The 72,089-nt window shown below is 33.8% G+C and overlaps 1 protein-coding gene and 1 long non-coding RNA gene across 2 annotated transcripts; both read right to left on the minus strand.

The window, feature by feature from the left end:
* Window positions 1–43,072: 43,072 nt before the first annotated feature.
* On the minus strand, window positions 43,073–43,565 carry LOC114292134 (uncharacterized). The gene is made up of 2 exons (XR_003639593.2): window positions 43,380–43,565; window positions 43,073–43,293 (listed from the first exon to the last, which is right to left on the minus strand). It is a non-coding gene; the product is annotated as an uncharacterized LOC114292134 (long non-coding RNA).
* Window positions 43,566–45,667: 2,102 nt separating this feature from the next.
* Window positions 45,668–56,258, minus strand: LOC114292120 (kinesin-like protein). Its single transcript, XM_028236034.2, has 7 exons — window positions 56,118–56,258; window positions 52,259–52,614; window positions 52,099–52,147; window positions 51,914–51,965; window positions 50,616–50,779; window positions 48,823–48,936; window positions 45,668–46,268 (listed from the first exon to the last, which is right to left on the minus strand). The coding sequence occupies exons 1-7, from the start codon at window positions 56,124–56,126 to the stop codon at window positions 46,113–46,115; spliced, it is 900 nt and encodes a 299-aa protein (XP_028091835.2). The 5' UTR covers window positions 56,127–56,258; the 3' UTR covers window positions 45,668–46,112.
* Window positions 56,259–72,089: the final 15,831 nt, after the last annotated feature.

Genomic DNA, 72,089 nt, shown 5'->3' on the forward strand with positions numbered 1-72,089 from the left:
AACAAAATAGAGAAAAAGAGTTTGTTAACATTTTAACTTCTTTAATTTTTGCAGCAATGGTTGAGGGCCACAATTTTTGTGGCTCAAATAGTTCAAAGTTGTCAAAACGATGTCGTTTTTAGTGTAAAACAACTTCGGCAATTTCGAGCCATTTAAGCCACAAAAATTGTGGCTCTAAAACATTTTTCTAATTTTTGACCAAACTAGTTTTCTTATCAAACATGACCTGACAGATGCCTTCTTGGACTAAAAAAAAACAAAAAAAAGTGATTAATTAGGTGTTGTTTGGTAACACTTACGTTTTCAGTTTTCTGTTTATATTTACAAAATTTTAAAAAATTTAAATAAAATCTTATTTGGTAAAATTTTTGATTTATAAATCAGTGGTCTCAATTTATAAATTTGGCCAAAAAATGAAAACAAAAAAAATGTGTTTCCGTTTTGAGTTTTTAGTTTTTTTTTTTACCACCCAACACTAGCCACCACCCGCCACCATTTTCCACCACCTGCCACCACCACTCCTCACCTGCCATCGCCACCCACCACCCGCCACCACCACCCACCATCCACCCACCACTCACCTGCCACCCACTCGCCGCCGCCGCCGCCGCCACCACCACCACCACCACCACCACCTACCTGCCATCCAACCGCCACCAACCACCCGCCACTACCATCCACCGTCTGCCACCACCACCTGCCACCTACTTGCCACCACCTGCCACCACCCACCTGCCACCACCAGCCACCCACTACCACCAGCCACCTGCCACCTACTCGCCACCACCACCACCACCCACCCGCCACCCACCCACCACCACTACCCACTCACTACCACCTACTACCTGCCACTGTCACCCACCCACCCACCCGCCACCACCACCACCACCCGCCATCACCCACCACCACCCGTCATCCGCCACCCACCTGCCACCACCACCACCCACTCGTTACCACCCACCACCCGCCACCGTCACCCACCCACCCACCCACCATCACCACCTACCCGCCACCACCCACCACCACCCGCCATCCGCCACCTACCTGCCACCACCACCCATTACCCGCCACCATCACCACCACCACCCACTCGCTACCACCCACCACCCGTCACCGTCACCCACCCACCCACCCACCATCACCACCCACCATCCACCCGCCACCACCCACCCACCATCACCACCCACTATCCACCCGTCACCACCCACCATCACCGGCCGCCATCCGCCACCCGCTTGCCACCACCACCAACGCCACCACCAGCCCCACCACCACCCACTCGCTACCACCCATCACCCGCCACCGTCACCCATCCACCCACCACCACCACTCACCAGCCACCACCCACCACCACTAGCTGCCCACCACCCACCGTCACCACTTTCCACCACTGTCTTCCGTCGCCACTTGCCAACACTTGCCATTTCTCACTCTTTTTTATATTTTTAAATTTTTTTAAACATTTTGTCAATTACCAAACGCGTTTGTAGTTTATGTTTTTCTAAAAATAAACAAAAAATAAATAAAAACCAATTTATAAAATTTTTGTAAATATAAACTGAAAACGTAAACGTTACCAAACACAACCTTAGAAAACAACAGTGGTCAAACAATACTTACCTAATAGGAATAGAAATTTGAAACTAGCCCGACAGGGACTCGTTTCCCCGACCTTGATTAAAGCAGTTTTTTCTCGAAGAACACTCCTGACAAGCAGGGGATGGTATTCTAAATTGAATCCTTGATGATTTTCGGGCCGGGGACGGTGATATGTTTTCCAGCCCCGACCCGTCCCCGGCTCTGGCCCCGACCCTGTCCCCGGTCCCGTTTCCCCTCCAAAATAAAATTACTATTGTACCCCTCAAATTTCAATCCTCCATTCATATATATATACCCTCAAGGTTATATTACACTTAACCGGTCTGTCTGTCTGTCTGTCTGTCTCTCTCTCTCTCTCTCCCCTCTACTTTCTCTCACTCTCACTCTCGCACCTCTTCTCCTTACCACCGCTGTCCGCGACGTCTTCTTCTTAGTGCTACCGCTACTGTCCGCGACGCCGGAGTCGCTGTCCAGCTCGCACCTTCGCTTCACTTCCGTCGACTCTGCACCTCGGTCCACCTCGTCGCTCTCACACATCTTCTCCACATCAGTCCACCTCGCACCACCGCTCCACCTCCTCCGTCGTCCATCGCCGCCGATCTGAGGTCTGTTGTTGCTGCTCCACCTCCTCCGTCGTCCATCGCCGCAGATCTAAGATCTGTTGTTGCCGTTCCACCTCCTCTGTCGTCCATCACCGCGAATCTGAGATTTGTTGATGATTTTGTTGATCTGAGATCTGTTGATGATGATTTGTGCTGATGATTTTGTTGTTGTATTTTTTTTTTTTTTTGGCCTGGGGGTTTTTAAGGTCGGGGAAACTCGATCTCCGTTAGGGAACAGGGACGGGGATGGTGATAGGTTCCCCGTCGGGGATTGGTGCCGGGGACAGGGAAAATTTCAACCTTGGGGATCAGGGACAAGGAGGGTGATCCCTAGCCCCGCATTGTCCCGTTGCCATTCCTATTACCCAAAAACAGTGGTCAAACAATAGCAACCCAACCCTTTTCGCTTTTAGTTAAGAAGATTTGACAGTGGGTTAACCAAAAATATTTGGCCACCTTTTGAGAATTGATCAACCTTTTCCTTTATTGGCTTATTTTTTTTACAAAAGAAAATATTATAAATGCGAGTGTGTCAATAAGGATTGAAAAATTCTTACAAATTAAATTCACGCTAATTATCAAGCGATTACGTTGACGGTTCTTTTGTCTCAATGAAGAGGACTTTAAAATTTCCAAGTGTAGAGAAAAGAAAAATTAACAGAAGAATGAAGGAAACGAAGAAAGATGATTGAATGAACAATCGGGGTGATTGAGTGAACAATTAAAGTAACAATTACTTACATCTACTCCTATGCTTTGAAAAGAAAATGCATAATATGTTTCGAAAAGGAAGTGCTAAAAATAAAATGCAGGAAATATAAATGATAAGAAAAATAGAAATCAATTGTTTTTTATTTGAGTTCTAGATCTTTTACAATATAGCCATGAATAACTATTTATAGGCAAACATTTGTAGGAAAAAAAACTACTCAAAACTACCACTCGTCCACCTCCTTCATTTCATATTCCATGATCTTTCATAACTTCCTTCAATCTCCACTTCATGCTCCATGTTCTTCACTTTATTTTTCAACATTTTTTTACATTTCATAACTTCTCATAACCTCCAAATGAGTAGAAAGGTACCACATATCCTGCAATTATATAAATAATAAATAGTAAAATTATTTATTTACGGTGCCAACACTGTCACGATCCAAACTCGCCCCTATGGGTTTAGCACCGTAACCGGCCAGTAATCCGAGATTACCGAAGGCCTGCTTAACAGTAATACAGTAAAACAGAGTACAGGGGCATGGCGGAAGCCAAAACAGTAAATAAGCAATGTCCAATGAGCTGTGACAGTCTGTATGCAAAAGACTTTTTCATACATATATGCAGTCAGTGACAAAACAGTATGTTCATATATATAATCATTCAGTTCAGGGACCTATTCCTTATTAAACAGTACGGTAACAGTCTACAGTTTACAAAACAGAACAGAAGGGGGAAAACTAAAACACCCCATAGCCTTAGCTTGACAGGCTCGGAACCTCGCAGTGAGGCACATAGGTTGGCTTGACAAAACTGGAGTTTACCCCGACGCTTCTAGTTGCGGTCTGGTGCCTGTACACCTACATATATATATATGAGCAGTGAGCTAAAGCCCAGTGAATAACGTAATGCGTAAAGAGGTTAAGAATGAATATCCTTACAGTAATGAAAACAGTTCGTTAATTCAGTATATCAGTCATTCAGTCATATGTGGTACATCCATTAGCATAACAGTACAGTAAACAATAGGTCTTAAAGGACCGAACAGTAAATGATGGTCATCAATCAGTAAACAGTAGTCGTTCCAACAAGGGAACCGACAGAGACCTCTGTAACAGTAACAGTAAACAGTAGTTGCTAAAGATGCCACAATACAGTTCAGAATATAGGACATACATTCATTCAATTAGCAGTATCAGTTCAGAAAGCAGTACAGTTCAATTGTTCAGAAGATAATCATTTTGAACATATCTTTACACAGTTGTTACTCACAAAGTTCTGGGCTACAGTAAAGCTAGAGCGCGTCCCCAGTCGCCAACTCTACACAGTTTACAGATTGAGCACACACTAAGCTACATAGTTGGGAAAGATAATAACTTAATCCCTAATTTGCCTCGGTGTGGTTCTATATCTATATCCTCATTAAGATGCCTTAAACTAGGCCTAAGAGTGCCTAAGATGAAATGAGGATGCAAAGATGCACTTTAAAAGCATTTTCAGAATTTTTAGAAAACAGGGGTCTCGTTCGAGCGCAGGTTAATCCGCTCGAACGGACATGCAGACAAAGGTTTCCGCTCGAGCGCAGACTCAACCACTCGAGCATACTACAAAACAGTCAAAAGTGCTGGATAGGTGAAATCCACGCTCGATTGGGCACTCGACATCCGCTCGAGCGTAAGACACAAGTTTCCGCTCGAGCGTAAATTACCCCGCTCGAGCTGACTTAAAAACAGAACAAAATACTGGGAGCACGATTTCCACACTCGAGCGCCAGTCACCCCGCTCGAGCGTGAGTTCAAAACCTAGAATTCCCAGATTTGAACCTCAAGCTTAAATTCAACTACAAATGTATCAAATTCGATTCCTTTGGGCCCATTTTCTGGAAAACACTTCAAAACTCATAGTTTAACATGATTCAAAGCTCAATTGTAAAAATCAAAGCCCAAAGGTGTTCAATTCAAACCCAATTTCAAACCAATATTCATGAACAAGATGAACATGCAATATGCATGGACTTAAATCATTTCAAAGCTTTAAATACAAGCTCAAATGAGCTAACTCTTACAAAAACATGATGAATTCATGGTCTACTCTCAAAATATAGACATACAAGTGAGGAATGATGAATTATAATCACAAAACTTATCAATATGCACATGCATGCAACAATTGAACTCTAATTCAACAATTTGAGCCATATATTGGCTCTAGACTTTAACTTTGCTCAAAACCATGCAAGAACAAGCTTAAACACAACAATGAGAGGTTGAATTCTCTTACCTAAGTCTCCAATACAGGGTGAGGAAGCTTAATTTGCAACCTATATTCCAATTCTTCAAGCCAATGCACAAAATCAAGTTGAATTCATTCCAAACCTGTCACTCTCCTCTTTTGGTCGGTTGTGATGTTCAATTGTGGCTGATGAAATGTTGCCTAAGTATATTATAAGGCCCAAATATGGTTCATCTAGTGGGCCACTAGTGTGGTGTTTTGGTAATTAAGCCAAACTATGCAATTTATCAATATTTAATCTAATTTAATCATACCAAATCAGTTTTCAGATAAATATACCATAAAATCCTATAAATTCTAACAAACACAGAACATTAATCAATTTCAGATTCGGTCGCCGATAAGGCCTTCAATTTGTAGTTTAAACAAAAAAACACAAACAGATCAATTAACAATCAACAGATAGAAAATGCATTTAAACAGATACAGTCAACCAATCAGTTTCAGATTTCAGTCAATCAGTTCAGTATTTCAATTACTTCAGTTATCAATCATAACCAGTCTCAGTTTAGCAGTAATCGGTAGTTTATCAGTAAACAGTGACGAGGGTTGTTACAAACACCCTCAGAATTGCTTTGTAGCATTATTAAAGATGAAAAATGAAATTTCAATTATCCAAAGTCCCAGTCCGAGTTTCTGCCTGAATTAATGCACCATAAACTATTATATGATTTATTTGTCTCATAAAGTTTCATTCCTTTTATCATAACCAGTAATTTTTAGTATTAAAAGGGGGGTGTATGTGGCTTCCTAAAATATTATATGATTTTTTTTTTTAATTGGTGAAAAGTTTTTTTGATAGGTGTATATGGCATAAAGTCTAATTATTTATTTGTTTTGCTTGTAATAACTTGATTAATAAAATATACACGTGACAAATACAAACTATTATTTTAAATGACTTTTTTTCTTCTTTTATTTTTATTTTTATTTTTCATCTATACTTTTTTCTCTTTCTCACAAATTGCCTATCGTTGCCGCTACCCATCTCCGTTTCTAGCAATTTGTCAAAAAAGTTGCCAAAAAACTTACAATTGTTGGAAAAGTAGCTAACAATGGACGACAGACAAATGGACACGTAAACAGATTATGTGGACATAGGTGGATAGATAGGTGAACACGTGGACAGATAACTAGACAAGTGGACCTATAGATTGACAGATACACTACGCCAAAACAGGGCATTAACGGCGGTTTCTTTAACGACGGTAACGAAAACCGCCGTTAAAGGTACTATTAACGGCAGTAACGAAAACCGCCGTTAATACCGCCGCTAATTTATCATTAGCGGCGGTTTCGTTACCGCTGTTAAAAAAATCGCCACTAAAGTGTCTTTAACGACGGTAATGAAACCCTCTATTAACGGCGGTAACAAAACCGCCGCTAATGTCCGCCTTTAACGGCGGTAACAAAACCGCTGCTAATGCCCAATCATTACCGCCGTTAATGACGGCGGTCTTTGCCGGCGGAGCTCCGGCGAAACTTCGGCGTGCTCCAGCGAAACTCCGGCGAAACCATCTACAATAAAGTAAAAGTAATGTTTAAATATTTATTTAGGGAATATATTTCATGAAGAGTGGCTACGGCAGAGTGGTTGGTGTGGGTGGATGAGAGGTCTTGGGTTCAAAACTTGGGGAGTGCAAGAAGAAAGAATTAATTTTTGAAAAAATCTGAACCTATTTACGGCGGTAAAAAACCGTCGTTTTTGGTCCTATATTACCGCCATTTTTGGTCGACTTTTAACGACGGTAATTTATCCTTTTACGACCGTTGTACTTTTTCCAACACGCGCATAAACGACGGTAACGAAACCGCCGTTAATACCGCTGTTAAAGGTTTTAACGGCGGTTTTACAGCCTTTAACGGCGGTAAAAAAACGCCACTAAAGCCCAATTTTTGCGTAGTGATAATTAAGGATACTATACTCTTTCAAATTGTTATTGTCCTTATGGATTAAAAATAATAGAGTTTAAGGCAATTTCCCTAAGGATGTGTCTAGATATAGATTTGGGCAGGAATCACTCTTTTTTTTCTTTTCTTTTTTTTCCCTTTCTAAATTCCTATCCAAATTCACATACGATTTAAAATTTTGAAAATTAGACTCTTGAGCACATTATATATATACTAGAAGTAATTGCACACGCAACGCGTGCACATATGATCATTTTGTTTCAGAAAAATAAGATTGTAAATTGTATGATTGAATTCAAAATTTGAAAATAGAAAATGTAATTAGAAAAAAAAAAAAAAAAAAACACTGAATTTAAGACTTACCCACGTAATTGCTATAGAGGTATTTGAGAAAACAAAAAAAAAAATGAAATAGAAACACCAAGTCTCATCTTGACATATATAAATATAGTAGTATTGATAAGTACAACATTGAGTGAAGTTAGAGCAGTCCCCAACCATATCTGGCTGATTCATGCTGCATGAGTAAAATGGGAAACACGTCCGATACAAGCGTGTTTTGTCTACATATCAGTGGAAAATGCATCATCAAATTCTTGATACAATTATTCATCCTCTCTTAGAAACGTGGGATAATATAATTAAATTAAAGAAAAGTGTCAATATGCACAACCTTCAAAAAGTACATATATAGTGGGTATTAGAGAAGAAAAACAAAAGGTATTAATGTGATAAAAAGAAATGGCAAATTATATTAAATCTCTCAAATTATCGACTATTTACATTTTAACGTTTTAAATCTAACAATTATCTCTTTCATACTATTTGAATTTGATATTAAATTTTTCTGTAGACATCTATTAGATATTTGGTTGAAAAATTGTCAAGTGTTGTATACATGATAATTATATTAAATTTTTACTAAACATAAAATAGGATAATTTGGTCATAAAATTTAATATAATTATCATGTGTACAACACTTGATAATTTTTCATCTAAATATCTAATAGATGACTAAGAGAAGGGTTTAATGTTCAAAGTCAAATAGTTTGAGGGGGTAATTATTGGGTTTAAAATATTAGGGGGTTAAAGTGTAAATAATAGATAGTTTGAGAGGGTTTAATATAATTTGCCCTAAAAAAAATATAAGATAGAGTTCTGACTATATTCTATTTATACATAACATTATAAAGAGAACACTGAAGTTGGTATTTATGTCACACTTTTTTGATTTTCTCAAAACATTCCTAAGCAATTAGGTGGGCACTTATGCTCTAAATTATTATTATTATTTTCAAATCTTTCGACTTGTAATTTTATATTTTGAATTTAATTACACAGTTTATCTTATTTTTCTAAAATGAAATGATTATATATACACGCACCACCTAGTTAAATCATATGCAAGGGAAACTAGGGAATTTATTTAATTGGGACGCAAAAATTAATTTGCCTTGATTTGATTGGATAACAATTGCAGTAATAATTTTTTAGGAAAAACCAAAAAAAGAAAAAGAAAAAGTATGATGGGGATTTGAACTAGGAGGGTTTTTTTTCTTCTTCCAAACGTTTAAAAAAAATCAAACTATTTACAAAAATAACACAATTTTTAAATTATTTAGCAAATTAATCCACTTTTTGAAATCGCATTTTCAAAATGCAATTTCATGACAAAATCGCATCTTCAAAATGCACTTTCATGGTGACATGGCCACCTAAGGGTGTTAACGTGAGCATGTTAAAATCGCATTATAAAAACACAAGTTTACTTTGAAGTTGCATTTTCAAAACGCAATTTCAACCTTGACAAGAAATTTTACTTTTACAATGCAATTTCAACATGGTGTGTGTACATTTTGAATATGGTATTTCATTTTGAAGATGTGATTTCAACATAATGTTGATATTGCATTCTAAAAAAGAGATTTCAGTTAAATCGCATTTTAAGTGAATTTTCAAGAAATCATAATTTAGGAAATACGATTTTTTGGAATCACAATTTCAAAATACAAAATAAAAATGATTGGTTTAATTTTAGAATATATTTTATTATTATTATTATTCTTTTATGAAATAAAAATTAGTTTGACACAAATAAACATCAAAAGTTAATTTCTGAATTTTAAAAAATTATTTGTCCTCTTAGAAAAGATAAAATCTTGTGAAAGTAATGAGTGTTTTTATTTTTCATTTTTTTACTAAATTAGTTTCAAGGTTTTTTTTTTCAAAAAAAAAATTTAGAAATTAAATTCACAAAACGAAACCAACGGAGTTGGTAAGCAATTCCATGTTGCAAAATATTTAATATAGCAAAATTTTATTCAGTACATAAATATGATTTCATTAACATATACACGATTTCATTAAATAGTTAAGATAACAAACTTTTTTATTTTTTATTTTTATGTAATGAAATCGTATGAATTTGGATTATGTACTAATGCAAGTTTGCTATATTAGCTATTTTTCAACATAGAATTACATCTTGAAATTGTAATTTCATTATTTTGCTTTTTAAATTGTGATTCGGTAAAATCGTGTTTCCTAAATTAGGATTTCTTGAAAATCAATTTAACTAACATCTCATTTTCAAAATGACATACCCAATCTTATGTTGAAATCACGGCCCAAAATGAGTATTGAAATATCATTTTTGCATTAATGTTGAAATTATGTTTTAAAAATGGAGTTTCAAGGCAGTGTTAAAATTGCATTTTCAAAATGCAACTTTAAGGTTTGTATTTTCAAAATGCAATTTCAATATAGTCACATTGGCAACTTTATGTGGCCAGTCACCATGAAAGTGTATTTTGTATTTTGAAGATGTGATTTTATCATAAAATTGCATTTTGAAGACGCAATTTTAAAAAGTTAATTTGTTAAATAGTTTGAAAAGTATATTATTTCTATACATTGTTTAATTTTTTAGAATATTATGAAGAAAAAAAAAACTCTTGGAACTAGGGGTCAGAATTCCTGACATGACAATGTGACACGACTCAAACCATACACAAAGTTAGGGAGTTAGGGTTGAGCATTATCCAACATGAACATGTATATGACATGACGCGTGAATCTCGTATGAACCTATGAAATCTGATAATGACGTGTAACCCGTTTATTTTAACATGTAACCCGTTAACACAAACACGACCCACGACCCGAAAATGGCCTAATTACGACCTGTGTAACTTTATATATAGATAGATATTTATATTAATTAATTGAATATATAACACGACCTTTTTTGTTTTCTTGATTTTTTTTTCTTGTTCTTTTCTTCCAAACAAGATTTTCATGTTTGCTTCTCTTTCTCTCAAACAGGTTTTTTGTTGGATCAATCGTGTCGTATCATGTCGTATCATGATAAATAAATAGGATTATAAATTAATTGTGTCAATCGTGTCACTTATAGGTTGACACGATTATTAACAGATTGTGTTAATATTTACATATATGACATATTTATTAAACATGTCGTGTTCATATTCATACTTTCGACACACAAAGCTAATATGACACGACACAACACGACATCCACCCTTACTAAGAATTGACTATAAACCAAAGAAGAGAGAGTGTCAAACGCATCCATTGAAGCCATGATGATTTAATCCAGCTGAAAAGTTTGTCATTCTTATTCACATTCTAATAACTTGACCAAATTGTGGTGGTGTTTGGTGTAGCTGTTAAAACAGATTATAGATTATAGCTTAACAGATTATAGATTATGACTTTAATCAGAAGCGGTTAATCTGTTTGGTATAGCTGTTGGATTATAGATTTAAGTTGCTGAGTAGTGTTTGTTAAATAAGCTGTGAAGTAGCTTTTTCAATTAATTTTTATTTTTTATCATTCACTATTTGTCTACATTTTTCATAAAAAATAATAATAATATTTAATAGTCCATTTGAGTCTTTTTCTATTTTTAAAAAAATAAAAAATAAAAAAATCTAAGAGTATAACCGTGAATTAACATGTCCACAGCAGAAGCTGATAATCAGAAGCAAGGGGTGAGCAGCTTCTCAGAATCAGCTTTTTTGACTTAAAATAAGTTGTTAGAATTAGAAGCTGTTTGAAATAAGTTTAACCAAATAGTCCAAAATAACTTTTTAAAAGCCAAAAGCCATAAGTTGGCTTAAAAAAGCTGCACCAAACACCCCCTGTATATTGGTGGAACAGTTTAAAAAAAAATTGCATTATATATATATATATATATAAATTGTGTAAATCTTACAAAGGGCCAAAAAAAAAAAATGTATTAAACACTGAAAAAAAAAACTTACACCAAACACAAGAAAACTCTTGTACATACCACTAATTTGAGATTTCCATAAATAGTTACTTTCAATAATTTAGGAGGCTTTTGTCAGTTGCCAAAAGTCTCAAAACAATAAACATTAGCAGATGAAAGCCACCTGAAACAATACTATTTGTTGTCATTGTATTTTCTCTATCATCAAAAGTGATAAAGATTCTGAAACAAGATTGATGTGCACTCCTCAACTCTTCACATCCGCTGATGTATAAAGGCAAAAACCATGTTGGAAATATTTAGACATTATCATCGAATTTTCAAGGGATTCAGGCTCATAAGGGTAAATTACACTGACACCTTAAGAGTTATGTTTATTACAATTTCTCCTTTATCTTTTGAAAATTATATTTCTCTTCTTGAGATTTAAAGTTTTATTACAAATTTTTTTTCTCAGTAATTTAATTTTTTTAAATAGCAATTTTTCCCTCACTAGATAAATTACATTGACACCCTTCACATTTTAGAAATTACAATCCCCTCTCTAAAATTTAAAGTAGCATTACCAATTGCACTCTCGGTTAGTATTAGTTGGAAAAAAAATTAATTGAAGAAAAAACTAATTGGAAAAAAAATCATTGAAAAAAAATTAATTGAAAAAAAATTTTGTTAGTAAAATTTTTAAATTTCTGTTTAAAAACCCAACGTAGACTCATTTTTTTAATTTATGCTTTTTCCTCAAATTTACAAACTGTGACAACTATTTATAAACTAAAAAAATTATCAAACAAGTTTTTATGACAGTTTTTAAAAATTTTGTAAATATAAATTGAAAACTGAAAACGAAATGGTTACCAAACAGGTTTCAGATGGTAAAAATGTCGTAAAATTAACAAATAATTAAATAAGTTACCAACGTAAGAAATGACTTATCAAAACATTCTTAGGCTATGTATAGTTTGATTTTTAGAAATTTTTTAAAAAATTAAAAATTCATTTGGTTAAGAAATAAAAAATAAAAAATAATTATCATTTTTATATAATTTTTGTCTTGCGAGTGGTTAGAAATAATTTTTTACAAATTAAATTGAAATAGCCATACGTATGTATATAACATGTCCAAAAGTTAAAATGATAATTATTTTTTACCCTTAAATGATAATTATTTTTTATTTTTTATTTCTTAACCAAATTAATTTTTAATTTTAAAAAAATTCTAAAAATCAAACCATACATAGTCTAAGAATCTTTTGATAAGTTATTTCTTACGTTGGTAACTTATTTAATTATTTGTTAATTTTACGACATTTTTACCATCTGAGGCCTGTTTGGTAACCATTTCGTTTTCAGTTTTCAATTTATATTTACAAAATTTTTAAAAACTGTCATAAAAATTTGTTTGATAATTTTTTTTGTTTATAAATTGTTGTCTCAGTTTTTAAAATTGAGGAAAAAACGTAAATTCAAAAAATGAGTTTACGTTGGTTTTTAAACAGAAATTTAAAAATTTTACTAACAAAAAATTTTTTCAATTAATTTTTTTTCCAAATAATTTTTTTCCCAATTAATTTTTTTTTTTTCAATGAATTTTTTTTCCAACTAATACTAACCAAGGGGGCAATTGGTAATGCTATTTTAAACCTTAGAGAGGGGATTATAATTTCTAAAATGTGAGGGGTGTCAATATAATTTATCTAGTAAAAGTAAAATTGGTATTTAAAAAAATTAAATTACTGAGACAAAAATCTATAGTAAAATTTTAAATCTCAAAGATAAAGATGTAATTTTTAAAAAGTGAGAGAAAAATTATAATAAATATAATTCTCAGAAGGCATGCGTGTAATTGCCCTACAAAGACAAACATGTTAATGTCTGTCTTGTCTGTAAAAGGAATCTTTGGCGCTGTTTGGGAAGTGGCTAAAGAGGCTATTATAGCCTAAAAAAAATTTTTAGCTAAAAAGCCACTTTTGCAAACTTTTTCAAAAAAAAAAAAAAAAAAAAAAAAAAGGATTGCACAGCCTACACGGTCAGCTTTGTCACTTGTTCCATCAATGAACATTTTACGATTTTACCCCTTCATAGCAATTTAAAAAAATATTTTTTTAGGGACAAATTTGTCATTTTAATTTCAAACATCATTTCAACACATTTTTTAATACAACAATTCAAATAAAATCCATCTCATCTTCCCAAACACAAAAACTAAAATAACCTACTAAAATAACCAAAAAGCCAAATAGCCTACTAAAATAGCCACTTCCCCAACGAGGCCTTTGTAAACATTCAATTATTCGTCGGAACTATTTCTAAGACCACATATTTCACATATTTGTGTGGGTTCGTCATATTAAATAATTTGTCATCTGTGACATGCATATACTATTATTTATCTACTATGTATCTATTGTTAGTATTTTTTCATAAAAAAAAAAAGAAAAATATATAAAATGAATTAAATAAAAATTACAAAACAATTATTATTATTATTATTATTTAATAATGAAATATACAATAAATTATAGAACTAAAAAACACAAGAATGAACTAGATTACACCATGGAACATATTACAAGATGGATTCAAATAGACATATAAAACAATATACGAGAAATTATTTGAATTTAAAACTTTGAAGAACAAAAGATAAATGATGCAAACCGAAAATTGTGTGATATCACAGTTTCCTTAAAATAGATTCACTGCCTCCCGATGGATGCTAGAGGTATGCCGGCGTCTGTCTCCCAGTATACGATGGTATACGACGGTCGAAATCAGCTAATGCAGAAGCACCTTCTGAATAGCTTCGGCGAACTTGATAATAGTTGCACTCTCTCTAACATGAACCAAAGAAGGGGCTAGCAAAAGAAGATAGGAAAATTTTTCTTTGGTGGAAAAAAAAACATCTCTAACTTTTTATCTCAAAACAGCATTTCTATTTTCTATCAAAAATCTCTCCAAAATTATTCTTACAAGTTAGAGGGGAAAGGCTCTATTTATACAAGCAGGGGAATTCCTAGCCATGTAGGCTATACATTAATAGGGCTATCAAATGCCATTAATCAAGGCCATCAACTCTAGCCATTAGGGCTAGAGTTACAAAGGTTGAAATCTTATGGCCACTAATATGGTCTTCAACTCCATCATCAAATGATGAGAGTTACAAAGGTCTAAACCTTTCATGTGCTTAAAATATACAAATAAATATGCATATAATGATGGTTGAATAAACCAACTAGATGGGTCATAAAATGGATACTAATGTTGGGTTACAACTTGATCCAAGCCCAATTCTCAAACACTTGCACAAACTAAGCCCAGTATAACTCAGCCCAAAGTTTAAGACTAGGTCGAAGTCCAAGTCTAAGACCAAACCCAGCATATGCACAAGTACAAGTCTAGGCCCAGTCCAAACCAAGACTAAGTCCAAATTTAAACCCAACTTTATTGATGCCCATTTTATGAGACAATTCTTATTCACAACTCAATGTTGCGGCTCATTATTTTTGTATTGCAATCTTCTCACTTAAGAAAATACAAAACCACTCAGACCCACTTCAACCGACGGTTGGGTCCCACTTTAATTTCGAATTAAAGTTGTCGAAAACCTATTATTTTCCAACAATCCCTTACATGAATAAAATTGGCCGAATAAAGAAAACGGACAACGCTTAACAAGACTCGGAGAGAGAGCACACAGAATAACCCTACATCAGAAAAGATAGTTGTTGGCCTTGAACTTTTCGTAGTGAAAGCCTATCGAATTTACTAGCTGACTAGTGAACGTGATGTCTTGAACTTTCTTGTCGTTTGTGTGAATTGAGACAATAGACCTCACACAAGAGTTACTCCAACCATTATTCTTGTTCTCACTGGTGTGTCCGGTTTGGCCCTGGAACACTAGCCTAGTTCAGTGAGTGTTTTTAAAGAATTCAGCCTTATTAATTCTTAAAGAAGCGGCCCCACTTTGCACTCACATAGGTGACTTACATAAGGTATCTCTCTATACCACGGTTGACTATTCACAACACTTAGGTCATTAAAAGTATCAGCTTAACCTCCCACCCCATAAGGTATCACTGCATAAAGGAATGGGCTCCATATTTACCTCTACAGTGACTCATCCGTTACACGCAATTAAGTTGTCCCTTTGAATCTAGATCTTGGGATCTCCAGTCAATTAAGTTGGGTTTTCCATTCCGGTAGCATTCGCTAAAGGCCTTAACTCCATTCCTCTTGACGACTACTTACTAACTCTCGATTTAACCCTTACGTTAACGGATCCGTAATATTGTCCTTAAACTATATATAGTGTATAGTGACAACACACGAGAGTAATCGCTGTATGGAACTATGCCTTTGACGAAAATGTCTAGATCTTCAATCTGTGCCTTACCAATACTTGATTGGTTGTCGTAAAGTATACAAAATTGCTAACACAATATTCGATCAACATAGAATATCCTTAAGAAAACGGAAAAGCCATTCAACTACTTTGGTATCTTTATCTAAATCACTGAACTCCGATTCCACCATTGATCTCGTGATACACATCGGAAGATTTCCAAGACACAATTGCACCTCCAATAGTGAAAACAAATCCACTAATGGATTCATAGTCTTTGTATCAGATATCCAGTAGGCGCCTTTGTACCCTTCTAGTATAACTGGATATCAAGTGTTATGCAACCTAAAATCCTAGGTGTAGTGTAAACAATCCAACACCCACATAATGCCCTTTCAATGAGTAGCATTAGGATTACTCATGTATCTACTAAGCCTACTAAATGAGTACACAATGAGTAGCATTAGAATTACTTGTGTCTCAAAAAAGGATGCAAAGGAAGGAAGGAAGAAACTAACTCAGTAAGCAATGTTTTGTTCTGTAATATTTATCTATGTGGATGCTATTAGCTTTTGTGAGAGTAATTACAAATAATGTTTGTGTAATTTGTAATTTCTCTTTTGAAGTAATCCTAGCAATTTCTGTTTGTAACATAATTCTATTCAACTGGGTATTATAAAGAAAAATAAAGTTATGTTATATTGTAGTGTTAGTTATAATTCAAACTAGGTTTTTTTTTTTTAATTTTTTATTATGATTGAATGTGGTATGAAAAATATCATTTTAGCATTGGCTATAACTTATAGTGATTTTTTGTTATGACTCAAAGTAATCTTTTTTGTTATGATACCAAATTGTGTTGATTATGATTTATAGCATAGCCTTTTTAGTTGGGATTCATCACAATGTAGTGTAAGGTAATGTGACTTTGTTTTCATAAAGTAGGCGCAAAATAATCTTTAGTTATCTAATCACATAAGATAGGATTATCAATACCACACCCTCACGGGCAAGCTAATCCCACCGTTTTGGAGAATCCATAGTCCCATGTCATTCTGCAAAACCAAACATGATTTATGTATAACCCACTAAATTTTTACAAAAGATAAAATAGTATAATTTGATCATAAAATTTAATATCATCATCATGTGCACAATATTTAATAATTTTTCATCTAAAATATTTAACAAATGACTAACAGAAGGACTTAACCCTCAAATTCAAATAGTTTGAGGGGTAATATCATCTTCACGTTCTCTAGTAGTATTGATAGATACAACATTGAGTGAAGTTAGAGCAATCCCCAACCATATCTGGCTGATTCATGCTGCATATCTGGCTGATTCATGCTGCATGAGTAAAATGGGAAACACGTCCAATACAAGTGTGTGTTGTCCACATATCAGCGGAAAATGCATCATCAAATTCTTTATAGAATTGTTCATCCTCTCTTAGAGACATGGGATAATTTAATTAAATTAAAGAAAAGTGCCAATATGCACAACCTTCAAAAAGTACATATATATATATATATATAGTGGGTATTAGAGAAGAAAAGTGTCAACAATGGTATTATTGTGATAAAAGAAAGGGCAAATTATATTAAACTCTCTCAAACTATCAACTATTTACACTTTATTTTTTAATGTTTTAAATTCAACAATTACTGTAGGACAATTTTCACTGTATTTAAATTAATTAAATTTTGTTGTGTACTAAAGAAATAAAAGAAATGAGAGAATTTGTTTGATTACAAAAATCAAACTCGAAATAAAAAATAAAAATAAATAAAAACAGATTTTATTTTGTTACAAAAATAAAATTAAAATATGATTTAAATAAATAATAAAAGACTGAAAATAAATTAAATAACTTACTTGATTTAATTTCTTCGAATTATAATCTGATCAAGTCCAGTGTTTGACATTGTATCCTTAAGACAGATTCGTCCTCTCCACGGTGCTTTTAGAAATTGAACGTCTATCTCTTAGGATGAAATGATTTACTACAAACAATAGCAGTACTACAAATTGTTTGCCTTACGAACACACTAAGTGTTTACACTCTTTCTTTCAGAAAATAAATGCAGCAAAATGCAGAGATTTATAGCAGAGGATGGAGTACGAAAATTAGAGTAAAATCCAAATGGGAGGCTAGTCTATTTATAGATGTAAAGATGGCTATTGGTTTTGAATTGAACAGGTATGAAACCTGTTGGTTTTAAATTCAAACAGATTTTGAATCTGTTGGGTTATATATCAAACAGATAACAAAACGGGAAGGGCCATGTTTGGGTGTGCAATAATACCAGACTGGTTTATTTCGGGAAGAGCCCTGTTTGGATATACAGTAAAACCAAACCAGTTTAATTTTGAATTATGGATTTTATTTTACCAAAAAAAGAAATTAAATTCAAATATTTTTGGCCTAAAAAGATTAGTATTGGGCAGAACAAGCCCAACGCAACCTCACACCATGCACCCGCGCCCAAGCCCAACCCAGCCCAGCCCGCCCGACCGGACGGACGGACGGCGGCGGCGGCGCGCACGCGTGTATGTGGTGATTTTTGGGTCCAATGGGTCTAGCCCATTTTGCCCATAACCTCTCCCTCTAAAACACTAAGGTACCCCTTGGGGCACACCCCAAGTACCAAACCCAAGCCTTATAAACCCTTTCAAAACCTCCCACCAAATCAATGTGGGACAAGCCATTTTACAACCTTAAGGAATTTCCACCAAAAACTCCATTTCCATGAAGCACACTTTGGCTTCAATTTCCCATTCACTCAGTAATGGTTTTGAGCAACCAAATATACCATGTGAATCACAATGCGGCATAGAACGCGTTACCACTTTGACCCGTGAAAATCGACGCACGGGGCCCACCTAAAAAATATGCCAAACTTAGGAAAAATTTTTTGGTTTTATCCAGAATTTTATAACCATTTCTAACAATCCCCCACATGAATGGAATTTGATAACAACGGAAATGCAACAATATACAGATTTATCGAAAGAGTATAAGTCGAAAATATCTTGCATCAGGATAGGTAGATTTCGGCCTTGAACCTTCCCTAGTGATAACCTATCGGACTTACTGGCTAACCAATGGACACGATGCCTTGAATTGTTCAGCCGTTTGTGTAAGCCAAGTCAATAGATTTCACACAAAATATCTTCTAACACATCGTGGTTCTCACTGTTGTGTTCGTTTTTGGCCTTGAACGCGCCTGGTTTTCATAAGTGTTTCTAGAGAATTTAGCCTCTTCATTCTCATAGAACCGGCCCCAGTTCAACACTCATATAGGTGATTCTTATTGTGAGTATTTCCTTATACTCGTCTTGATTTATGCCTCAATCAAGATATAAGTAATCATTAAAAGCAAAGCTTATCCTTATACCCCTGCATACAACATATGTTGCAGATATCACTCTCACCATAGGAATGGGTAAGAAATTTTTAATCCCTTGGTGATTTCTGGCGAGCCATACATAACTTAGTTGTCCCTTTGAACTTAGTTCTTGGGATCTCCAGTCATATAAGTAGGGTTACCATTATGACGACTCTTATGTAATAGGTTTTAATCCCATCCCCTTCGATGAACTATACACTAGCTCTTTTGTCAAACTTTTTGTTAACGGATCCGCAATATTCTCTTTAGATTTTATATAATCTATTGAGATTATTCCGTTTGACAACAATTGCCTTACGGTATTATGTCGACGACAAATATGTCGTGACTTACCGTTATACATATGATTCTGTGCCCTACCTATTGCAGATTGACTATCACAATGAATGCAAATAGCTGGCACAGGTTTTGGCCACATTGGAATGTCTTCTAAGAAGTGACGAAGCCATTCTGCTTCTTCTCCTGCTTTGTCCAAAGCAATGAACTTGGATTCCATTGTGGATCGTGTGATGCATGTTTGTTTTGTGGATTTCCAAGAAACAGCAGCGCCTCCTAGAGTAAAGACATATCCACTAGTGGATCTTGAATCTTTAGTATCCGATATCCAATTAGCATCAAAATAACCTTCAAGTACTGCTGGATATCGAGTAAAGTTCAAACCATGATCACGGGTGAATCTTAGATATCTAAGAACCCGAATGATCGTTTTCCAATGGTCTTCTCCGAGGGTACTAGTGTACCTACTCAATTTACTGATAGCATAAACTATATCAGGACGAGTACAATTCATTAGGTACATTAGGCTTCCAATGATTTGGGAGTATTTTAACTGAGACATTGCATCACCTTTATTTTTCGATAAATAAAGGTTGACGTCTACAGGTGTTCTAGCTAAATTCATATCATCCTTGATAAATTTACCAAGAATTTTCTCAATATAATGCGATTGAGATAATGCATATCCGTCAGATTTTTTAGTAATTTTCATTCCTAATATAACATCTGCGACCCCCATATCTTTCATATCAAATCTTTTGTTAAGCATTTGCTTAGTTGATTTGATCATGTTTTGACTGCTTCTAATGATAAGCATGTCATCCACACAAAGACAAACTATGACATATGCTTGGTCAGTGTTTTTAACATAGACGCATTTGTCACATTCATTATCTTAAACCCATTAGTAAGCATTGCATGATTAAATTTTTCATGCCATTGCTTAGGTGCTTATTTTAATCCATAAAGGGATTTTATAAGTCGACAAACTTTCTTTTCTTGCCCTGATACTACAAACCCTTCGGGTTGCTCCATATAGATCTCTTCATTTAGATCACCGTTTAAGAAAGCTGTCTTAACATCCATTTGATGTATTTCTAAATTAAACAACGCTGCTATAGAAATAAGCATGTGAATAGATGTTATTCTTGTCACAGGGGAATATGTGTCAAAATAGTCCAGACCTTCCTTTTGTCTGTAACCTTTAACTACAAGTCTTGCTTTATACTTGTCAATTGAACCATCTGCTTTCATTTTTCTCTTGAATATCCATTTATATCCAAGACGTTTAGAACCTGGTGGAAGATCCACTAATTCCCAAGTATGATTTTGCATAATGGATTCAATTTCATTATTAACAGCCTCTTTTCACAAAGGTGCTTCAGGCCCTGTCATTGCTGCCTTAAAGCTTTGAGGTTCATTTTCTAACAGGTATGTCAGAAAATCTAGACCAAAGGATTTTGATGTTCTCGCTCTCTTACTTCATCTTGGTTCATCATCAGTTAAATCCTGTTGATCGAGACTATTACTAGTCTCTTGTGTTTGATTGTCATTAGTCTCTTGACTTTGTGTACAATCATAAGTTCTTTTCTGTGAACTTAATTCCTATCCTTTCTTGTAAAGAAAGACATGTTCAAAAAACACAGCATTCTTTGACTCTATAATAGTGTTCACATTTATATCAGGTATTTCTGATTTATAAACACACAGTCTACTGTTTTTGGTCTAATCTTAGTCTTTTTAGGAACAGGAACTTCAACTTTAACTTTCGCCAAACACCCCCACACTTTTAAGTATTTGTATGAAGGTAGTCGACCTTTCCACAATTCATAAGGAGTGCTATTGGTTTCCTTATGGGGTATTCTGTGAAGAACAAAATTAACAGACAATATTGCTTCCCCCCCCCCCCCACAAGTTCTGTGGTAAGCTTGAATTTAGTAACATGACATTCATCATTTGTTGTCTATGATGTGCTGGATTCAGAAATTTCAAATCATGATTCATAAATTTCAAATGAAAAATCCAAAATAATTATGACTACACAAATTAGAATTAAAGTTTTGACAAAATCATATCCTCATAAAATTTTTTCCTAAGAATCAAACAATTCAAAAACCCATTTGATTGTATACATTCTTACAACTCAATAACAAATAAATGTCACTGTCATAAAAATATTTGTGACAGAAGAAAATTAAATTATCTCAACTAATGCAAGAGATACACCCCCATATTAATAAAATGGTTCATGGTTTAACAAATTCTACTACGCAAGTAAAATAATTATTAATGACATCTCATGTCACATAATTCAAAATAAACTAAAAATCAATATAAAAGATTTCTGAAATTTACTTTCCAATTAAATGGAACGATATAACTATATACATCTTCATGTTTAAATTTCTCTGGTGTTTAAACACCCATTCAAAATTGATTGGAAAAACTCAAATTAATCAACATATCAATTTAACATTCCAAATCACATGAAATTTTTGTTAAGAAATAACTTGAGTTGACATCATACATGCATATCAAACGCATCAACTAAAAAAAAAATGAATTAACAAAATAAATTAATCATGCATGATCCCAAAACTTGCATCATGAAATAAAAAGATTCTCAACTCATAAATAAAATTCAATGCATTTTGAATTTTAAACTTCAAAATGACAAAACATACCTTCATTTAATCAGTTTGATTTGTACATAAATAAACTAATTAAATATGCATTCAAATGTTCTTGTGAATATATATATTTTCCGAATCGCGTGCAGAAACTATTCACGACTATGGATCCACACACAGAAAATAAAGAATGATTCAGAAAAATAAAGAAAATAATCCTGCCACAAAGGTTTCTTCGTAATAAAAATGAAATTAGTTTGTAAAACTAATATTTTATTCTAGAAACAAATTCTACCATGTATACTCATAATGAACTATGATAAAGTCAAAAGAATTAACACCTTTTCACAAAATGTTCAAAATTAAGTGATCTTATAAACGAAATCGTAAGTCACGTACAAAATTTACAGATTGTGACCGATACACAAAGTTACATGATTGATTAACAAAATTAATTTTCTAGTTACTAAAACCAGAAAATAAATTATAATACAAAATAATTTTATTTTCTATGTTACTAAAACTAGAAAATAAAATACCACAAATTAATTTTCTTGTTACTAAAACCAGAAAACAAATTATAACACAAAATAATTTTATTTTTCTTGTTACTAAAACTAGAAAAATAAAATACCGAAATAATATCTGATTACAAAAATCAGAAAAAACACAAAATAATTTTATTTTCCTTGTTACTAAAACTATAAAAATAAAATTCCAAGATAATTTTCTATAACACAAAATAATATTCTGCAATTGTTAATGATACCAGTATATTACTACTAGTTGTCAAAGAAAAGAGACAGTATATTACTACTATCTGTCAAATAGCATAAATGACTATTTGTTTTTCCAACCAGAATATTACTTTGAAAACATAGAAAATTAAATACAATGAAGATACCAAAAATAGTCTGTCTTACGATTGTAGGACAATCTTCACTGTATTTAAATTAATTAAATTTTGTTGTGTACTAAACAACAACCAGAATATAAAGAAATAAAGGAAATGAGAGAATTTGTTTGATTACAAAAATCAAACTCGAAATAAAAAATAAAAATAAATAAAAATAGATTTTATTTTGTTACAAAAATAAAATTAAAATCTGATTTAAATAAATAATAAAAGACTGGAAATAAATTAAATAACTTACTTGATTTAATTTCTTCGAATTATAATATGATCAAGTCCAGTGTTTGACACTGTATCCTTAAGACAGATTCGTCCTCTCCACGGTGCTTTCAGAAATTGGACGTTTATCTCCCAGGATGAAATGATTTACTACAAACAATAGCAGCACTACAAATTGTTTGCCTTACGAACACACTAAGTGTTTACACTCTTTCTTTCAGAAAATAAATGCAGCAAAATGCAGAGATTTATAGCAGAGGATGAAGTACGAAAATTAGAGTAAAATCCAAATGGGAGGCTAGTCTATTTATAGATGTAAAGGTGGCTATTGGTTTTGAATTGAACAGGTATAAAACCTGTTGGTTTTAAATTCAAACAGATTTTGAATTTGTTGGGTTATATATCAAACAGATAACAAAACGGGAAGGGCCTTGTTTGGGTGTGCAATAACACCAGACTGGTTTATTTCGGGAATGGCCCTGTTTGGATGTACAGTAAAACCAAACCAGTTTAATTTTGAATTATGGATTTTATTTTACCAAAAAATGAAATTAAATTCAAATAGTTTTGGCCCAAAAAGATTAGTATTGGGTCAAACAAGCCCAACGCAACCTCACACCACGCACCCCAGCCCAGCCCAGCCCAGCCCGACCGGACGGCGACGCGCGCGTGTGGTGATTTTTGGGTCCAATGGGTCTAGCCCATTTTGCCCATAACCTCTCCCTCTAAAACACTAAGGTACCCTTTGGGGCACACCCCAAGTACCAAACCCAAGCCTTATAAACCCTTTCAAAACCTCCCACCAAATCAATGTGGGACAAGTCATTTTACAACCTTAAGGAATTTCCACCAAAAACTCCATTTCCATGGAGCACATTTTGACTTCAATTTCCCATTCACTCAGTAATGGTTTTGAGCAACCAAATATACCATGTGAATCACAACGCGCATAAAACGCGTTACCACTTTGACCCGTGAAAATCGATGCACGGGGCCCACCTAAAAAATAAACCAAACTTAAGAAAAAATTCTGATTTTATTCAAAATTTTATAACCATTTCTAACAATTACTTCCCTCAAACTATTTAAATTTGACATTAAGTTCTTCTACTAGTCATTTATTAGATATTCAATGGGGAGGATAAAGATTGAGACTAATGATGATGGAGGGTGACAAGGGTTTTGTTGTATGGATGATTTAAGGGAATTGGTTTGGCTTGTGATGGTATGAGAGGCTAGAGAACGTGTTGTATTTATAGGCATTTATCCATGGTACGTACTAAAAGAATATCTTGAAATTTTTTTCAAAAATAAATAAAATATATTGACCAAATTCATTCCGAATGTGACCCAAATTTGTATATTTTATTTTTGAGTACAAAAAATAAAAATTATTTCAAAAATAATATGTATGAATCAAATTTGTTTTGAATGTAACCCATACCACACTATATATTTCATTTTTAGAGTATTTGTTAGGTTACTTTTTTAGAGTACATAATTTTTTTGGACAATGATCATCTATTTCCAAATTCTTTCATTTTATGTTCTAATGCATTTTTAATTAGATCACATGAAAATCTCGACATACATAAATCTTGAAGCATATTTAATGATTGAGAATACATTAAAATATAGAAATTAAAATTAAGAACATAGTTTTTTTTTTTTTTAATAATATTATGCATGGATAGGGGGAAGTCAATTGGGGGGGTGGGTGGAAAGAAGAAGTAAGCAAAGTCGGCTTCAAGAGCTGGCACAAGTGGGGAGGGGGACATAAAAGGAGAGGGATGAAGTTTCAAACATGAAGTGGTGTTGATGATGCATATCTTTCCCAATTTAACATTTAGAAAGTCTATAAATCTAACCCCAGAAAAATAAAGTGATCAAAAATTTCTTATTTATTTTCCTGAGATCTTAGACCTACCGTTTAAACTTTGTCATATAATAAAGTACATGGAAATGCATGCATGTGTTGGTTGCACCTTTTCTTTTTCACCGCCATGATAACGCGCACTACAAGAAAAAGCATCTTTGGCGATTAAACTTTTAGTCACCAAGAGTCCATTTTTAATCGCCAAAAGTTGACTTTTTAGTTTCTCCGACTAAATTTTTTAGTCGCCGGTTTTGTCGCGAAAACATGGTCGGGGGAGGTATTGGCGACTAAAAAAGTTTTAGTCGACAAAAAATAGATCTTTAGTGACCAAAGTTTTGGTCGCCAATAGTCAATTACACTTCTTAAAATTATACATTTACCAACCAATCTTTTAGTCGCCAATAGTCAATGAATCGCCGACCAAACCTTTTAGTCGCCAAAACCAACACTTTTGGCGACCAATAATTTTAGTCGCCAAAAGTCGTTCTGTGAAAAAAAAAAAAATACTAACTTTTCTTCTGCTGAGATTCGAACCACCAACCCCCACATTCTAAACCTTAAACAACACACTCTCTTCACTATGCCTCTACAACACCACATGATTATATATGCAACATATATTATTTAGGGAAATTTGGCTATAAATCCCCTTTACCTTCCTTTTATTGTTAAAAGGATTAAGAAAAAAATTATACTTTCTAAACCCCCTCATAATTATAAAATCTTACATAAAGGACAAAATTTATTATTTAAATATTTTATTAAACTATTATACCCTCAACTAAATTTTCTCACCTTCTCCACTCACTCTCTCCCCACCTTCTTTGTCTTTCTCCTCCCTCTCTCCCTTCTCTAACTCCTTCAAGCTTCAGGTCTGGAAGCTTCAGACCTCGCCAACGCCGCCGGCGTCTGATCCTCTTTTGCCGCTCCCTCTGGAATCGAGCTTTGATTCAACAGGTTAACGAGAATCACCAGTCGAAGATGCCTGACAATCTTGTCAAGAACGTTGCCTTAATTTGACAGATCAACAGTAATATATCCAAAGTCATATCTCTCTACTCCGATCTTTCCGTTGATTTCTCCAACATCATTCAGCAACGACGCGCGATCAACAATGACGACCACGTGGAGAAGAGTACTGGTGGAGCCGTTTGGTTATACATATTTTTTTAAACACAGATTTGAGTTTTGAATATATGTATATATATATATATATTTGTGTGTATGAGTGTTGTTGAACACATGTATTCTTTTCATTGAGATTTGTGATTGTTGATTGAGTTTTAGAAGTTTTTCTTCTCAATTAGATATGTTGATTTGTTGATTAATTTGTTTTGTTTTTGTTTGTTTGTTTGTTTGTTTGTTTTATTATTTATTTTTGTTATTTTTTATCTAATTTCATTTGACAGAACCAGAATAAAATTTTACTTTGGTTCTATTGCTTTGTTTTTTGTTTCAGATAATGAGAGTAAAATTTTACTCTTGTTCTATTGTTCTGTTTTTTGTTTGAGAGAATTAGAGTAAAATTTTACTCTAGTATTAGAATGACAGTAAAATTTTACTATCAAGAGGTGGTCATTGCCAAACACTTCAGCCGCCACAAACACTGCCTTCGCTTTTTTACTTTTGTGCAGAGTAACATTTTAATTTTAGCTTCAGAGTCTCACAATTTACTGGTTTTTCATAGTAAAATTTTACTTTTATACAGAGTAAAATTTTACTTTTGTGTAGAGTTTAACATTTTACTAGTTTTTCAGAGTAAAATTTTACTTTTAAACAGAGTAAAATTTTACTTTTAGCTTCAAAGTCTCACAGTTTACTCGTTTTTCAGAGTAAAATTTTACTTTTGTGTAGAGTCTAATATTTTACTAGTTTTTCAGAGTAAAATTTTACTTTTATACGAAGTAAAATTTTACTTTTTGTTTCAGAGTGTAAAATTTTACTTTTATTCAGAGTAAAATTTTACTCTGAAATACACAGTAAAAATGGCTTAATAGGAAAGCTGATAGATATGAGGGTAATATAGTAAAAGAAACAAGTTTTAAAATATTAGGGAGTTTTGAAAGTACTTATATAATTCTTGTCCTTTTGAAAAACAAATTAGATAGTGAGGGGGCTATCACCAAACCCCCCTATTATTTATATAGTATATTGACCCGTATTAATATAAAACTATATATATAAACATAATTATTTTTATTCAATATAATTTATGTAAAAAATAAATTATTTACTAAAAAAAAAAAGAAGACCACTTTTGGCGACTAAATCTATTTATTAGTCGCCAATTCTATACTTTTGGCTACTAATTATTTTTTAGTCGCTAAAAAAATAATTCCCGCCTAAAAATTACCACTTTTGGCGACTAAACTTATTTTTAGTCACCAAAAACCTCCACTTTTGGCGACTAAACTGAATTTTAGTCGCCAATTGTAGACTTTTAGCTACTATATTTTTTTTAGTAGCCAAAAAGCTTCACTTTTGGCTACAAAATTTATTTTTGTCGGTAAAACACGTATAATCGGCGACAAAACTATTTTTTAGTCGCCAAAACCTATAATTTTGGCTACTAAATTTTTTTAGTCGCCAAAAACCTTCATTTTTGGCTACTAAAATTTTTTTAGTCGCTAAAACCCATATAATCGGCGACCAAACTGGTTTTTAGTCGCCAATACATATACATTTGGCTACTAAATTGTTTTAGAGACTTTTGGCTACTAATTTCATTTTAGTCACCCAAAAAACTACTTTCAGCGACGAAAATTTTTTTTTTAGTCACCATTTCTGCTTTTTCTTGTAGTGGCGGATCATTGTTGGTTGAATTTTTAGAATAAAATGAATCATTAGTTAAATTATGAGAGATTTATTAGAAAAAAAATTTTAACTACTTATATCTCAATTAATTCATAATATATTCTTATATTTTAATAAATCTTATTATTTAGACATTTGATTCACCAAATCTTAATTTCCGTATTTAAGAAATTTTATGAATAATTTTACCCTTACTAATATTTTTTAAATGATTAAAAACTTAGTAATATAAATATTCATATTTTACCGTATGAATTTCATACTGTTTTTTAGCAATAATAACTCTTATACCTTGCCTTTAAAGAAGCTTTTTAGATAAAAGAAATGCTAGAAGAAGAGTCTTGAGATTCTTTTCACACATATTTTTTGCAAGCTTTTTTTTTTTCTTGCTTTCATACACTAATGGATGGTACTTAGGCTGTTCTTAGCATTTCCCATTATAGAAATAGAACTCTATTTAACCCTTACATTTCCACTCTCAATGCTTAGCCAAGAAACGCTAACATTCAGACTTATTATTTTAAAATAAAATATCTATTTTAATGATATTTAATTATTGAAATATCATTTAGTATTGATGATAAATTTTATATAAATAGTAATTTTTTTTTTTTTTTTTGTTATTGTAATCTTGTCAATTATTTAAACTTACCCAAAGCTTCATTGAAGTTGTGGTTAATGGTTAATCATTGTTATATGAAAAAAAAAAAACAAAACAAAACAAAACAAAAAATCAAATTTGATTTGAAATTTGTCAAAGATGAATTTTTTTTTTTTTCTTCTCCACCTCCATATGGACCATATTCATAGAAGCTTCTAATATAATATAATATTGTCCTTAAATTTAACTCTTCCTTGCAAGTTGCATCTCTTGGCAAACAAAAGATAATGTAAAAAAAAAAAAAAAAACTGTCATTGTTAGTGTCGTGACAAATCATAGCATTTGATATTGTTTTTATTTTTATTTTTCTATTATCAAAAAAAAAAATGAAACTTATTACCCAAAAACTATTTCAAAAAATTATTTTTGATTTTTTTTTTTTCTAAAAAACACATTTTTCAAGAGTTTTTTTTATGAATATATGAAGAAAAAAATCCCACCAAAATAAAATACAAATGGAAGCTGTTTTCAAACTTTTAATTATTTTTATTTCTAAAAATATGAAATTTAAAATAGCAAACAGGACATAAAAGCATTTCACATTACTAGCCATCTTGTTCTCTCACCCACAGTTCACTATTGACCGTCGGCCTTTCTTGGTTGGATACACATGAGACTTGTTTATTCAAAAAGCATATGTACATTAGATAACATAATGCCTAGCCTATAATGTTTACTCCCAAGAAATTTATTTACTTGTCCCCCATGTGATTTATCACCTAATTACAAGGTTTGAAGACTTGTACTTGTGCTCTGAAAATGATTGAGTCTCATATAAATATAAAAATTTTGTACTAACTTTTACACTGCTTTGTGATTTACATTTGTTTAGATAGGCGTGGATTTCAAATAAATATATTTGACTTTAATTATTTGAGGATAATAACTTAAATTTAGATATGATAATCTACTGTTATGAGTCGGAATTTATGCCCAGTTGCTATCAAGAGGATAATCCATTTCATGCCATATTCCTGCAAACAAAGAACAAGTTCTGGTGGGGTGGTGCACCGAGTGAACCCTCCGAAGATCTAGTTAGTATTCTTTCAATATTGTAAGTCCTTTCTTTCTTGTTCTTTTTTCTCACTTACCCTTACTTCAGGTGCAGATCCTTTATTTATAGGAGTTCCTCCTCCTTGCATTATTGTCCTTAGTTTGAATCAAAAATTGTCAAGTGATACGCACATGATGTTTATATTAAATTTTTACAAAAGATAAAATAGGATAATTTGATCATAAAATTTAATATCATCATCATGTGCACAACACTTGATAATTTTTCATCTAAATATCTAACCGATGACTAACAGAAGGACTTAATGTTCAAATTCAAATAGTTTGAGGGATGTAATTGTTGGGTTTAAAACATTAGAGGGGTAAAGTATAAATGATTGATAGTTTGAGTGGGTTTAATATAATTTTCCCTAAAAGAAATATAAGTAGAGTTGTGACTATGTTCTATTTATATCTATATCTATATCATTATAAAGAGAACACTGAACTTGGTATTTATGTCACATTTTTTTAATTTTCTCAAAACATTCCTAAGCAATTAGGTGGGCACTTATGCTCTAATTAATTTTTTTTCTTCAAATCTTTCAACTTGTAATTTTATATTTTGAATTCAATTATACTGTTTACGATGTTATTTTTCTAAAATAAAATGATTATATGCACAAGCACCGCTTAGTTAAATAATATGCAAGGGATACTAGTGAATTTATTATATTGGGACGCAAAAATTAATTTACCTTGATTTGATTAGATGACAATTGCAGTAATAATTTTTTAGGAAAAACCAAAAACAGAAAAAGTATGATGGGGATTGGAACTAGGAGTTTTTATTTTTATTTTCTAAACATTTTCAAAAATCAAACTATTTACGAAAAGAACATAGTTTTTAAACTATTTAGCAAATTAATCCATTTTTTGAAATCGCATTTTCAAAATGCAATTTCATGACAAAATCGCATCTTCAAAATGCACTTTCATGTTGACATGGCTACCTAAGGGTGCTAACGTGGGCATGTTGAAATCGCATTTTAAAAACACAAGTTTATTTTGAAGTTGAATATTCAAAACACAATTTCTACCTTGACAAGAAATCGTATTTTCAAAATACGATTTCAACATAATATGTGCATTTTGAAAATGATATTTCAATATAATATTTCATTTTGAAGATGTGATTTCAACATAATGTTGATATTGCATTCTAAAAAAAGGATTTTAGTTAAATCACATTTTAAGTAAATTTTCAAGAAATTGTGATTTAGGAAATACGATTTTTTGGAATCACAATTTCAAAATACAAAATAAAAATGATTGGTTTAATTTTAGAATATATTTTTATTATTATTATTTTTTAAGAAATAAAAATTAGTTTGACACAAGTAAACATCAAAAAATAATTTTTGAAATTTTAAAAATTATTTGTGCTCTTAGAAAAGATAAAATCTTGTGAAAGTAATGAGTGATTTTATTTTTCATTTTTTTACTAAATTAGTCTAAAGGTTTTTTTGAAAAAATTTTAGAAATTAAATTCTCAAAACCAAACCAAATGTTGGTGTGCGATTTCATGTTGAAAAATATTTAATATAGCAAAATTTTATTTAGTACATAAATATGATTTCACTAAGTTAACATATATACGATTTCATTAAATAGTTAAGATAACAAACTTTTTAATTTTTTATTTTTATGTAATGAAATCATATGAATTTGGATTATGTAATAATACAAGTTTGCTATATTGACTATTTTTCAACATAGAATTACATCTTGAAATTGTAATTTCATTATTTTGCTTTTTCAAATTGTGATTCGGTAAAATCGTGTATCCTACATTAGAATTTCTTGAAAATCGATTTAACTAAAATCTCATTTTCAAAATGACATACCCAATCTTATGTTTAAATCGCGGCTCAAAATGAGTATTGAAACATCATTTTTGGATTAATGTTGAAATTATGTTTTGAAAATGGAATTTAAAGGCAGTGTTGAAATTGCATTTTAAAAATGCAAGTTTCCTAATGCAACTTTAAAGTAAACTTGCATTTTCAAAATACTATTTCAATATAGTTACATTGGCAACTTTACGTGGCCAGTCACCATGAAAGTGTATTTTGATGATGTGATTTTGTCATAAAATTGCATTTTGAAGACGCAATTTTAAAAAGTTAGTTAATTTGTTAAATAATTTGAAAAGTGTGTTATTTCTGTACATTGTTTAATTTTTTAGAATATTATGAAAAAAAAAAAAAAACTCTTGGAACTAGGGGTGGGAATTCCCAACACGACAAATATAACACGACTCGAACCATACACAAAGTTAACGATTTAGGATTGAGTATTTTTCGATACGAACATGTATATGACACAACCCATGAACCTCGTATTCGATTTGAACCTGTGACATCTGATGATGACATGTGTAACCCATTTATTTTAACATGTAACCTGTTAACATGAACACGGCCCGTGACTCAAAAATAGCCTAATTACGACCTCCGTAACTTTATATATAAATAGATATTTATATTGATTAATTGAATATAGAAAACGACCTTTTTTGTTCTCTTATTTTTTATTTATTTTTTCTTTTTCTTTTCTTCCAAGCAAGATTTTTCATGTTTGCTTCTCTTTCTCTCAAATAGGTTTTTTGTTGGGTCAATCGTGTTGTATCCTACCGTATCATGATAAATAAATAGGATTAGAAATTAATTGTGTCAATCGTGTCACTTACAGGTTGCCACGATTATTAATAGGTTGTGTTAGTATTTACATATATGACATGTTTATTAAACAAATCGTGTTCGTGTTCGTGTTCATACTTTCGACACACAAAATTGACACGACATGACACAACACGATTCCCACCCCTAATAAGAACCGACTATAATCCAAAGAAGAGTGAGTGTCAATCACATCCATTGAAGCCTTGATGATTTAATCCAGCTGAAAAGTTTGTCATTCCTATTCACATTCTAAGAACTTGACCAAATTGTATATTGGTGGAACAGTTTTAAAAAAATTACATTATATATATGAATTTATTTATTTATATTATTATTATTATTTATTATTTATTTTTTTTGGTGTGTGTGTATATCTTACACAAGAAAAAAAAAATTATGTTAAACATTGAAAATAAAACTTACACCAAATACAAGAAAACTCTTGTACATACCACTAATTTGAGATTTCCATTTACACTTACTTTCAATAATTTAGGAGGGTTTTGTCAGTTGCCAAAATTCTCAAAACAATAAACATTAGCTGATAAAAGCCACATGAAACAATACTATCTGTTATTGTATTTTCTCTATCATCAAAATTGATAAAGATTCTGAAACGAGATTGATGTGCACTCCTCAACTTGTAATCACATGGGCTGATTCAAAAGGCAAAAACCATGTTGGAAATATTTAGACATTATCATCGAATTTTCAAGGGATGCTGGCTCATAAATTTCTACAAAGACAAACATGTTAATGTCTGTCTGGCAGGTAAAAAGAATCTCTGTAAACATTCAATTATTCGTCGGAGTTATTTCTAAGGCGACATATTTGTGTTGATCCGTCGTGTTGAATAATTGGTCATCTGTGATACCTACTACTATTTATCTACTAGTCTACTCTCTGTCTACTAGTCTACTGGTAGTAGTATTTAAAAGCACGAAGAACATAAGTGTTTTCTACTTCTTTTTAATTCCTAAATTGCCCTCACAGTACATGTTTTAGTTTTTGCTGACACCACTTCTACAAACGGGGATGGATCTAGAATTATGACTTTGGAATGACTGTTCTATAATTTAAAAAAATAAAGAAGCTACTCTATATAATTTTAAAATTATCTAAAAAAAATTTTAGAGTACAAATTCTTATAATTTTAGATTATTTTAAAATTTCTAATATAATATATGATATTTTTCAAATTTTTGAGGTGCCCCAATCCATCAATGTCTACAAAGAGTTGAATCTATATTAGAATGCCAATTTGAATAGAACACTTAGGCCATGTTTGATTCACAATACTAATAGTGAGGTATTAATAATCCTATTAAATTAGTGTGGTATTAACTATCCCACCCCTACCCCATTACTAATAATCCTACAAATTTATTGGATTAATTATCCATTGGATTAATAGTCCTAAACCAAAATGTCAAAACAAACATAGGATGATTGGGCCCACGGATTAATAATCCTAATCCCATGCTTTAATCCTTCCAATCAAACATACCCTTAAAGGATTAAAGTATCCAATAAAATAAATTTTTGGACAATGAATGCTTATGGCTTCATGGGTTACGTACAATATCGTCAATTGATTACACTCCTTCAAAGGAATTACTTAAACAGTGCAAACCCACAGTCAATTTGCGTGGGTGATTCTATTAAAATCACTAATACGCATGAGAAAGTCCCAAGTGATATTCAAAGAGTAGACAAAGAACTCTCGTATCTAAATGCTATAATTCAACTTATTACTGAACGGACTACCAAGTTTGACTATCAAAAGTATTACTCCATATTGGTTGAGAACAAAAAAAATTAAGCCATCGATTTCAGGTTTGAAAATCATGAGCAAGAAAAACATAATCGATATTTTTTTTTTTTTTTGAGTTGATTCATTATTCTGAATTATCATAACATCTTAATAGTTTGTTACCCACTTTGTTTCGGATTTCAAAATCTTATATTTGATCGCATTATCTCTCAATCAACTCTACAAACAGATAAAAACATAACAGCCCACTCCAATTCGTAGACCAACAGCCCACTTATCAAGTTAGGCTTTATACAACTAACAACCTTTTTGTTTTTTTCCATTCTTCGTTCATAGTTTTGTTGGGTTTTTCCCGTTGTGCTTAAACTAAACTAGAGAGTTCTTGAAATGATTTCAAATTCACTTTTACATGTTTAATGGTTGTCCTCCTTTAATTTTAAAGATATTCATTCATAATATCTTTTGATTATTTTGTGGGTGTAAAAATTATAATCTGGTAAGAATTTGAAAGTATAAGACCTTTTGGAATTCACCAAGATTCTCATTTGTAAGAATTTATGCTTTTAATGTTAAAAACACTTACAAAAAATTTTTTTGTTAAATTTTATTATGAGGGGGTTTTGATCAAATTCTTTATATTTTATTGTGAGACACATACATTAATTAGGTAGAATTAGTGTAGAAGTTGTCTTTAAGTATTGGGAAATTGTCTTAGGTATTGAGGGGCCAATATATAAATAGTTAGATGTGTTCTTCTCAAATACTATGCATATATATATATATATATGTTGGTTTTGAAAAGTAAGGGGCATGGCAACCTTTCGTCATAGGCTGGCTCCGTCCCTGTGCATATATATAGAGAGAGAGAAAAAACACTCATTGTTAATAGTGCCAAATTTGTAGATAGGGAGGGTAAGGGAACCCGCCAACTTAAAATCATGAAACCAATAAGAACAATCTCAGCCGATTGCTGCAGATTTGTCAATCAAAAGCCACAAGTTTGTGGCCTAGAATGCAGCAATAAGTTTATTTATTTGTTTTTATTTATTATCTTTTTTGTTTAATGCATTGAAATAACGTCATTTTAATACACTATAACATTTGCACTACAAGGATCTGCACTTATGTTTTTCATCATTGTCCTTCCTACCAAATATTATACAAAAATGGATTTTGTTTTTAAAATTTTTTAGTCAAATTTGAAATTTTGATAAAAAAAAAAGTCAACACAAAAAAAAAAAAAGCAAAACAAAATACTTGTTTATTTATTTATTTATTTATTTCTTTTGGTACTTTTTATTTTTTATTTTTTATTTTTTATTTTTTTAGATCCTTCTATGCTAAACGTAAGTGAAAAATAAAATTATTTTGGCACAAAATAAAAATAAATAAAGTAAACTATTAAGAAACTCAAAAAAAAAGAAAAGAAAATGTGACTATTACATACTTCATACTTTCGAATTATTTGATTTATTTATTTTTTTTAACACTTAATTAATGTTTAAACATTTGAACATATATATAAGAGTAATTTCCCTTCTACTTTATGGCCTTTCAAACTCACATATTTATACATATGAATTGATTGGATTTCTTTGCAAAATAACTAATTTTTGCTTTGGTCTAAGTTAAATTTTTTAAGTGCGTATTTTGCAGCAACCCTCTTAGTTAGAATCTTTATTTCTCGTCTGATCGTCTTCAAAATCGTCTGAACTGTATATGATACCTGTTCCTTGGGCGAATTCAAGGATTCCAATCAGCTCAAGAATTAGAATCAGTTCAACACTGTAGTCCATGCGAGGCCAGATCTTCAAATAGGGTCATCTCTGGCTAGTGCCTCAATCTCAAGATCTATTAAATGGGAAGTATCCTCATTACATCCTAGACATTCTTAAGCCATGATTAAGCTATAATAATGAGGATAAGAAGTAAAAACACACTAAGAAAGAAATGTAATAAGTTAAGAGATTACAGAAAGTGTGTTTCATTTTGTATATCCATCACGTGTTTATATAGGTCACGCGCCAGTATCCGTCTGCTCTGTCTAAGTTATCTGTTCTACTTCTGGAGCTATCTGTGAGTAACAATTCTGTAAAGCTATGTTTGACTATAAGTATTTTCTGACTGATATGATATGATATGATATGATATGATATGTTTTCTGAAATGCTATTTTGTGAACCATGAATGAATGTCCAATTTTCTGAAATGTATTTGTGGCATCCTTAACATTATGTGAATCTATCATATGTTATCTATTACCTGGTACCACGGTTTCACGTGGGGTCCATTCATAGAACTGATTATGCATAATCAACTATCTAATCTACACGTGAGTCTTAGTGACCATCTCATGTGAATATGGATCTTTATGACCAATTACTCTACACGTAGGTCTTTATGACCAATATAATCTCTTACTCTATACGTGGGTCTTTATGACCAATCTGATCAGTTGGCTAATGGATATACCATGTATAATTGTTTACAAATCTAAATATGCATAAGAATCTGTTTCTGATTTGAATTCTGATTTCTGAATCTGTTATGGACATCATTCATCAAAACCTTTACTCTGTTGTTATTCACTATGCTCCAGCTCATTATTTATTTTATGTATGTAGGTGAACAGGCACGTGACCAGGTTTAAGACTTCCAATCTGAATTTTGTTTGTGTCGGCCAACTAGTACGCCTTCTGAGGAGTTTCCGGAAGTCTTTTGTGGTCAAGTTTCTGTGGGCAATAATTGTGACCAAGCTAATGAACAAGTTTTAAGCTTTTATTTCTTTTGTTTATTTGGACAAGTCTTAATGTTACTCTGCAAATAGGACTACGTCCTTTTTTATTTATCTATACTTGTGGCGATGCGTGAATGACGTCATATGTCATGTAAATATAAGGTTTAAATTTTTTGTCTCATAAAAGTCTACACAGCTCTATGGACATTGTATTTTGATATTTGCTTTCGCTAGCCCCTTATTTTGTTAATCTGTCTCAGAGGCCTTTGGTAATCTTAGGATTACTAGTCGGTTACGATGCTAAACCTATGTAAGTGGGTTTGGGTCGTGATAGGAACAAACAAGGGAAGTATTAGAAAGAAAGGAAAACAAGATAAGTAATAGGTTGCATAAATGGAGCAAACCTATCTGAAGGTGAGAGATATTACTTGAGGCTTTTTTTAAACCATGTTAGGAGTCCATCTTTTGCTGATTTATTAAGCTATAATGGTATTCAATTCTCTTCATTTAAAGAAGCTGCTGAAAAGAGAGGATTGTTTCAAGTAGATGATTGGATATCAAATTATTTAGTTGAGGCTTCTTCCTTCCAAATGTCGTTAGCTTTGCGTAGAATTTTTGCAACAATTTTAGTATATTGGTGATGTAAGAAAGTTATGGGATGAACACTTTGAAACTATGTCTGAAGATTTCTCACACATTGAAGGCCTCACTGTTGAGCTGCAACAGTTATAGACACTTAAAAATGTTGAATATTTCTTAGACAGCATGGGAAGAAATATAAAAGATTACTTACTAGTTTTGAAGTCAAACATATCCGAATAGGAAATAATGGAAAAAGGGGAAGTACTTGATGAATTGGCTATAGAAATCCTATAGAAGATTGTTTAGCATCAACAACTTTAAATCAAGAGCAAAAGAATGCATATAACATTATAATTGATTATGTTATTTGTAACAAGAATGGAATTTTTTTTATTGATGGGACTAGGAGGAACTGGTAAGACTTATTTGTATTGTGCTTTACTAGTTACAACCAGGTCAAAATGGTTGATTGTCATAACAACCACGACATCAGGTGTAGCTGCTTCAATCATGCCTGGTGAACAAATATCCCATTCTAGATTTAAAATACAATTGATTTAAATGAATCAAGTGTATGTAATGTACCTAAACAGAGTGGAGATGCAGAATTGTTAGCAAAGCTAATTATATGGGATAAGGCATCAATGGAAAAATGATGGGCAATCGGAGCATTGGATAGAAGTTTGACGCCCCGTTTGTTTTCAGAGATAGAATAGAGGGGATTCATAGTGAGGGGATTAATAGTGAAGGGATTGTTAGTGAGGGGATTGATAGTGGGGGGATTAATAGTGAGGGGATTGATAGTGAGGAGATTAATAGTGAGGAATTGTTAAATTATTTTTATACAAAATAATAAAAAATATAAAAAAAATTAAACATTATGTTTAAAAAAAAATTCCCAATATATAAAAAATAAAAAAAATAAAAAAATTTCTAATCCCCTCACTATTTTTCTAATACCATCTCTACCTCCTCCTTACCAATCCCCCTTCCTCCTCCTTACTAATACCAAGAGATTACTAATCCTCTTTCTATCTTTCAAAACAAACACCCCATTCTCAATCCCCTACTCACTACCAAACCCAATCCCCTCCCTATAACCCCAAACAAATGGGGCCTGAGAGATATTATGAGTGACAATATGTTATTTCGTAGATAATGTGACGTGAACCCATTATTTATTTATTATGTAATTTTCCATCACTCCCTTAATTTAGAATAATGTTAAAAAAATATATAAAATAAAAATTATTCTTCTTAGTATTGATGTAAACCCTATTATGTCATTGAAATGAATCATATTTTAAAATTTTAAATTTAAATCATTTAATAAGAAAATTTTGGTATTGTAAACACCCAATTTTTTACTAATCTTAAGACTTGGGCGCTCTCTCTTAGGTGCCCAGTGGTGAAAACGAGATGTGCTAGTCTTATGAATCTCTCAGCCAGAAGTCTAAGGTTTGAGCTTTTAGACCAAACAAGCACCTCTTTTGGCCAAAGTACTTTTCGACTAGTGAAAAAATCTTTTTCAAAATAAGTTTAGTTATGTTGTTCCAAACATTGCCAAAATGTCTTGAGGCTCATATTTTCAAGATCAAAGTGTTGTATTCTTTAAAACAAACAGAGTAAGGGATACATTAGAAATGAATGGAAAGGATAAAATCCTCTGAAATACCTGTTTCTTATCTCAATTCAAGCTAACCTTACTTTGCTGATCTAACGATGTACATTCTAATTGGTTGGACAACATGTTATGGCCAGTCAAAAATACACTCGACCGATCACCAAGTGGAATGGCCGGCTGAATGTTCAGGATACAAAGCATTTTTGGGAATTTTAACTTGTTCAACACACTGAGATATTTACACCTTGGGTTTTATAAATAGAGCTCGGCAACCTCTTTCTAAGGATTGAAAAATGTTGCCCAAAGCTTATACAAGCTTTTTGTCCTTTCTCTCTCCCTCATTCATTCCTTACCTACCACCTTCACTTTCCAATACTAAAACTTCATTGAGGCTTGATCCTAAGCTCTTAGCTGAAGTACTTGGACAATATACAACATATCTAGAAGGATTTAGGGGAACCAAAATAAAATTTGTAAAACAAAGGGACTCACCCTCTTTAAGAGGTGAATTTTTTGCACCTTTAATTACTTTTCTCCTTCTCTTTCTTCAGTTCTAACTTTATTCTTCATCATGTAACTGTTGTAAGTCCTTATGGATATGAAGTAAAATTTAGACACCCATCCATTGAGTTGATGGTTTTTCCTTTATTTTCTTGTTTTCTTTAGTTATAATCTCTCTTTGTTATTATGTATTTGGATCCTTGTGGATGTGTTTAGGAGTAGCAATTAGCCATCAATTCACAAGTTTAATTCACACTTATTCTTCACCTATACTATGATTTAAGAATATTTTAACCTATGCTCAATTCTAATGAGTAAAAGAGTTGTCTCACAAGATTACTTAAGCGTTCCTTGGGATTTGATGTTTAAAAAGTTGTGTTTTCTCTTCTTGTTGATTGGTTTTGGGAAGCAAAATAACATATTTTGGGTCAAAGGGTATTGAAATCTTCTGTTTTAATCATTTATGAACATAGAAAGAGGTGGAAACATCCTTGTTCTATGAATAGAAAAGGAGTTTTCAATGGCTTTGATGAATCTCTTGTTTTAAAAGCAAAACTTTCACCAAGAAATGATTTGCATTAATCTACTTCATCAAATTAATAGCATGAATTTGGATATTAACTTACCCTTATTTACAAAGAGATGATGTAGTTCCTATCCCTTTCTCGAGTTTGAGATTGTTCTTGTTTTAATCTATTTAAACTTATTAATTTAAAGCAAATTTGTTGTATATATCTATTTATATCATTGTTGAGGGTTGCAGCACATCTACCTCCCCTTTAGGTGGTTTCTCTTGGTGGTAGAAGTATAAAAGATGAACACCCTTTAGAAAGTGTCCTTGGCTTCTATTATGGAAAGTCTACACTAACCCAAATTATGCCCGAAAAAAGAGTTCGGCCTATCCATTTTCTATTCAGCTGGACATTGTTTTGCATAGCTGGCTAACTTCTCGAAGAACAGATCAACAACTTCTGAAGGGGGTGGTCTCGTGAGTAATTCTAAAGTTGCTGGCTGAGTTGTTATATTTATTTAACATGATTTGTTATATTCAACATTAATTTGGCTGAATCCATTCATTATTGTAATAACTCCTCCAATCCCACTTTCTTTTATTATTATTATTATTCTTTCATTCAATTGTTATAATAATTTCTTCCCATTCATTGAATTGTTGTTTAACTTCCAACCCCACGTCTTTCTATCTTTTTTATTTATATGTTTTCTGTGTATGTTGTATAGCATCACGTTTTATTTATCATACCCTTGTTGTGCATCCATTTTTCATACATATGGATTCAGTTCATTTGCATTTGTCGATTTTATTAATTCAAAGGTAGTTATATACACTATACACATGTCATGTGGTAGTAATTGAATCCTTAGTTGCATATTGTGGGTGTTTCGCATTAGTTAGTTGTATATAAGATCATGCATGTGTATATAACATGTTCTTTCGACTTGCCATGGAGGAATACTAGGCAAGCATTTATAACTTTAGCACCCCGCTTGTGTATTTTATTTTACTATGTCCAGCGTTGTACCATGAGGCTAAATGCTTAATTGAGATATCCATTTGAATGTCAGAGGATAGAGGTTGTGTTACTTATTTTGAAATGCAATTGGTTCTCATGCTTTTGAGTTTGTATAAAAAGGCGTTTCGAAAATGCATGAAATCAAAGCATAACCCAGATCAATGACATAATCTATATTTGATTGTCTCAGTTAGTAAGGTTAGTATCAATAATAATCGGAATATGAATATATAGTGACTATAAAAATCGCATTGTAATTTACTAGAAGCTGATTTTTTGATCGGGTGAGCAGAGGTGCTCAATTAATGACATTTCCCCTCATACCTGAGTTCTCGAACCGAAACACTTTGGTTATGATGGACAGTGGTCATTGGCACGAGTCACGGGTTTCCTAATTTTTCCAAAAGGTTGGTGCGCTTAGTAACCCCAAAGGCATTCCACAAGTATGACCTAAGGTGTTTGCCATATATTTAAAAGGCCGTGAATTTTTGTTCATAAATTGTTGCTTCTCATGCCTATATATTTCTAACAAAGGAATCATGTAAAGATTTTGAAACATTTAAATCTCGTGACATGATTCAACAAAGAATCCCACCAAATAGAGACATTATGCATATCATCCTTTCTTTTTTATGCTACCAAATACCATTTAAAGAATGAGAATTTTGATGCTTTGAATTAATATAATTATTATTATTATTATTAGAGAAAATTGATGATAAATCCAATGGATATTTTTTGTTGCTGAGAAGTTCACGTTTTGTGAAATAGTTTGATAAAAGTCCTGAAAGATATTTTGTTTCCAATTTTATCCCTTGAATTTTTTCATCTGTTTGATTTTTTGCTGACTATCTATTCAAACTTTTTCCCTATCTGTTCAATTTTTTTCCTATCTGTTCAAAAATTTTACCCTATTTGTTATCTATTCAAATTTTTTTGTCTATCTGTTCAATTTTTCACTTTTTGAATAGATCTTTTATCTTATTTGTTGAAAATCAACTATAACAAATCTATTTAAAACAAATCTATTCTATCTATTCAAAATTTTATTATTTTCCTATATGTTCAAATCTCTCTCTCTCTCTCTCTCTCTCTCTCTCTCTCTCCTATATGTTCGATTTTTTTCCTATCTATTCAAATATTTGTCCAATTTTTATTATATGTTCGATTTTTTCGCTTATCTACTTAAACTATATGTTCAAATGTTATTATCTGTTCAATTTTTTTTCCTGAATTCTATTTTTGATTTTTTATCTGTTCAAATCTTGGTTATTGAAATACACAAGCCACACTATATGTTTTAATTTTGAACAGAACTGTTCTTTGATAACCCAAAAAAAAAAAAAAAATGGAAAAAACAACTCCATCCACTATCTAATCAACAACAAAAACAATTTAAAAAAAATTAAAAATAAAACATCGGCATATATCTTCTTCAGTTCCGGCATCGGATGACAATTTTTTGAATCTTGAATCTTGTTCTTCACTGCCTGAAATATATATCAATAAGTATATAGTTCAGCTGCCAAAACTTAAATCCAAACCCAGATCATTTGAACCATATTAGAACATTACAAAACAGCTAACACATATTCACATCAATTTTTTTTCTTATCTTTTCAAAATTTTTTCCATCTAATTTTTTATCTATATAAATTTTTTTTTTTTTTTTTTTTTTTGGTTGAAATAGATCTTTTGTTGTATCTATTGGAAATCAATTGAAAAACACATTTCAATTTTTTACTATCTGTCTAAATATTTTATCTGTTTAATCAGATCATCATTATCACCCAAAACCTCGCAGAACCGATCTGATGTTTAATGATAAGTAAAAACTTAACATCGTGCATTTCAAATAGGATCATTAACACTCAAGAAACAAGAAAAAATATTTTGTTTCCAGAACCACAAATGTATCATTTAAATTAAGAACTAAACAACAATAGTAGAGAAACCAAAAGAAAAAAGAAAAAGGCAAAAGTAGAGATTTTCAAATCACAAGAAATCCAAACCCTACATGCAAGAATGACCAAAACACACATTATCTTGATTAACATTAACTGAAATTTCTAAAACGAATTAATTTCTTTTTATATTTCTTAGCAACCAAACACAGAAAAATATACAAGCTCTTCACCATCTGATTCAGATCTGAAAATAGAACACACAAACAGAGAGAGACATAGAGTACGTTCTCGTCGGAGAGAAACTAAACAACAAAGCGAGAATGGTCCCAACGAGTAGATACTTCTTAGATTTGTTGTCTCTATACAACAACTGGATTGATCTGAGAAATGGAGAAGACAAACGCCTTAGATTTAGAACTGGAATGAAGAGAGAGAAGATAGGGAGAGAGAGAGGGAGTCGTCTCACCAGACCCCATACTACTTCGCCTGTGACGATGGCGGGATATGCGGCGGACCTGCCGCAGCAAGCGACAACCGCGACAGTGCGAGCAACGGCCGTGACGGCGTAGAACGATGAGCGACTGCGAGGAAAAGAGGAGAGAGAGAGAGAGAGTGTGTGTGTGGGGAAGAATTTTTTGATGATGTTTACCGTGAAAAATAAAATTTGGGTCCAGCTTGTCTCATATTGAGATCAAGATAGAAATCGTCCAATTCAGTTCATAGGCCTATATTTTGGTTCCTTTTCGATAATCCGAACAGTTCAATGTGTAGAACTCGTTGAGTACTACATCCCTGTAAAAAATTACATTGATTGGATATCGATAGCTATTTGATCGGAGAAGAATTCTATCAACCGTTTATTTTTTCACCGTTCATTTTTTTTAATACAAATTTGATCCGATCAAAATAGCTATCGACATCCGATCAACATGATTGTTATCTGGAATATATTACTCTACAAGTTCAACACATTAAATGATTTGGATTATCGAAATAAGGCCTAGAAATGAGACATAGGTCAGACTGGATGGGTCCAGTCTTGATCTAAATATGAGACAAGCTGGACCCTAAAATTTATATACATGTGAGTAGTTTGGTCATTTTGTATAATTTGTCCTTATGGCCAAAGTAATTTACAGTGTGAATTTTTTACCAAAGAAAATTTAAAATTAAACTTTTAAACCGAGTACTCTTATTATTATTATTATTACAAAGAAAAACCAATTTGACATTAGTAATAAATCAAACTCAAATTTTTTTAATTATTTCAATTTAAACCTTAAATATTTTTTTTGTGGTAATTTCCATTATTTTTGCTTAGATTCATGCCACCATATCAAACATAATAGTAGATCCATCATAGTAGGGGGTATCACTCATAAATTTCACTTGCCAACTAAACAAATATGCATCTTCTTGATATTGCTAGGAGCTCCTTTCCCAGACTTGTTAGCCAAAATTATTAGGGTGCAAAATTGAATGCAAAGGACTAACCCAGGTACAAGTGAACCAACTATGCCAATCCATAAAACAAATAAATAATTTAGAGCGTAAATTTTTGACCAAAGAAAATTTAAAATTAGACTTTTAAACCGAGCACCTTTATTATTTTTATAAAAAAGAAAAATCAATTTGACCTTAGTAACAAATCAAACTCTAATTTTTTTAATTATTTCAATTTAAACCCTAAATGTTTAACAAATCAAACTGTAACTTTTTATTATTATTATTATTATTATTCAGTGTGTTTGGTTTGAGTTTTTTGGGTTAAGTTTTTTGAAAATTGAATTTTTTAGCTTTTGTATTTTTTTGCTTTTAGTGAATATTTTGAAAATTTTAAACATTTTTTTTACTTTTTAAGATGCACCTTACTTAGATGTATCTAAAAAGTAAAAAATTTGTGAAAAAAATATTTTAAAAACTAATAAATACATAGAAATTCAAAAAAATGTACTGAATTCTCGTATTTTTTTTTATATTTTTGGTATTTAATGAATTTTTAAAAGATTTTTTTACAATTTTTTTACTTTTTAGGTGTATTTATGTTAGGTATGTTTAAAAAGTTAAAAAAAAAATTGCTTAAAATATTAAAAAAATTTAATAAAAACAAAAAAACATGAAAAATAAGAAAATAGAATTTTCTAAAAAGTGTTTTTAGAAAAATGGAACAAAACAAGCTGATTATTATTATTATTTTTTGTTGTTGTTGGTAATTTCCATTATTTTTGCTTAGAATCGTGCCACGATATCAAACATAATAGTAGATCCATCGGTTTAGGGGGTATCTCTCATAAATTTCACTTGCCAACTTGCATCTTCTTGATATTGCTAGGAGCTCCTTTCCCAGACTTGTTAGCCACAATTATTAGGGTACAAAATTGCATGCAAAGGACTAACCCAGGGACAAGTGAACCAGCTATGCCAATCCATAAATCAAATAGATAATTTAGAGTGTGAATTTTTTATCAAAGAAAATTCAAAATTAGACTTTTAAACTGAGTACCCTTATTATTATTATTATTATAAAGAAAAACCAATTTGAACTTAGTAACAAATCAAACTCCAATTTTTTTTAATTATTTCAATTTAAACCTTAAATGTTTAACAAATCAAACTGTAACATTTTTTCTTTGTTTTTTTTTTTTTTTTTGGTGGTAATTTCCATCATTTTTGCTTAGATTTATGCCACGATATCAAACAAAATAGTAGATCCATCGTAGTAGAGGGTATCACTCATAAATTTCACTTGCCAACTAAACAAATATGCATCTTCATGATATTGCTAGGAGCTCCTTTCCCAGACTTGTTAGCCAAAATTATGAGGGTACAAAATTGAATGCAAAGGACTAACTCAGGTACAAGTGAACCAGCTATGCCAATCCATAAGTCAAATAGATAAAAAGAATCAAGACTCAAGAGCCTCTCTCTCTCTCTCTCTCTCTCTCTCTCTCATGTGGACCACTTCAACTATAGGCCTTCTTTGCAAAAATAATCATCGACTCATCTACAACAGCACCTCCAACAAAGATAACTCGTCTGGCTAAAGGCAGTGGCGCGGTGGAGCTGGCAATATTTTGAAGAAGAATTGGGGAATTTGGTGGTTTAGGCAATCACTTCCCCAACTCACTGAGAATGCCACAATAGCTCTATGGGGAACTAATGAACAAGGACAAAATGTCGATAGGCCAATAATGAAATTCTACTTGGTTTGTAGCTGTTTTGCAAGGGTTCGAAGAAAACGTGCAAGGGACCTTTCGGCACCATTTAATGCTGCATCTGCTTCCCCCTCATTCTCCTCTGAAGTGACTTGGCGCTCTTGCATAGAGTGCACTTCCCTCACAAGTCTCCGCAATTCCTGTATATGGTGCAAAATATCACAGACAAGAGAGGAAGCATGTGTATGTGATTCAATTTTAAAAAGGGTAGAAGTCATCCAGTAAATAACTTGTATAAAACAAAATTTTTAGTGTGATAATCAGGGATGAAGTCAATAGATGTTCCCGGCTTGATTTCAATATCAGACTAGTTAAATTTTTCTGAAGAAAATAAAGCACAAACAAGAGACCATCTTTGAATACTCCAGGCATGAATTCAGCTATCAAGTAAGATTCTGTGCCCAAGATTTATAACTACCAAGTAACAACTGCTCACAAAAATCACAAATTGACAGAAAAAAATAACCTTCTTAATAATCCTACACTGATCAATCAAACAAGGCAAGTTGTAATACAATAAACAGAAGAAATCATTTAACACGCTAATGTGCCATATATTCATAAAGGCATATCACCAGGATGAACTTAGTTTTCACAGAAGCCAAGTAGCTGGGTGACAAATGCATTTGAACTTAATTTGTCAAATAGACGTATTGACTTAATACAAGATAAGTACATCATGGTAAATACAGAATAGAATAGTACAAGTCTACTGTTTAGTCAAAAGTGAAGCAGCATATTGCAGCCAAATATCCAGCTTCAATGAGGCTCAGGTCATAAGATGGGCTAACCCGTAAAACCAAGCCCAAGAACAAGAAAGCTGCTGAGCATGGACCCAATGAGTAAGGATCAGGATCCTCTACCATGGATCTCTTTGCAACAGTTTTGCTGTGGTAATCCTAAACGGGCTACATTAAAAAGGAGCTTCAAGTCACAAGTCCATTTCTGAATTTTTTGGGCCATTGTGCCGAAACTCTAATCTCATTGGGCCAAAATGATACAATTTGTTCAAAAATCTGTTGAAATCAACCTGTCTGTCTGTCTGTTGAAATTCATCAAACTAACTATATGTTGAAATGTGACACGTCACTCATTCAACAACCTATCTGTTGAATATCACACATTTTCTACCTCACCACCGCCACCTGCTGCTGCCAGCCACCAGCAACTTTTCCGGCGTGTCCTTATCACCAAACAAAATTTTTCCTTGGATCTAATGTCTTATACCCCCTTTGGGATGGACTTTCCACCAATTTTCTCTTTAAATATATATATATATATATATAATAATTGCATGTCATTTTATTTCAATTTTAAACTCAAGCCGTTGGATTATATGCTTTATTGACATGTTTTGTTGCGGTAAAAAGCATAGCAAGATCATTGTTCAGAAAACATGGCAGTTAACTACATAGGATTAAAACTAATAAAACTACCTAGCATATGTAACTGGAGTTAGTGGTTAGAGTTAGAGAGCTCAGAAGTTTGCAATATTTACAAAACCTCTGAGTCCCTGATAATATCTGTAACAATATTGACAAAACCAAGTAATTCCAAAGGATATCCTTTACAATAATCATATATGTATGTTTTATATTATTTAATACAAACACTTGAGTTGGTATGAACATCACAGTGGCGGATGTATGAAGGGACCGGGGGGCACGTGTCCCCCCTCAATTTTGTGTATATGTATATTTTGTATATAAGGAAAATAATTAACAAATAGAAAATTTGTGGAGAAATAACATTTAGAATGATTTCTTAATGGCATTTTTCAAATTACGAAAATAATGGTGGTTGTTTTGATTAAAAATGAAGAAATTACAACAAGCCACATTATTATATTCAAATATTTTTAAAAAAAAATTCAGTGCAACAGTGATACCACATCATCACTTACAATTAAACATAGTTAATCCCACTAGGAAAATGTGGAATTATTGAATTGTTAATTATATTTGGCAAGTTGAATTAACCCTCCATGTGTTATTTTAGTACTGGTTAGTGATACCATATATCGATAATGATGTAGTATCACTATTATTTGTATATTATTATATAATCTATCATAAGACATACAAGATTCTTTTACATTACCTATCATATACTAGTTACAAATAATATCATATTTTCAATTATCATATTTCACAAGGTTAATGGCAAAAAATTTAAAAAAAAAAAAAATTAAATTTAAAACTTTTAGATTAAATTTTTAAGATTTTGTGCTTACTATTAATCAAAAAAATTATTATCTATTGTTATTGATTATGAGAAAAAAAATTTGAAGTTGTAATTAATAAGTGCCCTATCTGAACAATTTTTCTTGTTCCACCACTGACGTCATAGTTTTTTTTTAATTCCTAAACTGCCCTTCTTCCTTCTTCTGTAACTACCAAATTCAAATATACCCATGTGCTTTTTTGTAACTGCAAATTTCAAGTGCACCCATGTGGGTGTGCACACCTTCTAGTATATGCACATATATAGTGTGGAAACTTTGCATATTAGCAATCAGCAAGCAGAACTTAACAACTAAAAAAAAAAAGAAGAAAGAATATATTATACTATGCATTACACTTTCTCTAGAGAACCACCCATGCATGAGTAAGCACATGCATTTGTTTGTTGTGTGCAACAAAAAGAGAGAGATAATAATGAAAATAAAATAGCATGCGATATGACCCAACTCACCTGACGGTCAAAATCAACATCTTGAACCGAATAAATTTCCTTGGTAATGTCGGCATCCTTATTTATCAGCCCATCAGACCATCTGGTTGCCATATTAATGTAATTATGGGACCCCTGCAAATAATCTTCAAAGTGAGACCTTTCATAAACATGAGAAAAGTTGCTAAAAATTCCATTTACACTCACATGGGTGGGTAATGGGGAGTGCAAATGGTAGTGTTACTAGCAAAACTGCATAAACATTCCAAGACTAGGTTACGATATTCTTATGAAGCTGTAGACTGTTTTGCTGCCAATAAGCACTAGTTGGATAATTAAAGTAAAGGCAAAAGAGTATACAATGAATTAATAATTGCAGAATGCATGGATACATTGTCTTATTATGCATTAAAGAATATTACATATCAACTTAACCTCTTGCCCAATGTTTTAAAACCAGACTAGACCGGACTGGACCGGCCGGTTCAACCGGTTGAGCTATCAACCAATCTAAGTCCGGTCCGGATATATCCTCGAACCTGTTGTAGTTCAAAAACAGGCCCTTTTTTATTGAACCGGTGCTAGTTGGAGTGAACAGGCTGGGCTTGACCACTTAAGCGGTCAAGTGTTAGAAAAGATTGTTCGCAATATTCAAACTCAGCATCTCAAGCATAAAATTGTTGTTTCTTACCACTATGCCAGCATTACTCATTCTTGATAAATTAGTAGATATATTTTATTTATTATATTCCAATTACTTTCTGTCATATATTAGTATAATTAACATTTTTACAAATAATATCAATATAAATACAAAAGTATAAAACATATAATGCATATTTAATACATATTTCTTATTTAAGCATAATTTTTAATATATTTATTAGGTAATTATTATATTACAGTTCAATCTGGTTTGACCCAATGATTGAAGTAGCAATAATGTTAGAATGTGGGTCCCACACCCATATAAGACATTTGGTAGAAATTTAGGTAAAACTTTTGGGGTCTCTAGCACTACTCTTGAAGTAGTGACCCATCCACTTGATTCCTTTTCCGGTTCACTCACAGATCCGATTTTTAAAACCTTGTTTTGCTCACAAGAATATATATGTGTATATATAGCTAATAGATTACCTAAAATAATTATTATTCTTTACCTAAAAGCATATCGACATTAAATACTGAGATGCACAATCAGAATATGTTTACGTTCTTTTATAGATAACACTGGAAGAAAAGCATTTATAAACCCCAAGGTGAAGCCTAACCTTCCACAAACCTTAAAATATTGCCAGAAATAATAAACTAAAATACTTCATTTTGTGAACACATTTTTGTTGGTCATACTTCATTTTGTGAAACTTGAGATCTCACCTTACAGAAATAATAACTTAAATACTTAAACTTATCAAAATCACACTTATGAGTTCTAATAAAATAAAGAGGCCTTCCTTCAGAGTACCAACAGTTAACTCTCAGGTTTAGAACTTTCAAAATAACAAATATCAAGTTTTGAGAAGAAAATAAAATGGAAACTAGAAGTAAACATGCAAAACAAAAGATACATTTTCATGGGATGGACTTAAGATAGGCATGTGCCAATCACATTTCCGATCATCATTGTTGAATTTTTCTAATAATGCCACCATCATCACCGATTCTTTTCGGAGTCAGACTTGATGATGTCAATTATTATCACTATTAATCACCTTCATTATCACTCGATATTTTTAATTATTTTTATTACCACCACTGATCAATCCAAAATCCCCAATTTTATTCAAACCACAAAGAAACATATCATAACATACCTCCTCTTCATCTTCATATTCGGTTTCTTCTACCTCATCATCATCATCTTCAATGTCCCACATTTCTGAACCAGATAAAGCCTGAAACTTATTCTGGTCACCATCTTTTGTAGCCTGAATAAGACCATCCATCAATTCAGGCTCTGCGTCCCTTAGCAATCTTCCTAAGAAGAATTTGAAGTGCTAAATTAATACCGTAGGCTATATTACATGGACTCGGGTATCGGATGCAGGTACATGTCCAAGCATCAAATCATTCTAAATCTAAATCTAGATCTTAGGATAGTGGGATATATATAAAAAATTGGATATGGAAAAAAAAAAAATACAAAAAATATGAAATTCATTTGTGTAAAAGCTAGAAATGATTAGTAGCAAATGCAAACATTTTCAAATATCATATAAAATTGGAGAATTTAAATGTCTGAAGTGTCAACACATATCTCACACCCTTATCCTTTTCATATCTGGTGCACAGAGGTACATTGGGAGTCCATGTAACACAGACCACAAACATGTGAAATTGTCAGGTACGTAAATTATACCATGAAATTTATCATGAAGATTGTTGAGAAAGAACTCAATACTGCAGGGTTAAGAATCACGCAAGATATGCACTTACAAATCAAAAACAAAAAGAAAAAGAATAGTAACCTAAAAGATATGCACAATGAACATTAGTTTCAAAGATACAAGTTTTCAACCTACATAATTTCATTTTAGACAGAATACAGAAAAACAGTGTTTTGACTAATCTGGCATGAAATTAAAAGTTACATCGCATGCCACCGAATGAATAGAAGCTGCACACCCAGTGACAATTTAAACAGGCCATCAAGACTAGCAGCAGGCATTGCCATTTGAAAAATTAAGATATTGTCAACGAACTTACAATAGCAAATTGTCTTTCTCCTTCCTTCATCTAATTTCACTTACATTTTTAAACACAGTTTTCTTTCTTTTTGACAGGTGTACAGGTAATGCTACTGTATGCAGTTAGAGGACACTCGTGGGCACATGAAGTAAGCCGTAAATTATAGGCAAGAGGTCAAACGAAATGACCATCATACTTGAGCATATTCTCCAAGTTGAAGAAATCAAACCTTGCCTACGGTATGCCTCGCACAAATCCAACTAAAATAAATATTCTCTCTTTTCCAAAGTTTATAATTTATGTCAATTAAAGTTACCAGACTCCATGGATGAAAGCTAATTTGCATAAACCTCGCAACATAAAAAAAAAGACGTCTAATTCGAAAGCAATGCAACTCTTTACTACCATCTTAAGTTTTGCATACCTATATAATTGAACTGCCTTCGCTTTCCTTCTCGAACATCACGGCCTAATCTCTGAGGCAAAAAAACAAACACCTAGTATTCAAAAAACTACATCGACCAAAACCAAAACAAAAACAAAATTCAACCAATCATTATTCTAATCAAAACAAATGTACAAAATAACACTAATCGTAAGTATCATCACCTTCACTAGCATGATAGCATCGAAGACCTCGGGTTCAAGAGAAGCGACTCTGCAATCAAAATTCACACAAAACTAGAATTTCAACGAACAAACAATACGGCGATTCTGTATCTATAAATAGGTAATTTGATGAAGTAGATGAGGACATTTTGGGAAATACCTGAGAATACGTTTGATTTGAGGAGTAGAGAAAGCGGCGAGCTCCATTCCCCATCGGACGGCGCGCCGAGCCTCGCGCTTCTTCTCGTTGCGGCTCTTCCTTGCATTGGGATCATCCGAGTCGTCGATGTTGCTGTATCTGGAATCCAAAGCGTAGGGTGATTTGAGGCCGTGTGATCGGAAATGGAGGGTACGATGAAAGGAAGGGACTACGGTGGAGATGAGAGGTGGTCGTAGGGAGGTAGTGAGGGTGTAGAGTGTTGAGGAGGGTGAGTGGAAGAGATAATGGTGGAGTGTTGTGCGGGAGTAGCAACGGTGCTGCCACCGAAGCCATCGCAGCATTACAGGTTTCATTAGATGAACTGTTAATGTACACCTCCTACACCACTAAAACCTACCACTACCACTACACACCTCCACTACTCCTCACCCACTCCACCTACCACCTCCACTTTACCTACTACCACCACCCACTCTACACCTACTACTCCCAAAACCTCTCTATATATAGGACTTGTAATATACAGATACATATAACAACACATCAATCTTGTAACAACAAATCAATCAATAATACATGTGTTTTATCATGGTATCAGAGCCATAAGATTTAGGCCCATATTTTGTTTTCTCACCGGCGGGCAGCCGGCCGGCAACCTTGCCTTCGCTGCCCGCTGGAATTTGTTTACACATACCTTCAGTTTCCTTCCAACTCATCAACAAAAATCACCACCGCCTCTCTCGCTTCACACCACTCGAACCCCTGAGTTTCTCGGTCTCGACACCCAGATGGGTTTATGGGATGGTCCTCACACGGCGACCACAGCCGGAGGAGCCAATGTGGCTTTGGATGTACTTCAAATGCCTCAGGTCACATGTTCGAAGATTGGTAGAGAGAACAAAGGAAGGAAAGAGAACTCTTTGTCTCTCTCTCTACTCTGACTGAGAAGGATGCAGGCCATTACGGGGCACCAATCTTTGAAGCCCTCACCTGCGATTTCTTATCTCAAATCCATCTACCCTCTCTCTCATCATTACTATGGTGCTGATCATCCGCTGGACACCCACACACCGAAACAAGAGAGGGAAATGATCAAATCCAACTTCCAGAAAAATCAACAACGAAAAAGGGACGGAGAAGGAGGGTGCCTTCCCAGGAAAGTGGGACTCATTACATGAGCTTTTTTCGCAGCTTTTACAGACAATATGAAGAACATGTGCTTGAGCAGTGCCTTCTCTCTCTCCATAGACACACGCACACAGAACTCACACACACCCACGAGATTTCTGATGCCAACATTTTTTTTTTAATCATCACCCCCCTCCACTTTCTCTTATTTTAACATATCTCTATATCTATATATATTTTATTACATTGACACACCCCTACTTTTCCATCTCTCCCCCACTCTCTAGTATATATATATTTATATAACTTCTGATTAAATTGCTCTTCTTTCTCTTCATAACTAGAAAGAGCCACAACTTCAACACTAAAAAATTCACACCACCACCCCCTGTTCCCCACTGTCTAGTATATATATATTTATATAAATAAAACCCACACTCTCTAGTATATATATATTTATATAAATAAAACCCATCTTGCACTGTCCATCTTGCACTGTGTGCGCACGCCAACCTTCGCCACTTTTTTATTTTATTATTATTTTTGTACAAACTCATATCTACTCTTTTTTTTTTTTAAACGCATGCTGATTCATGTTACCTTTACTTTACCCACTTTACTTTTATTTATTTTATTTTATTTTATTTTTTCTTTTAAAAAAAAAAAAAAAAAAAAAAAAAATCTTCTATTCATTCCATCTAATTTTTCTGCTCAGTTTTATCCCTTCAAACCATTCGGATTTGCACCATACACTCATTTTATTTCTATCGGGTCTTCGCCCTAATCACCATTTTACACCATAATAAAAAAAAAAAAAAAAAAAAAAACATAAAACAATAAAAAAAAATATATATATAAAAAAAAAAAAACAAAAAAAAACAAAAAAAAAAACAAAAACACAACCAAACAAACACCAAACCACCACACCCACAGTGGTTTTTTTTCTTCTCTACTCTGCCGCCGGTCTCTTCTTCTTGCCTCCGTCCTGGACGGCCCTTGCCGGTGTTGCCTCCGTATTTCCCACTCCACTGGGCATGATCAGTACTCCCTGCTCCTCCACTGCAGCATATGGCGGCCCTCCAAATCGGAACATCACGGTGGCCTTCCGCTTCAGCTCCTTGTTTTCTGCCCTTAGCACGCTTATCTCTGCTCGCGCATCCTTATACATGCGTTGGAGCAGAGCCAGCTGGGAGTTTAAATGCTGCACCTCATTTGTCCTACTCTGCAGCCGGTTCGACAAGTTTGTGACCGCCGTCATGCTTTCCACACATGCCTTCAGCGTATACTGATTGGCCTCCACATCCGACTGCACAGCCATTTTTTGCTCCACCGACTGCATCGGAAAGTTCAACGGAGCAAACCCAGTGGTGTTTGGTTGAGGTTCACGGGACACCGCACCTGCTATCTCTCTTGTGGACTCGTTGAGGTCGGGAAAGAGAGTAAGTAGACCACGGGACGACGAAGCCATTTTCTCTCGCAACAGAGTGTTACAGCCTCTCTCTCTCAGCACAACGCAGACTTCTTCAGAGGTTTCTCTCAGTTTCTTGTCTGAGCCTCTGCCTCGGCCTCAGCTCCGTCTTGGTTAAATAGCCGAGGCAGCCACGCGCATCGCGCGCCTCTTCTCGCCGACAAACTGGCACGCCTTTTCATGGCACGCCTTTTGATGCATTCGGGCACGCCTTTTGATGGCACGCCTTTTGAGGGTGCGGGCACACCTTTTGAGGGCACGACTTTTGAGGGCTCGATATCTACATCCATGTATATTTTTTGGGCAGCCTATATACACACTCATACAGTGTCTTCTACACCGGTCAGCTTTATCAATCCCTTTGTTTCAACCTCAAATAGGTTTCTATCTTCACACCTATTTGAGTTTGAGGGGGGGTTATACCAGTATCATGTATAAGTCGCTCATGGCGCACTCCCTAAGTCGCCTCCTCGGTGCACCACCACAGCTGCTCCATCGGTCCGACATGACCTCATAAACTGTCTTCTACAACGGTCTGACACGACCACACAGTGTCTGCTACATCGGTCCGACATGACCCCGTAAACTGTCTGCTACATCGGTCCGACATGACCCCGTAAACTGTCCTACTACATCGGTCCGACATGACCCCGTAAACTGTCTTCTACAACGGTCCGACATGACCCCGTAAACTGTCTTTTACAACGGTCCGACATGACCCCGTAAACTGTCTGCTACATCGGTCCGACATGACCCCGTAAACTGTCCTGCTACATCGGTCCGACATGACCCCGTAAACTGTCCTGCTACAACGGTCCGACATGACCACGTAAACTGTCTTCTACATCGGTCTGACACGACCACACAGTGTCTGCTACAACGGTCCGACATGACCCCATAAACTGTCTGCTACATCGGTCTGACACGACCATACCGTGTCTCCTATCCTGTTTTATTTATCAGTTTATTTTTCTGTTTTGTTACTCTCTTCAAACTCAAGTTGGTTAGTTCCTATCCTCCTTGAGTTTGAGGGGGGCTGTTAATGTACACCTCCTACACCACTAAAACCTACCACTACCACTACACACCTCCACTACTCCTCACCCACTCCACCTACCACCTCCACTTTACCTACTACCACCACCCACTCTACACCTACTACTCCCAAAACCTCTCTATATATAGGACTTGTAATATACAGATACATATAACAACACATCAATCTTGTAACAACAAATCAATCAATAATACATGTGTTTTATCATGAACCATTCGCGCTCTCTCTTCCCCTGTTCTCTATCCGATGATATTTTTTTTTTTTGTTTTAAAATGACAAGTTGTAGCCGTGTGGTATGTTCTTAAAAACTTTGGTGCAGCTGCAGATTAGATTGGCTTGGGTGAACACTCATCAGTCACACGTTGGGGGTAAATTTGGCTCGCTGGCGGTTTATCCGAAACTCGCTTGTAGTCCGGCGCAACTCGGCCCGGGTAGGCCTGTTCAAGCCTGGGTCACCTGTTTCGAAGTTCAGTCTGGTCTGTAAGTCCAGCCTGCTACGCCTATCCTGAAGCCTGGCGTGGCGCATCAGGTTAGACTCACTCAAGGCTTGACTCGACTGAGGTCTAGCGTCATTTTCTAGTAAAAAAAAAAAAAATTTTGATTAAAATTTTTTTAAATGATCAGGCCTACTCCAAGCTTGAGCCCAAACCTGTTGACTCGGCCTACCAACACACTCAAGGCCCAAGTACTCTCTAGACTTGGACTTGGACATAAGCCTAATTTCTTGACTCGTAGACCCGTCCAAATTTTGGCAGGAGCTCGGGTTGTACCAAATTTACACCTCTATCATACATATGAACTTAGGTGAAATGAAAAAAATAAATTTGTATATGTCTATTTGTCTATTTAGTTAATGAATACAGATTCTTTAGACCGAATGGATTAATAGTTGAATGTAGATTGATTTGATAGTTTGAGATTTATTGTGTTGAGATTATTTTGAACTATTTTTCAATAAATCTTTATTATTTTGTACTCAGAATTTTTTGCGGTTCATTTTTTTTTTTAATACAAATAATGACCAAATTTTCATATTTCATAAATAGTAAATATACTTACTAAATAAAATGTTTCATTTTTAATACACAAAACATAAAAGCATAATTTTATTTTCTTGGAGTGTTGGTGAATCGGGTTGAATCAGATGGCCTCTTGGGGTGGATAAATCTCAGGTCGGGCCAAGTTCGGGCCTACTTTTTATAGTTATTCCCTTCTTAGTCCTGAATATTGATATTGTGCACCAATATGTCCTGGAGTCTTTTTTTTGTACCTGTTTTACCCTTGTTTTGTTTTTCCCTGTTTTGGCACATTTCTATTTGATTTTTGCCATCAAAATACTGTAATGTGAGTTTGAGTTTGGGTTTGTGATTTGGATTTCTATGGAATTTCGCGATTTGTTAATGCATTATTGTGGAGCTTCGTGATTTGTGATTTCGCACTTGGTATATATTTGGATTTTGCGATTTGCGATCTCATGGAGGGAACTCGATTTGTGATTTGCTTTTTATAAATCTATGAATCTTCGTGTTTTGTGATTTCGCATTTGGTGTATAGTTAGATTTTGTGATTTGTGATTTTGTGGATAGAGCTCAATTGGTATGTTTAATTTTAATTTCAATTTCGATGTTTTGGTGTTTTTTAGTTTGAGTTTGTGATTTTGATTTTGTTTATGATATTGTTGTTATTCTGTTATTTCTGCGATTGAATTTGTATTTTTATCATGATATTGAAAGCTTTGAGATATGTACATGTAATGAATGTTAGATTTTTTTTTTTTTTTGTTACGAAATTGTTTTGGTTGAACACAGATGTTGGTTTGTGATTTTCTACAGTGATAATTTTATCACTAAGTAGTTTGGGGTATTGATGGATTAACTTTTTCAACATTGATAAATTTATCAGCGAGTATAGGAATAGGAGATGAAAAAGTTGCATAATATAATGGTAAGATTCAAATCGAGTTACCTTGCCCAATAAGTGTAAGCCTTATTCACTGTTCATGCTCTTGGTCTTAGGTAGTGTTAATTGTTAAATTTATCACTGTTGGCTTTTGGATGTGTTTGAGTTGGTTGATAATTCTATCACTGTATTAGATTTTGCTTTAGGTTGTTTGAGTTGTTTGCTAAAATATAATTGTTGTTTGTTGCAAGATTTATAGTGATGAAAAAATTTTTGTTTCTTATGCACAAATTTAGAGGTGTGACATTGGTTATCAAGTATAATGATGGATTTAATTTCAAGGATTTAGTATATAAATTGTGTGCAAAGTGGAGTGAGTTAATTGGTAGTTCTTTGAATATGTCGTATTCAATGCCCGTACATTTTTATTATGGTCTACAAAGTGAAGAGGATTTGGAGGTTATGGTTGGACTCGCACTTTCTTGTGATATTCATCGTATTGATGTTTTTGTTAAGTGTTGTTCTTTGGGTGAAGGTTATATGATTTGTGATGGTGAAGCTGGTAGTAGTAGTAGTGTTGTTTGTGAAACTGATTTTTTGCCTTCATTTTATTCAAATCAACGGAAACCTTTACTCTCCGATAGGTGGGTTAATTGTATAAAATGAGTGGGTCAAAGGTTTGCTCAAGGAGTTGTTGAATTTCGAGATGCGTTGTCAAAGTATTCTATTCATTCCGGTTTTGATTTTGATTTTGTTAAGAATGACAAGGATCGTGTCACTATTCGTTGTAAGAGAATGGCTGATTTGGGATGTTTATGGAGCGTACATGCTAGAGTGGAAAATTCTAGTAAAGCTTTTGTTATTAAACAATTTGATGATGTTCATACATGTGGATCTTCTTTTCATACAATTAAACATACTAGGATGACTTCAAGTATGATTGGTGGGCTAATTTCAAGTGAGGTTCGTAATAAGACTTTGACATCGGTTAGTAAGGTGGTTTGTGATTTCAAGGACTATTATGGAACAGAAGTTTCTTACCGGCGAGCTTGGATGGGTGTTGAAAAAACAAGGGATGTTGTTTTTGGTGACTATTCATTTTCATTTGACGATCTTCGTTGGTATGTTGATACCGCTAATGATTGTAATTTGGGGAGTGTTTTTGATATGGAATTTGATATTGATAGCAAAGGAAGACATTTCAAATGCTTGTTTTTCGCTTTTGAGGCATGTATTCATGGTTTCAAGTATTGTCGGCCTATGTTGATGCTTGATGAAACTTTCTTGAAAGAAAGACACAAAGGTTGTTTATTGGCTGCTACGGAAAAAGACAGTAACCGAGGTATATTTTGTGTCTATTTGTTATTATTATTAAAACAATGATAATTTTATCATTTTTGTTACTGGAGAGTGTTGATTATTGAGTATGGTCAATCAATTAGTGATAAATTTATGTTGTATACTTTTGTATGTTGTATACTTTTGTTACATTTTTATATTTATACAGTGATAAATTTATTATGCATTGATTCTATATGTTGTATGTTTTTATTGAATTGTTGTAGTAATACAGTGATAAAGTTATCCATGGTTGGTGCTATATGTTATATACTTTGCGTTATGCTTTTGTTTTGTAATCTTTTTTATTTGTTACAAATAATGTGTATATATCTTGTTTGTAGGTTTATATCCATTATGTTTTGCCATTGTTGATAGTGAACGTTATGACAATTGGCATTGGTTTTTGTCAAAATTGTTTGTTATTTGTTATTTTGACTCCGAGAAGGGATATTACGTTTGTTACTGATCGACATGGAGGTTTGCTGAAAGTTTTAGCTAAGGTCTTTTCGTTTTCTTCTCATTCTTTTTGTCCAATGCATTTGAAAACAAACTTGAAGACTTATTTGTTAGTGAAAAGTCACGAATCTAAAAAGTATTTGCTCACTCCTTTTAGTAGACGTGCATATGCTCCTACTATTGAGTTGTTTAATGAGCTATTTGAAGAATTTAAGGGTCATTGTGGTCGTAATGTTCAGAAGTTTCTTGAGGATTTGCCTAATGAGTGTTAGTGTAACGCTTATTTTCAAGGCAAGAGGTATGGTGAAATGTGCACAAATGCTGCAGAATCTTTTAATTCATGGATTAGGGATAAGCACCATTTGTTTTCAACTAATCTTGTTGATGCTATACGGGTGAAACTAATGGAGCAATTTTCAAAAAGATGAAAACTTGAAAATAAGTGGAATCGTATTGTTTGTCATTTTGCAGAGAAAAAGTTGGAAGAAGTTTTTAATGATACAAAGGCATGGATAGTTAAGAAATGTAGTGATGATATTCATGAAATCCAATTGGATCATTCAGTTATGGTTGATAATGGGAAACAGTCTTGTTCTTGTCGATTGTTGGAAATTGATTCTTTTCCTTGCAAACATGGTTTTTATGCTATAAAGAGGAGTGAGAAGGATCTGAATTGTTTTCTTGATGATTACTACCATGTTCGTAGTTATTGTGATTCTTATTCGCATTCTATCTATCCAGTTCCTAGTATATGGAAGCCAAATGTAGTTTTTGATGATGACGTTGTTTTACCTCTTCTTTGTAAGAAACTAGTTGGACGTCCAAGAACAGAGAGAATACCTTTGAAGGGCGAATCAAGAGAATTAGGTGCAGTAGATGTGGAAAGATAGGAACTCATAGTCGAAAGACATGTAAAGAAGCTTGCTTTAGTTGTATTGATTTTAATTGAATTACTTTTGTTGAGAGTTGAGAGGTGTTACTTGCATTGAATGTTTGAGTATTTTTTGCAAGATACATCATTTCAGTAGTTGCATTGGATGAATGATGAATTTTTTGAATGGAAATTATATTTTTTGTTGATATTTTTACAAGATTAAGTTTCACAGATTTATATTCTTTGATTTTGGTTAAATGTAGTTGATGTTTTTGGTATTTTATACAGTGGTAAATTTATCCCTGGTTGGTTTGAATGCGTTGGTGGATTATGTTTTTTAAGAGTGATAAATTTACCATTGTCTGAAGGAAACAATCAAGCATTAATGGGGTTGTTGAATTTTGTTATTTTTAAGAATGATAAATTTATAACTAACTGTATGGAAAGAGTTGATGGTTTATTATATTTATGTCAGTGGTTGATAAATTTATCATTGTCATATCCAACCAAATGTTCTTTTTTACAGTGATAAATTTATCAGTGGCTTAAACTCAAGAAAAATCAATTGTAAGTAGTTTGGGACTAAGTTTCTCAATCTGTGCTACATTACTGCCACTATGCAATTAACTATCAGTGGGATCCTTGAAGCAAAATATTTCGATTTTGCAATTCATTTTCAGATTAAATTGTTCGAAATTTCAGTCTAAGAAATGCTTTAGATGCAACAGTTTATCATCAGGTCTTGAATAAGATCATATTTCTTCATAAATAATTGATTCTTGGAGTTAAATGTTAAAATGTATGTACGATCTGTTTTTTTGGATTTACTGTTAGAACTTTATCTCCACTCCATATACCTAGAATAGCATGTTCTTACATTCATTCCCAAACTTGAAAATATCTACAAATTGCAACAGTGTTTTAATTCTCAATTTGGACAATGTAATAATGTTTGTGTTTTAATTTTCAATTTAAATAAATTGTTTATTATTTTCTATATTGTTTTGTTTACTTGAATTAGGAAAAAAGAATGAGAGAGAGAGAGAGAGAGAGTGTTGTTGATTTTTGTTAGTTTGAACAGTGATAAATTTATCAGTGTAAAAAAAATGTCATGTTAGTAAATGAAGGGATCCAAACTTGTTATTAAGCATAAAGTAAGACTGATATCAAAGCCAGATGTGGTAAAAATATAGCTAAAAAAGATTGAATTTTCATTTAGTGTATTGTCTGTAATTTTAACATTGTAACAACTAAGCATTATAATATTCATTGAAGTAAAGTACGAACCAAAATGATCAACATATAGATAACATTGTAACAACCAAACAAGTCAAATGTATGAAGTATTCACATTCTAACAACTAAATGAATCAATGTTTCCTTTTTATTACACTGTAACAAACAAACAAGCAAAATGTTTTCATTTCTTCCAGATCTGTTGATTAGTGTAACAAACAAACAAGCAAAATGTTTTCTTTTCTTCCAGATCTGTTGATCATTGCAGAGGCAAGTCATCAATGTTTTCATCAACTATTTATTGTTGAGCAGTTTGTTGGTCAGTCAAGAAGATAGTTAATATATCGGCTCTCAATTGATTGCATTCTTCTTTGAAAAAAGTAGACATTATGTTGTTGCTGGAAACATATTGCCTCATGATATAGCAAACAATGATTTCACAATCAAGCCTGCAAAAAAATTTTGAAAACAAAATATTATAATTTGGTTTCGTTGCATTTTTTTTTTTATAGGAGTGTTTTGTTATTGATCAACTTACGAAATGTCTTCTTATTGTGGGCTGTTAATAACTCTCTCTGAATTAGGCAAATTAAGCAAATCTATCATTGTTATAATAATTTTTATCACTGAATTAGGCAGAGTAAGGAAATTCGTCATTGTATAGCAAATGTTATCACTCAATTAGGAAAATTAAGCAAATCTATCATTCTTATTGCAAATTTTATCACTGAATTAAGCAAAGTAAACAAATCTGTCATTGTATAACAAATTTTATCAGTGAATTAGTAAAAGTAAACAAATCCATTATTGCATGGCAAATGAACATGATGATATGATTATTATAAAGTTGAATATCACTAATAAATTAATATTGTATGATACACATTGAAAATAGTTTCAAATTGAATTTTATCACTTAATTATAGTTATGAAAGAAGAAGGGAATCAAATCCATCATTATAACAAATTTTATCACTCAATTAAGAAAATTAAGCAAATCTATCATTCTTATAGTAAATTTTCTAACTAAATTGGGCAAAATAAGCAAATCTGTTATTGTATAGCAAATGAATATGAAGATGTGATTATTATGAAGTTGAATATCACTTAATTATAGTTATAAAATAAGAACGGAAGATGAATACGACTCACATTTGATTCGCATGTTTGTTGAAGAAGAAGGGAAGCAAATCCATCATTATAACAACTTTTATCACTCAATTAAGAAAATTAAGCAAATCTATCATTCTTATAGCAAATTTTCTCACTGATTTGGGCAAAATAAGTAAATTTGGCATTGTATAGCAAATTTTATCACTGGAGTAGCAAAAGTAAGCAAATCTATCATTGTATAGGAAATGAACATGAAAATGTGATTATTATGATGTTGAATATCGCTCATAAATTAATACTATATGGTATAAATTGAAAATAGCTTCAAGACGAATTGTATCACTCAATTATAGTTATGAGAGAAGAAGGGAGGCAAATCTATCATTATAACAAATTTTATCACTCAATTAGGAAAATTAAGCAAATCTATTATTCTTATAACAAATTTTATCACTGAATTGGGCAAAGTAAGCAAATCTATCATTGTATATCAAATTTTATCACTGAATTAACAAAAGTAAGCAAATCCATCATTGTATAGCAAATGAACATGAATATGTGATTATTATGAAGTTGAATATCACTCATAAATTAATACTATATAATACACATTAAAAATAGCTTCAAGTCAAATTTTATTCCACAATTATAGTTATGAAAGAAGAAGGGAAGCAAATCCATAGTTATGAAATAAGAAGAGAAGCAAATCCATCATTATAACAAATTTTATTACTCAATTAGGAAAATTAAGCAAACCTATCATTCTTATAGCAAATTTTCTCATTGAATTGGGCAAAGTAAGCAAATCTGTTATTGTATATCAAATTTTATCACTGAATTAGCAAAAGTAAGCAAATTCATCATTGTATAGCAAATGAACATGAAGATGTGATTATTATGAAGTTGAATATCAATCATAAATTAATACTGTATGATACGCATTGAAAATAGCTTCAAGTCGAATTTTATAACTCAATTATAGTTATGAAAGAAGAAGGGAATCAAATCTATTATTATAACAAATTTTATCACTCAATTAAGAAAATTAAACAACTCTACCATTCTTATAGCAAATTTTCTCACTGAATTGGGCAAAATAAGCAAATCTGTTATTGTATAGCAAATGAACATGAAGATGTGGTTATTATGAAGTTGAATATCACTTAATTATAATTATAAGAGAAGAACGGAAGATGAATACGACTCACATTTGATTCGTATGTTTGTTGAAGATGAACTAAACAGGGAATATAGATCGAAACGGTGGAAGATTTGCTGGGGATCTGTTCAGAATCAGAATATAGATCGAAACTGAGGTGATTTCTTTGGAAACAATGGGATATTCAGGGAAAATCTCTTCGTTTGTTTCGATTTCCAAATCGGAAATCGCCTCAGAATAGTTTTCAAATCAGAATAATTGAGAAGGAGCGTGTGTGTCACGCGCACAGGGGAGAGTTTGTGATATCTTTTTTGCTTCACACATGTGGTGTAACATTGAGGGGTAAAATTGGAAACTGAAATAGGGCAGGACTTGGTGGGTATTAATTTATTTCAATGGGACCGGCTGGTAAGTCTCCCTAAGAGAAAATGTGTCATTCAAAGTAGGCCTAGCCCGACATCGAATCTAATCTAACCATCCCCAGCCCGATTCTAAAAAGTTATTAAGTCTCAAACCTGTCCAATAAACCCAATAAATATGAACAATTACTCTCTTTTTCTTCCATCTTGAATAAATATTAAAATATTTGAATTATTTTATTTATTATTTGAATTTGAAACGTTAACAAAATTTAATGGTGAAACAAATTTAATTTTTAACAAATTTTTTAATTTAAGCCATAGAAAGAAATATATATATATATACTTTTTTTGTCTTTTATATTTTTTCTACTTTATTTTATAACTAAAATAATAGAAAAACATAATTAATATTTTATAAATGGTCGGGCCGAGCTAAAACTCTTTACCCCAAGTCCAGCCCAAATATTAAATAGGAACAAAACTTTAGCCCAGCCCAACTATATGGGTAAAATATTCTTTTCAAACCCCAAACATATCAGATTGGACTGGCACGATTTGGGTGACCAGTGGGTGGATGACCACCCTTAGTGGCCTCTCATCCGTCATCCATCCAAACTTAGATAGATTGGGAAAATTGTATTTTTGCATCGTCAGCTCAGACCATTAAAATAGTCCATTATATAGTGGAATAGTTCGAGCCATTCAATTTTAGTGAATTGGGTGGATGCTTGCCCACTCCTAGTTCAAATGTAAAGTTCTAATGTGAAATTCTATAATTGGGCGTGTAACAAAGTTTTGGTCGTTGATTTGTCACAAAATTCTATTATGACATTGTGGTATTTAATTATGATGCGATTATTATTTTGGTTATCACTAAAAAGGCATTTAGTTATATTGTATGACTCATTATTTTTTTCAGTTTTAACTAAAAAAAAAATTAATTATTATATTTATAATATTTAACACTACAAATATTATAACTTGTATATAGTACATTATCCAAAAGGAATGTGTATAGTAATATGACCCATCTCTACTACCTCTCACTTCCTAATAACTAACTCTCCCTCTATTTAAGTTAATTTTCTTCATAATAATAATAAATAGAAATTCTAACAAAATCTAAAAGAAAATCGTAGTCACCAATAAACCCCCACCAAAATTTAAAATTATCTAGTAGGTTGGTACCCATCCAATAACACTTTGTGTTTTGTCTACTATATTTCTTAGAGGTTGTTTGGGATGAATTATATAAGTACATTTTTAAATTTTTTGTCAAAAAAGGTAGAGGAAAAAAAGATGATTGTCTGAGATACTTTTGACTTTTTACAAAAAAATGTATAGTAAAATATTGTATAAAATATCAAAATTACTTTTTTACCCCTCTGCATACTGACATGCTTTCTATGCATGTCAATACGGTTGCACAGTGTAGACGTTCCCGAACGCCCCGGGAGGGACGAGTCCCTCCGTTCCGTTCGATATTGGGCTCACTGCAGTTCAGGACTCTCAAATTGTCACGGTTCTAAATCTGAACCAAAGAGTCCAAATCCGGCAAATCGTTTTGAGAAAACAGATTTTGAAAGAAGTGTCAAACATGGACTGCTTTGCCAGATACAGAGTCGCCACCTAAATATTTTATTTTGGAGAAATTTAGGAAACCCTGACTCGTTTGCCTAAGGCCACGTGTCCGTCATTACCAAAGTTGCCTCGGCTCGGGAACTTGGGTACGATTGGGAAAGGTCACTTCGTCAGCACCCCCGCTCCCCCGATCAAAGATCGGCCTCTACTAACCATGATATCTATTTTTGAAAACATTATGTGTTCTTATTCCGGTTATTAGCCTAGATTACTATGTGATGCGCACAGCATACAAGTATAGACTGGATCGCCTAAATTGGAACAAAAATATTTCGTGTTTGTTTGTTTGAAAATGGTTTGATGGTGCTACTCGCAAGTAGGCTAAGACGTGGATTTGCCATCCTCAGGTGGGCTTAGAAAACATGATTTTGCCACTATCTAGTGGGCTTAAAACTCACAATTAATGAATTGTTCCAATTCAAATAACCCAACCTTCACCCACAGGCATTCAGACAGTTATATCACATAAGCAATTAGCCTCATGGTAAGCATGCTATCATGGTAGTCACTCACACGCATGTAAAGATGCTAAAGCATAAAACTTACCGAGTACTGCAAGCCAAAACAGAAGCTAATTAAAAATTCATGCATGATCCTCACAATACAGAAGTGCCTAATGCAACACATGCAAAAATACAACTATAGCAGGCTCGGCTATTCTAAACATGGCATATGAAATGCTACAGCTAACATGTATTCAACTTGGAATTGAAAATACAATGCAGTTAGTATGATGCGCCGAGCCCGGTGCATGCAAAACAGATGAATGAATGCAAACATGCTATCATACTGTATACTAATTGAAACATGCCCTAATCTAACCATCATAAGCGGGTAAATAAAAGGGAGAAAGACGTGGGGTTGGAAGACATACATCACACACACGCACACTTATTACAACATTGCCCTCACGCAGAGGGTCCGAATAAAATAATATACAGTCCCAAATAAATAGTACAGTCCAAATAAATAATACAGTCCAAATATGTACAGAATCCAAATTAAATAACAAATTTAACTAGGAAAGTGGTAAACTAGCATGCAAGCTAGGGACTGCCTCGACTCTGTTCCGAATGATGGATGACGCATGCTCGGGTTGCTTGGCACGGAAATCCACTGCGATGCCCCAATTAGCCTCTGTTTGCGATTGATGCTGGAATGCTGTGCAAGGCCTTTGAAAGGCTACTGATTCTTGATTTGCTGCAACAGAGAGCAGGAAAAGGGCATGGCAATGTATTTTCACAAATGTATGCATACCTCGATCCTCGTGCCACCATTCACGCATATCGATGCATGATGGCCGAGGAGTTGAATTGCACGACTCAATATGAAATGAATGCACATATAAACACAACAAAACCTAAACTCCATCATGGATAATCCGGAGTGTCGGTGACTGGGAATTGAGACACGTTCCATCACTCGAAGTACGAAACGTCCCTCATTTCCCGTACTCGGGCTAACTCCTATCCCAAACACGATGCAATATGCATGATATGCATGAAATGAAACTAAGATACAACCTAACATACACAATGCTATGAAATGGCATACACGATGCACGAGATAACATGGCATACACAATGCGCTAACATTCAACCTAGCATACACAATGCTATGAAATGAAATGGCATACACAATGCAATATGGGCTTACACCAACATGAGTGGACCTCAGCCACACTCACATAAGAGGCCATGAGATGAAAATGAGACACTCGAAATGCGTGCACACATGCACACAAACCGAGGACCGAACCTAAGGCACAAATGCCACTCTAACAAGGCATGGCAAGGCATGAAACATGGTATGCAAACATGCAAATTTTAGTGCTGAAATATGATGGAAAACAGCCCCGAAACATGGAAACATGGCACCCGATGCATGGAATGAACCCGAAATACAAAACTAGGCATATGCATTGGCCTATAGCTATACAAAACATGCGTTATTTGAACATGAAGTGTGAAGAAAGATTCAAGGAAGTCCCAAAACAAGCATATTTACAGTTTTAAGCAAGGCCAAACAATGAACACAAATAGGACTAAGCTAGCATGCAAAAATGGCCCCGTAAGAGAGGTAATGAAGCAAGTAGCATCTGCTGGCCCTAAATGGCCAAGATCCCTTCAACAAAGTTGAAGAGGGGCTCAAAATGAAGCACTTTACAGTTTATAACAAGCCACGGATCTAAACACAAATAGGCCTAAAACATTGTGCAAGAAATGGGCCAAAAGGGAGACAAAGAAGCAAGTGATGGTTTCTGGCCTTAAACAGAGGAGGACCCTTCAACAAAGTTGAAGAGGGGCCCAAAACATGGTATTTTACAGTTAGTGACCAAACCCAAAACAGTGTACATGCAAGCTTAAAATACTATGCAAAATAAGGCCTAAAAAGAGGTTTAAACACAAAGAGCAAAAAAACAGCTTCAAAAAGAAAAAGTTCTTTCATAAAACATGAAGAGGGGGTCAAAATAAGGCTATTTACAGTTCGGACCAGAGCCCAAAAATACGAGCACAAGGGGATAACAAATCATGCAAAAATAAGGCCAAAAGAGGGATAAAGAGGCAAGTGACAAAAGGAAGCCTCAAATAGTAAAGAGCCCTTCAATAATGTTGAATAAGGGCTCAAAATAAGCCACTTTTCAGTTTATAACAAAGCTCAAAACAATATACAAATGAGCCTAAAATACTATGCAAGAAAGGGGCATACAAGAGAGGTAAAGAAGCAAGTGTTAAAAGGAAGCTTCAAACAGGGAGAGGCTCTTAAACAAACATGAAAAGGAGCTCAAAATAATGCTATTTTCAGTTAGGGTCGGAGCCCAAATATGCAATAAAGTATAGCTTAGATTGTATGCAAAAATAGGGCCAAAAATAGGAGAAGGAGACTTACCCTTGAAGAACCAATCTTTGACAGCCTTTGGACCAAGTTTGGGTGCCCCTAAGCTCTGAAAGACAGCCTCAAGCTTCTGGTATGGAGTTTGGAGGCCTTGTGCTATGAGGTGTAGTGTAAAATGGTGTAGGATTTGAAGGATTTTGGTGCTTGGAATAGAGAGGGAGAGAGATGTAATGCAAGAGCCTAAAACAATTTTTTGTAACCCTTCAGATGGGAGTTGGAGGTGCTGTTATATAGGCAAAGGAGTGGAGAAAAGGGGGGAAAAATGGGGGGGAAAGGAATTCAAGTTTCCCCCCAAAAGTGCAGCCCCCCGGATACAAAATCTGGGGGGAAACAGAATACATTTCTGTAAAGTACCTGGAGAGAGGATCATGGCCGGCCGGTTTCCTATGGTTTAGGTGGCCGGCCAGCTCTCCCCATAGCCGGCCGGCCAAGGGTCAAAAGGGTCAAGAAGTATTAGTGGCGGGCCACCCCAGATTGGTGGCCTCCCATGTGTGCACAACACAACCATGTGGTCAAAAACTGGAGAAAGTAAACCAGGAGAGAGAAAAGGCCACTTTTAGGAGGGGTTCAAAAGGGTCACACACAATTACTGGCTGGCCATGTGATATTGGTGGCCTCCCAGGTGTGTACAACACAAATATGTGGTTTAGGGCTGGAAAAAGTGGCCTTAGGGTGGTCAACATTGGCTTTCAAGTGGGAAAAACGGGCGACGAAGGGCAATGGAGGAATAAAACACTGGTTGTCAGAACAATTACTGGCCTCCCACCCTTCTACGACCTTCTTAACAATGAAACAGAGGTCCCTGCCAAAAATGAACTCAAACCGATGCAAAATGGAGGTTCGGGGGCCGAAACGCGCAGCCTGAGGCCTCGAAAACTGACTGTTAGGCACCGGAAGTGGTGTTCGACCACGAAGTCGGTCTCTCGAGCCACAGTGTCCCTCAAAAGGGAGCAAATAAGATGCATGCCAAAAAACAGAGCAAACGGAGGCAGTTAAGCGGTCCCGAACCGAGGCACACGGCCAACGGCTCCGAAAAATCTAAAATTGGACTCCAAACGGGCAAAATGGCCTACGACCACGAAACATAGCCTACGGCCACTGAGAGATGATCTACGCGACCTCTCCCTCCCTTCGGGAAGAGAAAACAGAGAAAACAGAGCCTGGTTCGCAAACCGAGGCAAAGCATGAAAGAGTCCGAAAGTCCGGAGGCAAGGCTAGCAGCCGAGACTCTGAAACCTCTGAACGAGCACGATATGCAACATCACCAAGCGCTCAATCGGTGACGTCTGAGTCTTAAGGTCGGTCAAAAATGGGGTGTCTACAGTTGCCCCTCTTTGACAGAACTCGAAAGTCAAAAGTGACGGGAGTGAATGTCAAAGCCCAGAGACGACCCATTTTTGACAAGGCCGAAGACTTAGACAAACAGGTGAGATAAACAGAGATGTGCCCGCAGGCAGGGGCAAAATGCAAAATGATATGCACAAAGCCGAATGTAGCTCATGATCATGCAAATGCAGCAAGCTATAATGAGGCAAGTATTCGCAAATAGATGCAACAGTTTTAAGCAAGAATGCAAAGCAACAACTACATTTCATGCAGTTAGGAATGCAGAGAATTATTCAATTCTCGTCGCGTCTCACACGGAGAAGATATGATACCTGCGCGATTCGTCCGGTTGCACCAGCTTCAAATGAACCGTACATACAATATCATGCCTGCAAAATAAAGTAACTCAACAAGCACAACATATTTAACAACATATGTTTAATGTGATATCGAATGCAGACGATCGCGGTGTTGATGGAAAAGTGCATCGCAATGCGGGAAGAAACGCGCGTGACGACGCGAGTTTAAGCATGGAGGCTCGGTGATATCAAAGAGACGTCCATAACAAGGCAAGTATGTGCATGAGAATGCAAGTTATGTGCATAATAATGCAGAACAAGGGTAAACCAGGATGTATGTTTGTCACAAAACAACGAGCAAGGAAATGCACGTTTCGGCGAGGACGACTCGATCGCGGCCTCTGGTTCACCTCCCGGAGAGGTTACAACATGTTCAAAAGGATATATCTCACTTTCGATGAGTAATGATGAGACACGCATCGGAAGTTGAAGCTGAGGTTCCGGCGGAGTGATTTCGCGACAGAAAGTGCACTTCTCTTGTACTTTTTCAGGTCCTAGGGACTCTAATCCTCCCCAAAATTTGCAGGGACCTTGGGGGGCATGTGGGGAACACCACCGGCCATCTTTATTGGGAGAGGGAGGCCACCAGCCAGTTTTTGAAAAGGGAATGGCCGGCCTGCCAGAAAAAGTGGCCGGCCGGCCACTTTGCCAAATTTCGGGGCAATTTTGTACTTTCACCCTCTTTTCTTTAAATACACTCATCCAAACACTTTGTGCTCACAAGTGCAGCTCCGAAATCATTTCCTCTAGCTTCCCAAACCATTTTCTCCCTCAGATCTGTGCTCTATACGCGTTTTCCAACGCCCCACGCAAGTTGTTTTCGCGAAATCTTTCAGTTTTAAGCACTTTGAACCGATTAAATTTTGATTTCGGGGCTTCTTTTCTCATTTTCGCCACTTGAGGTGAGTTTGTCTCAATATTTGGAAGATTTTCTCGGGAGTTGACTTTTGTTGACTTTTTCATTTCCCGAGAGTTGACTTTTTCCACTTTTGGCTCATTTTTGCTCATTTTTGCCCCTTTTGCAGATTTTCTGAAAATGACTGGTCATTTTCCCCATGGTGGAGGTCCTCCGGACGCCAGAGGTGATCCCGATGTCATGGCTCTGCCTCCGAGGGTTCGACCCTTCATACCCGAGAGGTACGACCCACCGGCACATATTCTTCCACGGGCTGTTTTCTATCACTTCACCGATTTTGACGAGCGAGCACCCGGGGATCTCCTTCTGCGGGAGCTAGAGTATCACTTCTCCCATGAGGCACGAGAGGTATTTACTTCGTTTTTACCTTTTCTGTAACATATTATGAATTTTTCATGCATTCTGTTTGCATTCTGAACACACGGTTCAATTATTTGAATTCCTGAACACTCAGCCCATAAATTGATTATGAACACACGGCACACACCGGTTGAGGGTTGAACACGCAGCCCATACACTGATTTTCTAAATACATAGTCCGAATTGAAGGTGAACACACAGCACACACTGATTGAGAGTTGAACACGCAGCCGAAAACGCT

This window comes from Camellia sinensis, chromosome 6 (assembly GCF_055761805.1).
Source record: "Camellia sinensis isolate YWXY chromosome 6, ASM5576180v1, whole genome shotgun sequence".
Lineage (NCBI taxonomy): Eukaryota > Viridiplantae > Streptophyta > Magnoliopsida > Ericales > Theaceae > Camellia > Camellia sinensis.

Excerpts from the sequence above, each read along its gene's own strand:
- LOC114292120 (XM_028236034.2), bottom strand. Across the intron at positions 52,148-52,258 it reads CAAATCAAACGTATTCTCAG|AGTCGCTTCTCTTGAACCCG; the intron begins GTATTTCCCAAA and ends TTTTGATTGCAG. Across the intron at positions 48,937-50,615 it reads AATATGAAGATGAAGAGGAG|GGGTCCCATAATTACATTAA; the intron begins GTATGTTATGAT and ends GATTATTTGCAG.